This window comes from Idiotropiscis lumnitzeri, unplaced genomic scaffold (assembly GCF_059441095.1).
Source record: "Idiotropiscis lumnitzeri isolate Australia: NSW breed Sydney's pygmy pipehorse unplaced genomic scaffold, RoL_Ilum_1.0 HiC_scaffold_163, whole genome shotgun sequence".
Taxonomy (NCBI): domain Eukaryota; kingdom Metazoa; phylum Chordata; class Actinopteri; order Syngnathiformes; family Syngnathidae; genus Idiotropiscis; species Idiotropiscis lumnitzeri.
The window spans coordinates 332,714-404,802 of NW_028283701.1; the positions used below are offsets into that span (position 1 = coordinate 332,714).

At 42.8% G+C, this 72,089-nt stretch overlaps 2 long non-coding RNA genes across 2 annotated transcripts; both read right to left on the reverse strand.

Moving 5' to 3' along the window:
- Positions 1-23,935: 23,935 nt before the first annotated feature.
- On the reverse strand, positions 23,936-24,437 carry LOC148314973 (uncharacterized). Its single transcript, XR_015841369.1, has 3 exons — positions 24,339-24,437; positions 24,097-24,150; positions 23,936-24,007 (listed from the first exon to the last, which is right to left on the reverse strand). It is a non-coding gene; the product is annotated as an uncharacterized LOC148314973 (long non-coding RNA).
- A 1,146-nt stretch (positions 24,438-25,583) lies between these two features.
- LOC148314974 (uncharacterized) lies at positions 25,584-32,767 on the reverse strand. The gene is made up of 7 exons (XR_015841370.1): positions 32,620-32,767; positions 31,842-31,961; positions 31,078-31,241; positions 29,639-29,827; positions 27,249-27,344; positions 26,135-26,287; positions 25,584-26,030 (listed from the first exon to the last, which is right to left on the reverse strand). It is a non-coding gene; the product is annotated as an uncharacterized LOC148314974 (long non-coding RNA).
- Between the last annotated feature and the right edge of the window lie 39,322 nt (positions 32,768-72,089).

The window sequence follows — 72,089 nt, forward strand, 5'->3', positions numbered from 1 at the left end:
AATGCTTTACATGCAGGCTCAAGAGAGGTAATTCATAAGTGGGTAAATAAACATTTCCTTTGCCTGCCAACAGGTACCCTGGAGGAGTATGTAAATCACGCCCTCCATGCTGAGAAGATAGAAAATAAAAAGAAGCAGAGGTCTATAGACAGGACAGGTCAGGTAGGACAGGTAGGACAGGAGGTCTTTTATCGAGGTGGAAAGGGCCTAGGTAGCTTTAGAGGACAAAGGGGCAGACGACAGAGAGGAGGAAGAATAGGAAGAGGAGCAAACAGGCAAAATACATCAGGCTGCTGGCGTTGTGGTAAAGAAGGCCATATAGCAAGAGATTGCCCTGAGAAAAAGCAACCTTCAGCATGACTAGGATAGGAAGCATCTAAACAGGATTTAGAGGCTGATCAAGGAACAGATGAGTTTCTAGATGAAGAGGTCCTCCTAAATTTACAAGAGATATTGGCCTTTGATGAAATAACTGAGCTGAAATAACCTTATTGGTAAATGGGTCACCAATTACCTTTTTATGTGACACTGGTGCATGTAGGATTGCTTGTAATAAATTAATTCCAAATGATAGAGCAAGAGAAATGTGTCATAGTCAGATTTGCAAGTGGAAAACTGTCTAGAGTAAAAGAATTAGAACCTGTGTGGTTGAGGGACCCAGAAGGACACTGAGTTGGTTGCATGAATTGAAATTAGGTTTACTTTTACAGAACAATGAGAGCCCAAGTTGTGGGGATGTGATTAATTTACAGAAAAAGATTATTGATGGCACAATTTATACTTACATGATCCGACAGACAAGGTATATCATTCTGATGATGGGTTTTACTTAATTGTATACTTGTGTCTTTTTCAGAAAGAGAGGAGTAGGTGTTGTGAAATCTTAATTGAATGAAGAAGTGAGCATGAGAAACCCTTGTAGGAGCATAGGTGTTTCCTGATTTTGTAGTTTTTGATTTGATACCTTGATAGTTTTGAGTGGCTTTGGTAAGGCTACAGTGAATTTGGAAAATTAAAAAAAAAAAAGGAGTGAGGAAAGTTTGACAGAGGGCAATGGGTATTGGTGTAATCGTAACTCATGAGTGTGCTGTAACAAAGAGTTAACAGCTCTTTGAAGTTAGATGCTCGTTCCCAAGTAGGGGGAGGAAGTCAGAGAGAGAGTTTGGTGATTGAAGAAGGTGTGACTTGAACAAATGAATAAGGATAAGAATTAGGTTCTGCTGTAAGGATGATTTGAAGAAATAAATATGTTATGTTTCATACTTCAGTTGATGATCTTTCTATTAAGGTAACTGTAGTTAGTAACTGGAATGAAATGCACAGATGGAAATGACACGGAAAAAAAAGATGGTAATTTGATAAGAAGGGCTAGTATTTACATTAGAAATAGAAATAGAAATAGAAATAGAAATCCCTTTATTGTCATTGTACTCAAGTGTGCAACGAGATTAGAGGGCTCCCCTCTCCAGTGCAATACAACAATAATACAGACAAATATATAAATTAGATAAATAAATAAGACTGAATAGGGCATATAGAAACACATCACAATGCTGTTTTGCAAGGTTAGGGTGGTCTCGTGTGTGTGTGAGAGTTCAGTATGGAGATGGCTCTCGGAAAGAAACTGTTTCTCAGTCTATTGGTCCTTGATTTGATGCATCTGTAGCGCCTGCCAGAGGGCAACAGGTCGAACAGGTGTGAGTTTGGGTGGGTATTGTCTTTGACGATGTTGAGAGCCCTTCTGAGGCACCGGGCGGTGTAGATGTCCGACAGCGAGGGGAGAGGGCAGCCAATAATCCTTTGCGCTGTTTTGACTGTCCTCTGGAGCCTCACTCTGTCCGCCTCAGTGCAGCCGCTGTACCAGGTGGAGACAGAGTACGTCAGCAGGCTCTCGATGGACGAGTGGTAGAAGGCCAGCAGCAGCTTCCTGTCCAGGTTGAATTTCCTGAGGACTCTCAGGAAGTGCAGACGTTGGCGGACCTTCTTTACCACTGCTGTGGTGTTGTGACTCCAAGAAAGGTCATCGGAGATCTGTACTCCCAGGAACTTGAACGTGTGGACCCTCTCCACACACACGCCTTCGATGCAGAGGGGGGGCGGCAGCGTCTTGTTCCTCCTGAAGTCGACGACAATCTCCTTTGTTTTAGCAGAGTTAAGGTGCAGTCTGTTGTCCTTGCACCAAGTTGTCAGTCTCTTTACCTCCTCTCTGTAGGCTGTCTCGTAACCTTCCGAGATCAGACCGACCACTGTCGTGTCGTCAGCAAACTTGACGATGGTGTTGTTGCCGTGGGCCGGGCTGCAGTCGTAGGTGTAGAGGGCGTACAGGAGAGGGCTCAGCACGCATCCTTGGGGGGAACCGGTGCTCAGCATGAGGGTGGAGGACGTGTAGGGGCCGAGCAACACAGTCTGGGGTCTGTTGGTCAGAAAGTCCTTAATCCAGATGCGTGTGAGGGCAGGGAGGCCGAGAGTGTCCAGTTTGTGACCGCCATCAGGGTGCGCCCGCTGATGTTTATTGATGACGCACGCGAGTAGCGAGAGCGCCGTGCTAGTGCTAGCGTCGGGAGGGATGTAAACAGCTGTGAGAATCACTACCGTTAGCTCCCTCGGGAGAAAATAAGGCCGGCATTTAACGGACATGAACTCGATGTCGGGGGAAGAGTGCTTCTCGACGATCGTGCTATCGCCGCACCAGTTCTCATGCACGTAAACACAGAGCCCCCCGCCCCTCCTCTTACCGGTGTCCCTCGTCCGATCCGCGCGATGTAGCGAGCGCCCGGCCAGCTGGATGCTAGCGTCGGGGACGTCTGCGTGCAGCCAGGTTTCCGTGACGACGATCACACTGCTATCGCGCACATAGCGGTTTCCCAGGATTTGTAATCCCAGGTCGTCGATTTTGTGGACCACGGATCTGGCGTTGGTGAGGTGCAGACTCGGTAGTGGTTGCCTATGGGGCTGCCGTCGCAGCCGTTGCAAGACACCGGACCTGCAGCCTCGCTTCTGCTTCCTCTCTCTGCGTCGCCTGCGCCGCCTCCCGGTCCCGATGACCAGCCACGGTGAGCCGGGCAGCCTCGCCAGTTCGTTCGGAATTTTGCGATCATAGCAAAATTCCTCTGTGATGGTTATTTCGCATCGATATCCAATGTTCACGATGTCCTGGCGGGTATATCGATGTTGTGCCTCAGTTGATGCCAATAAGAGCAAGCAAACACTAATAAAAAGTAATAAGGAGCACTGTGAGGGGGAGCTGTTAGCCGCTGCGTCCATGCGCGCCGCCATCTTAACATCCAAGGAATTAAAGCAGAGAAGAAATTAGAGACTACAAATAACATTGATGTGTACTTGTTCACTTTGAGGTAGAACTGGTTGAAGTAAAATGAGTCATAAAGTTAGAAAAATAGGAAATAAAAATAAAATTAACATGCTTAAGATTAACAAATTATTGTAAAGTCTGAGTTCCAAATTATGCAGAAATTACTGTGCCACTGAGTAAAATGATGAATGAGGAAAACCTCTAAATGACATTGTCCTTACACTGGACTGATAAAGCATATTCAGCTTTTGTGAAAGGAAACAAGTGTTCGTATTAAGTATGGCACTGACCCTTTGTCCAGATGCAAAAGGCCTTAGTTTTAGTGTAGAAACATGGAGATAAGATGAAACCAATCGCATACTTCTATTCCAAACTAGACAACGTAGAATGTGCATTGAAGCACTGCATGAGAACAGTTAATGCAGTATCTATTGCTGTAGATATAAGATTAAGATAAAGATGGTCTTTTATTAGTCCCACAATCTGGAAATTGCAGAAACAAGTGCAACCATAGTTTTGTTCCATCCTCTGGTTTTGAGAGTACCACGTGCGGTTTCTGCATTGCTTTTGCTGATGAACATGACGTTTTTGTCACCGGCGGGACATTTATAGTGTATGAATACATTGTTATCAAAACCACATCTGATTATAGAGAGATGTACAACATTAAACCCGGCTGTCATTATTATGTCAGGAGGATGGTACAAAACTAGATTGTTATGAGTTAGTAGAAAAAAGTAACCAAAAGTAAAGGCATCAAAAAGATTCGCCTTCAGAAAACGGAGAAGTGCTATTTGTAGATGGAAATAAATAAATAAATAAATAAATAAAATACTGTAGTTGTATCAAATGACACTGGGAAAAAGAACTTAGCAGTTACTCCTCAAATTACTCAGCTCATGCAACAGAATTAGTATCTTAAACAAAAGCGTGTAAACTAAAGAGAGTAAATTGTGTTACTATTTACACATATAGTCGTCTTAAAATGTGTAGCGCATACATTGCATAAGTGTTTTCCTTGAATACACATTGCAGACAATACAGCTAAAGAAGCTGTTGCGGACATACACGTTTTAGTGATAGAAGTCCCAAAGTTAAACAAAGGCTTTGGAGGAAAATGGTGTAACATCGCTACGTGATCTCTGTATGACCAAACAATAATCTTTACAAATGGGCTGCTATATTGAGTCATGGGATAACACATGTCTCAACAGGGGAAATGGTGCATCAGATATTACGTTATTATACGGCTTACGGCTTTAATGCTTATTCGAAACATTTTTGTAGGGCATGTTTAACGTGTGCGAAACACAATTCACAAGGTAATTTGAGTCCACGCAGAGGACGCTTTCCTACACCACAATATCCATTTCAAATTATTCATATGGACTTATTTGATAAAAACCAAAGTGAAGAAAAAAAATAAAATAAATGTTTGGTCATCATAGATGTGAATTCGAAATGGTTAGAACTCTTTCTAACCAACAAATCCAGATGCATTGACAGTGGCAAAAGTACTTTGTAAGGATATCATTCCGAGATATGGTATTCCTGAAAATAATAAACAGTGATAATAGTACCCATTTTGTTAACTAACTTGTGAAAGAGATAGGAATGTTTCACGTTGATTTGAAAGATAATTGTGCTTACCACCCTCAAAGCTCTGGATTGGTGAAAAGAATGAACAAAAAAAAAAAAAGTGAAAAGGCTATGCATTGAGGAAACGGGGAGGCAGTGGACACAGTGTATGGAAATTAGTAAAACTGTTTGTAAAAACGACAAGCACTGTGACTTTCCATTGAATGTTATGCGAGTCGCCTCTCTGTCCACTTTTAAACCTCGCTTGAAGATGAATATTCGGGCCTTTGACTCAGCATGAGACTGTTGCTGTTCTGTTGTTTTTCTGGTATCTACTGTAAATGTGTTTATGTGAGTTAATTTGAGTTATATACAGAGAGTTGCACTGTATTGTATTTCATTGTATTTAGGACCGAGACGTTGTAAAACATTGTTTGGAAGGCCTTATAGAATACCTCAAATTTAAGAACAAATGGGAAATAGATGCTGAAGCAACTTTAGCTGACTACATGTGAAAAGTGTTAGAAAAACAAAGACAGGCACAAATTTAGAGTGGTGAGGATCTTTCTGTCTCCTAGCAGGGCACTAAACTAGTGGAGCCAGGAGACTGGATGCTTGAAAGAAGTTTGAAGATAAGACATATGTAATTACCCGAGGGGGAATGCCATGTTTAGTTTTATTGACAGCTCTCACAGCTGTAAATATAGTAGAAGAGTCAACATTGGTTCATTTGACACATGTAAAAAGGTCATTTTGGTTGAAATCTCCTACAAAGGAGATGAGCGGAAGTCTGATGATAGGGTGGTCTTATTTCATAAGACACCAGACTAAGTAGAGGGGATATTTCAGACAAAATGACCCTGAAGTGGTTAAAAGCAGCTGTTCTATGTTGGATGTATACAATTTTATTCTGATATTTTTGTTGTTGTGTTATATGTGGGAACAACCCAGAGTTACATAAACAAACTATGATGTGACTATAGTACAATACCAACAGTAAGAATCCCAATTACTAATCAAAATGGATTTGCAAACACCAAGCAGATAATTGAAAAAAAAAAAGTGATGGGACATATTTGTGGAGCTTGGACGACATGTTGATAGATTTGAGTTGGAACCATGAGTAATACTCAAGTGGGCAACTATTGGTCCACAGAACAAAGTTACAGGAGAAAGTCTGTACTTTCGTGAAAAGATAGCAATTGGACAACGAGATATCCAAAATAAGCAAATGAAATTGTATTATTGATATTATATTAATGCTTATCTTGATAATACATGTATGGATTGGGTCAGCGTGTATCCTGTGACTAGAGTTGATGTAGATGAACATGTTTTCTATGATAGTTGCTCTTGAAAATTTAAATAGCATTAATGTTGCTGACAGAGCTAAGCGGTTAGGAATCTTTTCACCACCACTGTGTCTGGTTTTGATAGTGGTTGAAATAAACTTCAATCACTATCAAGAGGGGAAATCTGGTGGTGGTGTGGATATGATAGATCATTTGATAAATCACCCAAAAATGTAAAAGGTTTTGAGACTTAGTGCATATCTGTATGTGTTTTTCATAACTAGGCCCTGCTTATAGATTATTGGTAGTTTCTGGAGAGTGCCATTTCACAAAATGTAATTGATTGATCGTAAATGGTATGTTTTATATTGTTTGTTAATAAACTGTGTGAACTGTCCAATGTCATGACAGGACATCGGTGACGTTAAAAAAGAGAAAGCAGAGTATCACGGCAAAAAAAAAAAAAAAAATGATTCAACATACATGGAAGCCATCGGTGTTCTCCTTAGTGTAAGTAAGTAAGTAAGTGTAAATTAACAGATCAAGTAACAGGATTTGAGTCCTCGAACGAAGAACAAAGAACGCAGACAGGTCAACTGCATCATCACAACGTGCAAAAATTAGGTAATTGGACGCAAAGTGGGTTTGAAACTGTGCATGAACGGCTATCAACCAATCTCTAATGGCATTCCGAAACAGGATGACTGTTGATGTATTGTTGGATGAGAGAGGTGGTGTTTGTGCTATGTTCGGTGAACAATGTTGCACATTTATTCCCAACAACACAGCGGTGGGTGGTCGTCTAACCAGGGCCATAGAGGTCTCAGGACTCTTCATGGTAAAATGAAAGGACAACTGGTCTGTGTATATATATATATATACACATATATATACACATATATATATATATATATATATATATATATATATATATATATTTGTTACTTTGGAATAAAGACATTAAATTGATGTAATTTTGTTTTAGAAAAATGCTGTAGTTTTTTTCTCTGAATACAACCTACAAACGGTTAAAAAGGACATTCTGAAATGTTTTTTTTTTGGGCTATCAAATATTTAGTTTGACATTCAAACCGCACACTATTCGTGTCAATTTGTTTGGTTCTATCTCCATGAGTATTTTTTTGTGGTGCATCAAAAGCGTGTTTTAACTTACTTAGGTAAGACAGGTTTAGTGGAGAGATGAGGCCAAACAGCATCACACATCTATGTGCAAGAGATGGCAACTGACAAAGAACCTTCACACCTACAATAACTGCCCCGATGTAATGTGGTGGCTGAAGATCCTCTTCCTCCCGGACAACAAACACCACCATGGTGCACTTGGCAGGCTCTTGATCCAATTCATCCTACAGACCACCATGATAAAAGACAAATTCATTAGAGTTATTTAGATTAAATTTTTTTCCACCATGAAAAAAAAACAAACAACATATATATGTGTGTGTGTGTGTGTGTGTGTGTGTGTGTGTGTGTGTTTATATATATATATATATATATATATTTTTTTTTTTTTTGGAAGCATCTTTCAGGACACTCAAGGCCGCTGTACAGAGTAAAATACGAAAGTAAAAACACAAATACGGGTAGAAACACCAACACGTAAATCAAGCAGGATAAAATACAATAAAGTGGATGAGGGACATATCTGGAATTGGAGAGAGTAATTAAGGCGGAACAGATTGGTTTTGAGTTTAGTTTTAAACACAGGGAGGGTGGTGCAATTACAGAGGTCAGGTGGAGAGAGTTCCAGAGCTGGAGAACCGAATCGCTGAAGGCTCTGTCCCCCATGGTGGCAGGCAAGGGGTGGAGTGAGGAGGATGAAGACCGGAGAGCGCGGGATGGAGTGGGAATATGGATGATGTCTGAAAGGTAGGGAGGGGCGAGGTTGTGAAGAGATTTGAAAGTCATGTGTCATGTCATTATCCACACCGCTTATCCGGTACAGGGTCACGGGAGGGTGCTGGAGCCTATCCCAGCTGACTACGGGCGAAAGGCGCACTACACCCTGAACTGGTCGCCAGCCATAGATTTGAAAATATATAGAAGAATTTTGAAAATGATTTGTTGATTGACTGGAAGCCAGTGGATCTGCTGAAGGATGGGGGGTTGATGTGATAGGTGGAAGGTGATTGGAATCCATTGCACATCCTTGAGGCACCCTAAAGCTCCCGTATGTCTGTCACTGAGTCTTGAATTTTTACTTAGTAAACTGAATTTGAGCATATGCAGTATTGAATTTTTGGTGAGGAGACCTTTTTTTTGAGGAATTAAAAACGCATTTTAAAGTCCTACATTCAAGTTTATTGGGATATAGTTCTTAACAAAAACATTATGATCGAAAAATTCAGAATCAAATTAAAAATATACAATTTATGTAATTCGAATTCAGTTTTTCAATTCAATAATTCAGTGTTCAATTCAAAACATTCAGGTTTCAATTCAAATATCAAAGTTAAGATATTCACATTCAAATAACCAATATTCAGATTTAGTTTCAAGTGGGACAAATATCAGACCATAGTCCAGCAATTAATCCAAACTCTGTGTCAAATTAAGTGATGATTGTACTGCCTTTATTATTTTAGAGGAGGAGTAATACCTGCTGCTGTATCTTCTAGTGCTGGACGATTAATCAAAATTTAAATCGTGATTTAGATTTCTTAATTTTGAAAATGTTCTAATTGAGGGAAAAATGTTTCAGATTAAGAAAGAGTTCAAACAAATTACATATGTTCAATTTGAGAGAACCTGGCTAACCAAGATGGAACTTTACACCCTGGAATTGAAGGAGATACTTGGAAAAAAAGGCCGAGTTACTGGCACTGAAATAAGACCTATGCTCAGTTCACTCAGTCATGTAAGAGGGTTGTGTTTTATTACTGCAAATAGAATTTGCATCAAACTATTTTGGATAAGTCCATCATAAGCATTAACAGAATAAAACAATAAAAGATCTGTTAGAGCTTATGGATATCTTGCTATTTTTTTTATTTAAAGTTGAGATGCACTTTTTGGGATGTAAGCAATGCATATGTGAGCTTTTATTTATTTAAGACACTTAATCATCTTGTGTCTTTTTAAATAGCAAAACGTTGAAGCTGGAAGGGAGGGCATAATCCATTCCTTGATGAAATTCCTCGGACAGTCTGCAGAGGAACTTATCACGGACTACCAGGTAAATTACAACAGTATTACGTTTTTAAAGCTGCAATTAACTCATAGACTGTGCAGCAAACATTTTTATTTGTCACAATATTCAAATAAATTAATTGCTGCCAGTATGTGACCTGCTCTGGCTAAAGGGTTGGCATTTGGCAAAGGTTACTTTCGGGTAATTGACAAAATAAATCAGAAGGTCCAAAGTTTCGATTTTGAGATTTCTACAAAAATCCTATCCTTGAGGTTGAGGTTTCTATTTTAATTTCCGTTTTCATTGCCCTTTTTATTTATTTTTTGATTCTCATATATGCTGTTATAAACATGTAATGCAGATTGCAAATACTGTCACATATCACTGGTGTCCGGCTGAAACATGTTGTCATAATTTGAGTAATTTCATGTTTTTCTAGATCTAATCTATTGGTCAATCCACACGAGTGGGTGTTACTTGTAAATATTACTGACCAATCTCAAATGTTGAAAATGGTTTGCTCTCTTTGGATGATGCAGTGTTAATGATTGCAAAAACGTGCCATTGGAAGTCTCCTGCAAGGTGAAGATTCTGGAGCTTCTTGGATACTGCCTGAAGACAGCGATATTCAGAACTATAAAAAGCAAACACAAATTTGGGACATTATGCACCTAACCATGGATGTATATGCTCTTTCAGGAAGTCAGCAGAGAACAAGCAAAAGAGGACCAGGCCAAGCAAGTACTGAAGGTCTATGTCAGGGGTGTCAAACTCATTTTTATGGACGGGCCACATCGTAGTTGTGGTTTCCCTCAGAGGGACTGTGAACCCATATAAATTGATTGGAAAGCCAGTTTTGAAATCAGAAGCTAGTCAGTAATTGTTCAACAATTTTTCAATTTATTTTAAAAGGGGAGGATTGGTAACAAATAATTGGCAATATCTCATATCTCAGTGTTGTTGTGAAGAAAATATGCTAGAAACAGGAAGTTGATGCAGATGATTTGCCCTTTGCGGGCAACATAAAATTAGGTTGTGGGCCAGATCTGGCCCCGGGCCTTGAGTTTGACACACGTACTCTATGTCTTCCAAGCAAGTGAGGGACAAGAAGACACATCCCATGCCTCTGTTTCCATTGTTGCTTAAGAAAATGAGGTTGTGGAAATGTTGCCAGTCTCCTGCTCATGGGAATTAACTATGCGCTGAACTTACTAAATTTGCAGTACCCGTTTGAGGTGCATCAGAAGCTCTTTCTTGAGATAGATGGCCTGAAACTTGCACTCGGAGTCCATTCCCTGACTCTCCATTGAATGTTAGGCAAGCCCCCTCTCTGTCCACTTTTAAAACGTTTTGAAGACACATTTTTATTCTTTAGCTTTCGACTCAACATGTGACTGTCGTTGTTCTTCTTGTATCTACTGTACGTGTTTTAATTTGTGTTCTAATTTCCTGCTAATTTATACAACACCGTATGAAAAACACTTTGTTACAGCTCCAACTATTATAATTGCAAGTTATTTGTACATGGGTATTTCTTGTTTCGTGGACTAATACTGTGCGCAAATGCAAATGCTCGGCCTTTTATCACAAAAAATGTCCGAAGGGCAAGATCTTAATTCCTCCTCTAATATAAAACCTTCCCGAAGAACAAATCGTATAATTCTAACTTGCTAGATTTAGTCCAATGCACGATACATTTAGGCTAACTCGACGTCGCTCCAGTCAGTAAAGCACGCTTTATGGTTCACCAAAATGCATACCGTGAAATTCTTACCTTGTTTATGCGACGAGGATATTATCCCGTAAGGAGTTACACTGACGCTGTACTGCTTCTTTTTGTATTTCTCTGTTCAGGTCGTCCCTCCCGCATTTCGCCCAAAGTCAGACGGGATAGGCGGCAGCACCTCCCCGCAAGCCAGTACAAGATAGGCGGTGTGGAAGATAAAGATAACACGTCCCTCCGTTTGGATCGGGTATTGTGTTTTCTTTAGAGCTTTTGGTTCGTGTGCACTGTGCAACACAGTCTGAGCGCAAATACAAATGCTCGGCCTTTTATAAATAAAAAAAAAATCCGAAGAACAAGACCATCCTCGTCTAATATAAAACCTTCCCGATGAACGAACCTTATAAAACTTGCCCTCCGTCACAGCAAAACAATTTCTGCAACAATTTCATAATCCATTTGTAAAAAGACAACGGTAAGATTTCGTCCAGTGTACGATCAGTTTAAGCAAACTGGGTTTAGCTAGTCAGTAAAACACTCTTTATAGTGTAGCAACGTTAGTAACGCTAAATTCTTACCTAGTTTATGAGACGAGTGCTGTACTTGACTATTTTTTGTAATTTATTATTATTTTTTTTTTTTAATGCTTTATAGAGCAAATTGCACCTATGACAGTTGTTATTACCACAGAAGCCATCTCAAATGGTTGCAAACTCTGAGGGTGACTTTGAACCGGAAGTCCCGCCTCAATCGTCATCTGATTGACAGCGGAATCCTGGAGCCAGAGAAGAGAAAAGAATCAGACACGAAGTTGAAGAAGCGGAAAAAAAATAAACATCGAATCTCCAAGTTCTCGCAACGAGGGTGACTGTTGGGGTCTGGAGAAGTGACCGGGAGATGGAGAGCCCCGTATTTTGGTCTTGGTAAGAGGGTAACTCACTTGATGTTGACGAGGGAACCTATGCCGCTATGCTATATACCGGCGTGAGAAAACTACGGCCCGGGGGCCACATGCGGCCCGTTAAACGTTTTAATCCGGCCCGCCGAATTTGAAAAAAAAAAAAAAAAACCTTGTTAATGTTTTATTTTCAAAATAGTGTGGTTTTTCAAAGACAAGCTTTTGTTCACTTTCATTTAAAATTAAATGTATTTTTTTTCTCAGATGAGATGAGGTTACCAAAACACTCCATCCATCTGCTCCTGGTCCAGCCCCTCTGTCAAATTTTAGAACCCATTGTGGCCCGCCAATAAAAAAGTTTTCCCACCCCTGCTATATACTATAAGCTATGTTAATGTCGTCAGGCCATTATAGAGTATTTCTTCTGACATTTTGAAGGAGAAATAATACTCAACGTTTTATTTTTTTATGATGTTTGAGGCATTCTGACTGAAATACAGTTCAATTGAGGTTACCAGTAGTCATTTCCATTACCTGTCAATGTAAATTAGAATGTAACTTACTACAGTGAACCCTCGGTTATCGCGGTTAATGGGGACCGAGACCACCCGCGAAAACTGAAAATCCGCGAAGTAGCGGCGCACCTTCAAAAATGCTTAAAAAAAAAAAAGTGCGAAGTAGCGGCGCACCTTCAAAAATGCTTTAAAAAAAAAGTGCGAAGTAGCGGCGCACCTTCAAAAATGCTTAAAAAAATAAATAAATAAAATAATAATATATATATATATATATATATATATATACGGGTAGAGAGAGAGAGGGTGAAATGCATGTTATAACAAAAAAAAAAAATTATTAAAACATTTTTTTATTCCCCAGCCATTATTTTTGTATTTATTCAATTACTTCTTTTTGTATTTATTTAATTACTTCGACTTTTACCTGCTGGTACGCCGTCCGGTGTGCCCTGGCATTCTTCATTTATTTATTCATTTATTCATTCATAACTGACAGCCTCGCGCTCCGCTCATGCCCGGGCGGAAGGTGTTCCTCTTCGGCTTAACAACCACGCACGCCGGCCGGTCTCCTCCGGAGCTCTCGCACGGTCCCGAACGGAGCGAAATGTCGCCCCGCTAGTGCCCGGGCGGAAGTTGTTCCTCTTCGGCTTAACTGCCACGCACGCTGGCCGGAGCTCTGGTACGGTCCGAACCGCGCGAAACGTCGCCCCAAATCGTGCCCGGGGGAACGTGCTCTTCTTTGTCCACTCTCCTCTTCGCCCACGTTCTTCTTCGGCGGACGCCGGCCGTCTAACCACTCCAGCGCCCCGTCGTGCCGCTCGGCGAAACTACAATGCCCCCGAATATTTTTTAGACCCGCGAAGCACTGAACCCGCGAAAGGTGAACCGCGAAGTAGCGAGGGTTCACTGTATTGCAACCAGATACCTATAAAATGTCATTTAATTTGCACTGTTTTGATCGCCACTGTTTTGCTCATTGAACAACAAATGAAAAGATGAATCATACACAGTGTTTGTAAAGATAATTGTCAATGTTTTATTAAATGAAATTCCAATGTAAAATTGTGTAATATTGTGTTATATAATGGGTCTACAACATACATTTCTCACAGACAAGTAGAGCTTTTTCTCATGAAATGTGTTGAAAAAAAACTAACATTTGAACATTGTTTTGCGTTACAACATCCGTGTTTACTGGTCATAAATTATTAACTTAAGTTTAATATACACTACACGAGCTGGGTAGCCACCACGCCTCAACCACCATAACAAGTTCGCTAACCCTTTAAGTCGAACGAGGTAGCTAACATATCGGGTTCAATTTGTACCAAAAATATGCTGTTGTGCCTTGTGTCTCTGTATATGTCGTCATGACGTGTCATTTGACAAAGCCTTGTGTCGATGTTAGTTGTCGATGTAACAGTCTTATGTTAGATGTCAATGTATGTCTATGTTAGATCTCAATGTGTCGATGTTAGATGTCAATCTATGTGTCTATATTAGATGTGTTTATGTTAGATGTCTATGTAAATGTTTGTTAGATGTCGATGTGTGTAAGATGTCTATGTAGAGGTTGGTTAGATGTCGATGTCTATGTAAATGTTTATGATGGATGTCGATGTGTCTGTTAGATGTCCGTGTTTGTTAGATGTGATTGTAATGGTTTATGTTATAGACGTCAATGTAAGTGTCAATGTTAGATGCCCATGCATGTTTGTTAGATGTCGATATATGTGTCATTGTTACATTTCAACGTAAATGTTGTTCGTGCAAGTTTCCAGTCCTCCAGCCACGTGACATCATGTGCGTCAAAGTGATAACTCGTACATTTCACGGAGGGAAAAAAAACAGACACCATTGGTAGTTTTGACCGGGAAAAAAAAAATCATTTATTTTTTTCGAACACCTCATGTCTCTTTCAGCGTAAGAATAAACATGACACGACCAAAATAAAATATACCAACACAGGCAAATATTTAAGGAGCACTCAAGAGATACACTTCAGCTCATTTAATCCCACCTATTTTTACTAACGCAAACCCTTCAATTCTAGCGCCCACAGAATAGTGTGCTATAATGCTATAAAAATATGGAGCCTTTACCTGACAGCGTTTGAATATAACTGAATTCCCATTGCTCACGAAAAACTGAGAAACTAAGAACAAACATTTCAAGCACAAGCTTGACTTGACTTCAACAGTTCTATTTTTTCTTTCGTGACAGCTCAGACATCAAAATAATGCTTTCCTTCTATAAAATAAAAACAGCATGACAAAAGGTGCTGAAATAAACTATATACGGAAGTGCGTGAGTGACAGTGTGTGCATGTGTTTTTGCAACGCATGTGTACACCCCGCCATACAAATTACACAATTCGTTGGGTATGTGGTATACACTTAAAAACAATTGCCTTGGAGCAAGTGAACACAACACGTCTCACACTGTATACATGCTGTAGAAGGGCTGGGCGATATGACCTCAAATCAATATCGCGAGAAATCGAGCAATTTTACCTCGATAACGATAAATGCACAATAAATTCCCACGTGGACTAAAATCAAAATAAATGCAGGAATTGCATATTGACTGTTTTTTTTATTGACCAACTGGTACACTTTACTTTCAATGAAAAATAAAAGTACAAAAATCATTTGTATGAACATTCCAAATAGCTTGCAGGGTTCGCGGTTAACTTTAAAAACTGCTTGCCCATAGGGCAAGTGCCACTAAAATTTGCCTTGCCCGAGTGGCCAAATTACTTGCCCGACTTGGGCAAGTGACAATTTTTTTTCTCTAAGAATAAAATGTTTATGGTTGTAAAATGTGCGCCACAAATGTAAATAAACATATAATCTGATAAGCATAAATTAATCTTGTTTTCATCATCAACCATGAAACCCTACTCACAAGAGCAAATGTATCATCCTGTGCAGTTATTGAAAATGTTAATTGTAGTTTTAATAATTAACAAATCTGCATGTTAAATTGGGAAAATGATATTACAGCAATCCAGATGATCAATTTTAAGTCCAGGAGAGCGTATTAATTGAGGAATCACATGAGTAAATTATGAGTGTGGCAAATTTGTGTATTCCTTTAAGACCAGTGCCTGTGGTGCTGCCTCCATAAGTTTCATAGCATAAACAGAACACAGTCACTGACACTATGTCAGGTCACATCATGGAGCTAATGAATTAACAGCCAATAATCAAATATTACTCCCTTCCTTACTCACAACTGAATTGTCAACTTAAAAATATTCGAGCTATTTTAGTCATGTCAGAGGAATCCGAAATGTTCGGATTTGAACGAACTCGTCGCCACTCGTAAACATGCGCAGAAGGTAAGAAAACTTCCGGCTGTCAATTTTCGGCCAAAATATCGTAGGTTTTTGTTGTGTTTTTCAAACTTCAAATGAGGATGCTACGACAGCGAGTTCCAATACTGCGGGATTTATTGACGTCCACTTTAACTCGACATTCACTGAACTAACTGATCCCCGTAGCGCCCGCCCATTACCCCCGATAAGGCCAATGGACCATACCAAAACATAAGGGGTTGTCTGGGTTAAACCATCACCATACAGTGCACACAAACAGATCACACCACCGTTTTCGTCAAAATTAAAGATATTTGGCTGCTTTAAAAAATGCTTGCCCGGTCGGGCAAGTTGCCCATAATTTTACCTTGCCCGTGGCCAAATTTCACTTGCCCCGGGCAATCGGGAAGCGGTTAACCGCGAACCCTGAGCTTGCTTTGCATGACTTGAACAATGTCACAAAGAAAAAGGGTACCTCTTGCGAAATCTTTTTCTGCAAATAGATTGCGCCAAGATGCTCTCATGATGTAAATAATGGCAAATAAAAAAACGCGAAATAAAATGAAAGAAAATGTCAATGCAAGCCAAATAAACAAGTGGGTATTATCGGGGAAAATGTGCCGTCTCGAGTACTCTGCTGCGCAGTCGCCACTTGTCATCTATGGAATGCACAGTTAGGCTCAATCAGGGATCCATGTTGCGACCCGACCACAAGTCGGATGTAGATGCAAAATGCTTGACATGTCTAAGCTCCCGGCCCGATGTAGTCCATATCGGGAAATACGGCTTTCATGAAGCGTTTAAATCCTGTGCGCGCCACGTAACTAGACGAGCTTTATCTTTAGCTAGTGCTAGGCTATCGCGTCCACCTCTGAGACGTTCTCTCGTATGGTGTCGCCTCCGTTCATGGGCTGTTGTCACTTGTCGAACCTTGCTTCTCACTTTGAACTTTCAGCACAGCATGGTTGTGTTGTGGGTGGTGAGAAAGCTTCTGGATTTGAATCGCCAGCAACGAGAGCGACAGACGGGTGGAGTCACATGACTAGAGGCGCTGTAGCGGTCTTAAAGGGGCATGAACATTGCCGCAGACAAAAGGCTTTTCTTTTTTTATTCATCGAATTTACCGACATGGGCAAAATGATTTCGGTCATTGTAATAAATTTCGGTAACGGTAAATTTTCGGTTTATCGCCCAGCCCTATGCTGTAGCATGGCTTTCTTTGCCGTGGGTGTCAAATATTTTACTTTGTTTTCAGAGTGCTTACAGACCTCTTGGTTTTGCCTCAAAATAATTGTCTGCAAAGCAGTCTGTGCCATCCGCATCATTGATGTGCAGGAGTAGCTTGTTGGTAATAAATAGCTGCAAGAAGTCCGCTGTTTGCCGCAGCATCCAGTGGTCCAGCGCTCGCAGTGAAAGTCTTGTCTGGCAGCCCGAACCATCCCCAAACATTTCGAGATGCACGCCCACTAAATTCCAGAAATATAAACATGGACAAACTTGACATTCTTCCAGATTCTGTCTCTTTGCATTGTTTTGAAGTTACTCCTGCAACTTTTCCACTTCTTCGATCCTCCCCATTGTCTGAAAAAGAAGTGTATATTTTGATTTGAAATAATGACCTCAACATACCAATACATTTGTTTATCATCTGAACTGGATTATTTTGAAACAACATTTGGGATGGACATCTGGGATTTGTTGTTGTGTATATTCAGAGTAATCCTTTTCTTGTATATAGCTAAAGCAATAGTCGCTGGCCTTGAAAATGGGTACAAGACTTGACCAAATTAAGATGCCATAAGGTCTAATTTGCCCCTTCTCTACCACAACCGATTTAGAGGCCATTCGTAACAGATTTGAGAAGACCACTTTTAAAGATATGAAGCCAGAGCTCGGCACCGGACCCATTTTTATTATTTATTATAATTTTAATGTATTATTGAGCAAATGACACAATATGTCAGTAGTGATTACCACAGAAGTCATGTCAAAATAGTGCAAATTCTGAGGTCGACTTCAAATCAGACAGGCGGAGACGAGCGCCAGAGAAGAGATGAGAATCAGAAGAGATGTTGAAGAAGCTAATAACAAAAAAAAACAAAAAAACACATCAAATCTCCATGTAGTAGCAACGGGGATGGCTCATGGGGTCAGGAGAAGTGAGCGGGAGATGGGGAGTATGAGGTGCCGTTGGGGACAAAAGTCAGGAATCGCTTCACACTTCTGAAATGCACTCTTACACACCAGTGAAATTGTTGTTGCTCATGCATACTTATGAAACGCTATCATACATACGAGTGAAACGCTCTCATACACACTAGTGAAATAGTTGTTGCTCATACACTCGTCAAATGCGCTCATACACATAGGTGAAACATTCTCATACACACCAGTGAAAGGCGCTCAGGCACAATTGTGAAATTATTGTTATTCATAAATACAACTGAAACATGCTCATGCCCATACACGAGTGAAATGCTTTCATACAAACACCCACACTGTTGAAAATGCTGTCATGAACACAAGATCGCTTACAAATACTAAAATGTAAAAATTAATCATTTATTTAGCAGGGATGCATGGTGGGCGACTTGTTAGCACGATGGTCTCACAATGCAGAGGTCGCGGGATTGATTCCGGCTTTCCTGTTTGGAGTTTGCATGTTTCCCACACGCCTGCGTGGGTTCTCCGGTTTCCTCCCACATTCCAAACACATGCATGGCAGGTTGTTTGGACACCCTAAATTGGTGTGAGTGTGAGCGCGGATGGTTGTTTGTCTTTGTGTGACCTGCGATTGGCTGGCAACCAGTTTAGGGTGTACCCCACCTACTGCCCCAAGATAGCTGGGATAGGCTCCAGCACCCCCCGCAACCCTTGTGAGGAGAAGCCGTACAGATAATGGATGGTGGGATGGCATTCATAATGGACGGCCGCCACGGTGGGCGACTTGTGAGCACGATGGTCTCACAATGCAGAGGTTGTGGGATCGATTCCGGCTCCGGCCTTCCTGTGTAGAGTTTGCATGTTCTCCCAAGCCTGCGTAGTTTTCTCTGAGTTCGCCAGTTTCCTCGCACATTGCAAAAACATGCATCCATTTACTCTGATGCCAATGTTTTCTGTACCTTATGGCAGATTTTTCTCTTTGCCGAAGACTATTAGCACTTGTAGAGCGAGGACCTGTGCCACAGTCGTCAACTGCACCCTAAAATCAGATCATTTTGTATTTTAGACATTACACACTACACAGTTAAAGATGGTCCAAAAAAGAAAAATGGATTAATGTATTTCAACTTACATAATACTCTTTAAAGAGCTGACCAGCTCATTCCCAGAGGTACGTATTGGGGCGTATTGGTCGTCTTTACAGAAGACTCCAGGAGGTAACTCAGGTTTGACCTTCAGCCACAACAGAGTGTTGGGTGTGAGTGCTTCCAAGTCGTTGAGGTCGGAAGATGTCCTTGTGATAGGCCTGCTGTTTATAACTGCTTCAGCCTCACCAAGCAAGGTATATTGACTTTCTTCACCCGAAATTTGTTCTTTTACAGTGACATTCAGGATTTTTCTCACAGACCAAATAAGTCGCTCACAGCTTCCTCCGTGGTGGGAACCTGCTGGGGGATTGCTATGCCACTGAATACCTTTTTGCAGCAAGTGTTTCTCGATTTACTTAGTGTTCCATTCTTTGATTGATTTCTTCATTTCACTGTCAGCTGATCTAAAGTTGGTTCCGTTATCAGAATACATCTCTCTCACTTGTCCTCTTCTGACAAGAAATCTTCGGATTGCGTTGAGACAAGCATCTGTGTCACGTGAAGATGCAATTTCCAGATGTACGGCTCGTACAGCGAGACATGTAAAAATCACGCCGTATCTCTTTACTTGTCCTCTAACCCTACTTACTTAGAATGGACCAAAATAATCAACGCCAATTCTCTTGAAAGGCGGATCGTCAGGTAGCACTCTTCTGATGACTCTAGCAGCTCGAGGTATCCAAAACTGTTGATGCAGATTAGCCATCATGTGGTTCCTTCCAGCGTGAGCTGTAATCTCATGAATGTATCTCAGGACTAGCTTTGTGTTATGTGAATCCTTGGCAAGATGGCTTGCTGTTTTGCTGTTTCAGGCATGGCTGCGTGGCTCAACTGTCCACCAACCCTCATGACACCATCTTGAAGTACTATATTGAACTTGTAAAGTGGGCTACTTTTCTTCACCCTTTTTTGTTTTTCAAATATGGCTAAATCTTTTTTGAAACTTCGCCTTTGACAGTATTTCACAAGTTCTCTTTCTGCTTTATCCAAGTCGTTGCAGGTCAAATACTTTCCTTTGACAGTTCTCTTGAATAAATTCATCTTGCCTTCTTCACCTAATGTGATTAACTCCTTTCTATTTTCCTTTACTCTGTCAGTAAGTCTTTCAGCTTTAGAAACCAGGCTACGGCCTGCTTCAATGCTGTCCAAGACGAATAATGGTTCATCCACTGGCCCAGAGAATCTTTGGGCTACAGTGACTGAATTACATGCACTTGAGTCACTCATTTGACCTCCAGGTCATTAATTGGTAATTTGAAGTGTTTTTTGTGTTTAACTAAATTCCTGGACACTGCCTGATTTTTTTCAGAGCTGTACAACCACTAGAAAGGGTGGTTCCCACAATGTGAGTTTTGCTCAGGTGGCCCAACAATGTCACAAAAACAAGTAGGGGTGTGTGTGTGTGTTTGTATAAGCTACATGTTGGGGACCAACATCGGACAGCACACCCACTGTAGGGGACCAAAATTTTTGTGGGGACCAAAAATCTGGGCCCCACAAAAAAGAGCATTGAATTCAGTGATAAGAAGCTCAGGGGGAGGTCCTGTCAAAGTTTCAGGGCTTCCCAGGAAGGTCACAAAAACAAGACGAGTGTGCTAGAAATGTGTGTGCGGAAAAATTACTCAGGATCGCTGTCTAGTGGTCGGTCCCGGTACTGCACTTACGCACACTTCACACACTCGGCTGGTCTGCGCATGTGCAGGACAGTCTGCTTTATGTCAGGCAGCCACCCTCCCCTCCCCCACAGCCCAACCCGAAAAATTGAGATGTTAGTTAAGTATTTATTCCTATTATTGAGTGAGATTACATATTTTTACTTGGCAGCTGGCACAACAGCTAAGCTTGGAGCACAGTTATTGCAAAATAAAATAAATAAACAGTAACAACAATAACGATTGTTAATATTGTTATACTTTATAGCGTAACCTATTTATACTAATTTTCTGTATGCAATTTCAAGTGCAACTAATATAGTTGTGCATATAGATAGCCACCAAACTCCATACATTAGATAAAAATAAGAGCCACGATGTTAACCAATTAACAGTTCAAGAAAAAAGCAGACATCCAAGAACTTGCTTTGTTACTTTTGCGTGGCCAGAACTACAAACCCCAAAGCAGAGCAAACCCAAAACATCAGAGAAAGTACAATACTTTTGTCAAGGAGTGGTGCTGCTGCTTTGCGATCGCTGCCACCATAGTGAACGCGCTACCACATTCGTGCACACGCACACATGCCACACACCTGTTTTCCACGTCCTGTCAGTCCACTCCGTCGGTCCACATTTATTTCGTTGGTCAGCCATCACGGTTGGGTGCGCACTAGATCGCTGTTAAACCATCTTCTACGCCACAGTCCTCGTGTTCAACAAACATTTCTCCCGAACTCGCCTACCATGCACAACTCTCCACTTTCAAACCGAGCGCCGCTGTTACTTCCGGGTTTTTAGCGCCAAGCACTTGACGCTAGCGTGTGACGTCATGGCGAAATACTAGGTTTTAAAATAAAAATTTTCTTTTTTTTGTACAGTCTAAGTGCATGGGGTTATGATAGATCGAATGAGTATACCTTTATGTACTCACTAACATTTATGTTGATCATAAAATGTTGTTTTGATGAAGAAAACTGTTATTTTTTAGAATCAATTGGCTTAGGGCACTTGGGCAAACTACGGCCCGGGGGCCACTTGTGGCCCGTTAAACGTTTCAATCCAGCCCCCCAAACTTGAAAAAAATTAAATGAATAAGCCTTGTTAATGGTTTATTTTCTAAATACTGTGGTTTTTCAAAGACATATATATTGTTGTAATGCTTTTGTTCACTTTCGTTTAAAATTAAATGTATTTTAGGACTCATTGTGCCCCCCCCCCCCTCCCAATCAAAAAGTTTGCCCATCCCTGGCATAGTGGATGGGCCGAGGAGTTTAAAAGGCACACATCATGCATTTTTCAGTCAGTTTTAGCCAGGGCTTGGTATGGGGAAGACCAGCTGGTTTACATGTAATCATTACATTTTCCCAAGTTTTATTTAAGTTAATTGGACAAAACAAAAAAACGCAATATTCTTCTGCCAGAGAGTATGTAATATTCTTCTGCCATTTTATTGTAGAGGGCCATTTTGAGCCCCTAACAATATTATTCAACCAAGAGATCATGAGTCGTCGCCCACTTACTTTCTGAAGTCAGCTGGGATGTCACGGCTGTGACCCTCGTGAGGATAAAGTGGTTCAGATGGAAAAGTAGGACTAAGGGCTTTTTCTCAGGTTTCCATGCGCAAATCCATGTATATTAGGTTAATTGGAGACTCTAAATTCTCTACTCATCAAATGACATTCGTGACCCTGATGGATAGATAAAATAGATTATTAATCTGCCATGGGAAGTCCAAGGTGTCTGGTAGAAAGAAATGCATTCATACACTCATTACACAGTCAACCAAGCAAAGACACAAAGCCTAGGGCAGGGGCGGGCAAACTTTTTGATTGGAGGACCACAATGGGTTCTAAAATATGACAGAGGGGCCGGACCAGGAGCAGATGGATGGAGTGTTTTGGAAACCTCACCTCATCTGAGAAAAAAAATACATTTAATTTTATATGAAAGTGAATAAAAGCATTCCAACAATAATATTTGTCTTTGAAAACCACAGTGTTTAGAAAATAAAACATTAACAAGGTTTATTCATTAAATTTTTTTCAAGTTCGGCGGCCCGGATTAAAACTTTTAACGGGCCGCATGTGGCCCCCGGGCCGTAGTTTGCCCTCGCCTGGCCTAGGGCATAAACACATACATGTAATATCCAATCCGCTTATTCTCACAAGGATAGCGTGCTGGAGCCTACCCAGCTGTCAACGGGCAGTAGGCGGGGCACACCCTGAAGTGGTTGCCAGCCAATCGCAGGGCACGCAAAGACGAACAACCATCTGCGCTCAAACTCACTCACAAATGCAACCTCCACACAGGAAAGCTGGGTCCCGGGATCGAACCCTGCACCTTGGGACTGCGAGCCGGATGTCCTAACCAGTCTTAACTCATTAAATACCAGCCATTTTCACTGGAGCAACCCACTCAATCCCAGAGTTTTCCTGGGTTTTGACTAATATTGCAAGGCCCACAGAATATTGTATTCTAATGCTATATAGACATGGAGCACACCCGAAGAAAGATGAGACTCTCTTCTTTCAACAGAAAAAAAATGTTTGTTCCTATCTTTTTCCATTCTTGAACAATCGGCATTTGAAAATAGCTAAATTTCATGAAAACTCCAATCCCTGGGGAAAAAACTGAGAAAATGAGCTTTTTGTAAACTGATGCATTTTGACCATAATTTGAACTTTGACACTATTATTTATGGCTTTTATGACACCTCTAACATCTAAATAATGCATGCCTTCTATAAAATAACAAAAAAAAGCACAAAAAATATGTTTTTGATAAAATAAATTTATTTGCACATAACACTAAACGACTGAACTGTTGAACTATGTACAAAAATGAAATACATCAGTGTCATACATACTTTTTTTTTGTGTGATATAAAATAAAACAGTTGCCTTGATGCAAGGGCACACAACATAGTTCACACCACATTCTTGTTTCACTCCGTTTGCCTTTGCGCAAACAGACCCGACACTTTCGTTGTGGTCTGGCTTTGCTGGTCCGTGGAAAATAGGCGAGCTTGTGTTTGTCCACTGGGGTTTGTGTGAAAATAATTGTCTGGGAAGTGATTGCTGGCATCCGCGATGTGCTGCAGAAGCTCATCCGTGAGAAACAGCTGCAGGAAATCAGCTGGCTCCTCAGACTCCAAATGGGCAGCGGCATTCAGTGGTCCAGGGGTTGCTGTAAAGTCGATTTTCCTCGGTTGCCATCCAGTGTGACGCCATCCGGAACCACTGCTTCCTGATGCACAACCTGTAAATTACAGAAATATAAACAATTGGAAATATATATTTATTGCTGCATTTTATTGCTGGCGTGTGAAGTTTCATATTATAATTTACCTTTCTTTACACCAACAAGACGAGGAGGAACTTTCTTGCCGCGGGATGCACAATCTGTGAATTTTAGAAAGTATGCATGATTACCACACCATTCAGTATTGTTGTTTCCTCGTCGGGGAGGAGATACGCTCGCGTCTAACTGCACATTTATGCGACATTTTCTGCCCGCAAGATGCATGATATGTACAATAAAAGCATGAGGGGTAAAACCACATGTTCAATGGTAACTTGCGAGCGCTTACCTTCTCGTTCGGGGGGATCTGGTGAGGACTCTCAGCTGCTTTGGCTATTGTCCGAAGGCAGGCGATGCAGGCCGCAAGGCACGCGCACCCTCTTTAGACGCCTGTTTGTTGTGACGATGACGAAGCGTCATCCTCTCAACCAAAGCGTCTCCATCGCCTTGATGCTTTTAGGAAGCTTTTTTTTACAAAAACGCATTCCTCGATCGTCATTTGCTTGGAGGATTTCATTGCTAACGCTACTAATGCGACTGCTGCTAGTGCTGCCGATGCTGCTGCTACCCACGCTGCTCTCCACACTTATAAGTCTACCCCAGGATCCCGCCCCCCATTTGTACCTCTGGCGCAGATTCAAGGCGGATCTTTTGCACCTCTGCCCCCTGCTGGGTGATTTTTACATGATTCACAATGCGGACAAGGCTGATTCTCAGTCAGAGGTTGCATCAGACCCTTATGTACACTATGACGTAAAAAAGACAGGAAACGTACTTATACGTCTTTGGTAGAGGGCGCCATTGCATTAAAAGACGTCTTTGTACGTCTAAGGGAGTAAATGAGTTGAACAAAGTACAGGGTCCTTCACCTGACTACAGATGATCTTCTGGGGACTTTATTTGGTTTTAATCACTTTTGGGGTCTGTATCTATGCACACTCCCTGGTTTTGCTACCTTCCCGGGTACCACATACACACTGCTTAGTTTCTCTGCCTTCGTGGGTACCACATACATATTGCTTGGTTTCTCTGCCTTCCTGGGTACGACATACACACCGCCTGGTTTTGCTACCTTCCTGGGTACCAGTCACACAAACGTCAGACGACTCAGCACATACCGACTGTCTCAGCACTACACACTTTCACTCCAAGGCAGTGCTGTGAACCAACTTACTGACAAGAGGTAGTATTTAGAATTTTAAAAAGTGCTTGAAAGGTTTTGTTCATGTAAAACCAACAGATTATGACATTATTATTATTATTTAAATCAGTATTAAACAGCATCAGCATAGGTTAAAGATATTATACAGACTATATACGATAAAAAAATACTAAACCACCCTTGCTTTTCCGTCATTTCTTGTATAAGTTAACACACAGATGTATAACATTTGTTTATACAAATATAACGATTAAAAAGTAGCTGATTAGAGTTTTAATTTTGTATTCATTAATCTGTAATAAAAATGGACATATTTTGGTTAATAAAATTAACAAGAAATAAAAGTAAAGGGTGTTCTAATACTGTTTTCAAGATTGTCCTAACATACATTTAATGTTTACAGTATATGTCTTCGGAAGAAGCGCAGCATTAGATTTTTTTTTTTGTTCTCTCTCTTTGACTTCTGAATTTGAATTTCTGTCACAGATGTGCTTGAATTCTATTTTGGATGATTTGTGTTAAACTGCACAAATATTTGAAGAGCCATAGAATTCAAGAATCACACCAGTGCTGCTACTCCTCCGAACGGGTGAACGCCCTTGATTAACAACCTGCGTTGAGGTGGCTTTTGAGATTCGTGGTGTGGGAGAAAAATCTCTGAAGGCATTCTTAGACTTCAAGAGAGGGTCCACAATTTTCAAAGATTCACTTCCGTCTGAATCAGAGGCCTCACTTGTATCCGGAATATATTCATCTCCACTGTCATCTGAGTTGGAGGAATAATGCTTATCCATTCCAAAGTCAGCCTGTTTTTTTAATCTAAAAAACAACAACAACGAAATATAAAGGATAGAAGGCAGGAGACCAATAAAATATATGCAATTTGCTTGTAAGATTCCCTGAAATCTATATGGGTTGTTTACCTGTATACTTTTGGTCCTCCTGAGCCTTGGGATAGTAATATGGTCTGGGTCTGAGGCGCAAAGTTCAGGGGCAGGATTTGACAATGATTCGTCAGAATCTGTGTCGTTATTCCAAGGAAGATTCAGCCCATATTTTTTGTCCAAGGGAGGAGACTGGGTTGCATCAGAGTCCAAGAGAAAATTGAGAACCCATTAAATACTTAATCCCCAGAGGAATCTGCACAGAAAAAGGTCTTAATTCTATTTGAAAAAAAAAAAAAAACTAAAATATTGATGAATGATATGACAAAATAATGTAATAACAAAATTAATTGACCGTAACAAAAAGCTCCCGGGAGGAAAACTACATTAAATGTTTTTTTAACAGGGCAGTGAAAATATTGGAAAATAAAAACGATAATAAATAAAATAATATAAAAAAAGAATTCAATGTGTATCGATGGACCCATATGAAATACTTATATCGCTATGTACTTATCAGCCATATCGCCCAGCCCAATATGTAACTGCAACTTCAAAACCTCGGGCCATAACAGGATTGTAACATGGGATGCATATCTTCATTCCTAAATTTGTAGATCCCGAGGAGGCTGCTCAATGGTCCTGGTAATCTAAACCTCAACCAATTCGGTCACAGCCAATGTTCTCCATCCTTGTTAAGAAGTTTTGAAATGATTTAATAGATATACTATTGCAAACTATACCAGAATTTTAGACATTTTAAACTTTTGATCACAATTTTACCTATTTTCTAAAAATCTGAAGAATCCACATGCCAAATCACCTGCTGTAGACACATAGGTTCTGTTCTGACAGATAATTCAGTTACAGGTTGTGTACTTAAAGCCAATAAGAGGGCAATGCAGCAGTCGACAACCTGACGAAAGCTTAAGTCTCCCAATGAGAGAACTGTAGTGGCTGGTAGGTTCTTAGATTGTAACATAGTAAAGACATATACTAGGCATAACTGTATATCATATGATGATGAGGGAAAATATTATTAGCTACGATTTATGTCCAGATATATTAGAAAACTTGTCCAACCAGCACAGGTCTATCTAACTGTAATTTTAACATCTCAAGACACGACAGGATGACCACATGATACGCATACCTCCTTTTCAGAGTCTGTCAAAACTTGAGAAGGCTGCTTCGATGTTCTGGTGGCATCAACCTCAGCCGATTCAGTCATTGTCGGTTGTCCTCCATCCTAATGAACAAGTTGAATATTAATTTAATGAATTAAAAAAAGAAAATGGATCAGAATTTTACACATTTTAGGCTTTGGCCACCCAAAACAAAAACTAACAAGTTCACGAATGAAACAAAACCAATTACTTTAGCGCATGACAATTAATCTTCAGTAGAGATATGTTGTGACTGATATTTCAGTCACAGGTTGTCTTTTGAACGCCACCAGGGGCGCAATGGAGCACAGGACAGCCAAAAGTCTTCTTGTCGGACACCTGTAGTGGCTGGTAGGTTCTAAGATTATAACATAGTAAAGTCACATACAACTCCTAACTGTATTTCATATGATAATGAAGGAAAAGATGATTAGCTATGATTTATGTCAACAATAAAAATGGCTCTACGGGGTCCCCACAAACACAAACCTGAGAGTTGGGTGTCAGATGGCCAACATACCTGACACGCAATTCAACTCAACTGGACCCCACAACACAAGAAAAAGCTGAGTGAGCCTCAAACCAGACATACACATTCACTGACAAATATCCTGTGACACCAGATATATTAGAAGTCTTGTCTAATCAGCACACGTCTATCTAACTGCAATTTTAACATCTCGAGACACGACAGGATGAGTACACGATACGCATACCTCCATTTCTGAGTCTGTAAAGCCTGGAGGAGGCTGCTTCGATGTTTTAGTAGCATCATAAATTTATTGAATTAATTATATTTGAGGTTGGATTAGATTTTTACACATTTTAAGCCTTAGCCACCCAAAACAAAACATAAGCTCATGAATGAAATAAAACTAATTAATTTCGCCCATGCCAATTAATCTTCTGTAGACGCGTGTTGTGACCAGTGTTGTTTTTGGCAGGCATTTTAGATTTTGTCCAAGTCATTTGGACAAAGTGCTGATTTGTTTACATCACATTTAGTCATCCCAATTCGTTATAGTTTTAGTCCAGTTTTAGTCAACGAAAACTAAAAAAAGGGTTTTAGTCCAGTTTTAATCGACGGAAACGCAAAAAAAGTTTTACCCTAGTTTTCGTCAATTTATTCACAAAGGTTTTAGTCCAAGCGGCACGGTGGCCCAACTGGTTAGCAGGATGGCCTCACAATATTGAGGTCGTAGGTACGATTCTGGCTCCGGCCTTCCTGCATGGGTTTCCTCTGGGTAATTCGGTTTCCTCCCATATTCTTAAAACATGCATGGCAAGTTGCTTGGACACTCTAATTGCCCCTAGGCATGAGTGTGAGCGTGGATGGTTGTTCGTCTATGTATGCCCTGCGATTGGCTGGACACCAATTCAAGGGTGTACCTCGCCTACTGCCGAAGACAGCTGGGATCGGCTCCAACACCCCCCGCGACCCTAGTGAGGAGAAGCGGTACAGATAACGGATGGATGGATGGATGGGTTTAAGTCCATTTGAGTTAAAACAAGGCATTCAAGGTTTCCACCCAATAACAAAGACTTTTGGATGGACTACAAAGGATTCTTCATTACAAACAGAAAAAAGTGGCAACAGTGGAATCAATGCTCACTGCTCCAAAATAAGCAGAGAAGCAAAACATTTTGTTGGGCAACTGTTGTGGCTTTATTTCACTAAAAGCAACATAAAATAATTTATGAACCACATGCTAACAATTTTGTCTCGTCAACGAAAAAAATTCATGTACATCACGTCATGTTTTCGTCATAAAAGAACCTCGTTTAGCTTGTCATCGTCATTAAAAAAGGGGCGTTAACGAAGTATTTTCGTCATAGTCATCAGTGACGAAAACAACACTGGTTGTGACTGATATTTCAGTCCCAGGTTGTCTCCTGAACACCACCAATTGGGCAAGGGGGCGCAGGAAAGCCTGGGGTCTTCTATTTTTACAGTATAGAAAGGCTAAATATCAAATTGAAACAGTGTTTTATATCATGAATATACAGGGTTGGTGCTGGTTCTGGTAGGGAAACCACAACATAAAGATGTCCTTAATTAGTCCCACAATGGGGATATTTGCAATATGGCATATGATGGCCTAACAGGGCCACCGCCCAGAAAAGAGTAACGCAGAACTTTGTAATACTGTCACTCCCTGACCAGTTCGTTGTTCCTGAAGAGCCAAACTTTGACTCAGACCCACAAATTTGAATTACAGATAGTGGACAATGGAGAACTCCCCCAGTCAGTCAGCATGTTCAACTTCCATAGAAACCTCAACATACATTTATTAGATTGCCAAACTAATTGGAAACTACATCACCAGAACACCACAAGTGGGCTCTGTTATTGTACTTAAAGATGCATCTTACAAACCTGTGTTCTCCAAGGCCAGCTGGTCCATAGTCTTAAGTTATTTCTTCGCCAACATCAATGTCTCGGAGCGCAAACAGACAGAGGTGTGGTCTGTCCTCTGTTGTCTTCTTCTTCATTTTACAGTTGGGGTGCATGTGGTCATCATTAACCAGTCTTCCCAGACTGCCATCTTCTTGAGCGGCATCAACACTTAAAATAGATTTAAAAAAAAAAAAAAAAATTATTCAATCAATGTCAGAAATTAATCTTTGAGACAATCTTGTGTACACAAAACATAAAAATAGGAAATCCACAATTTTTAAATCTTCTAAATCAAATCATACAAGAAATTTCTATTGGAATCAGACCCTATTAACAGCTTGTCTTTGAGACTTCATGGTCTATATTTTCATTTGTACAGATTCAACGCATGAATAAAAGTAATTACCGTATTTTCGCAGTCATAAGCAAACAAAGCGCCCTGTCAGTCGATGCGTCCATTAAATGGACAAAGTACCACTCACGTCCATCAGCCCTTGTCATCAACGAGCTGTTGGAAGTGCATGTTAGCACACCCTGCTGGGCAAAGAGTGAGTTGTCCATGCTTACAATCGACCGTGACAAATACACCATCTGACTATAATGTTTGGGTGATGGTGTTGGAAAAAGCTGGACAAAGGGCAGCTGTCCACAATGTTTTAGTCTGTCTTATCATTTATGTTATTGCAAGCAAGAAACGTCCCAGGTTTAGACAACAGACAAAAAGTCCAAAGCATAACAGCACATCTCTTTAAACAGCCATGCAAATCTCTCTAAACAGCTATGGGATTGTGGGTCTCTGCTCCCAGAATGCATTGCTTGAATTAGCTAAGGCTGAGTGGCTTTTGTATTATTTTCATTTTTTTTGGGTATATTGATGGCATGAGAGATACATGTTTGTGTTAATCTTATTTCTATGTTTCATTGTTTGCTTGTATGATGAGTTTTTTATTTTTTTTTGAAACCGTGACTCTAAGGAGTGTGGTGAGCAGCCAAGTCCCTCCCCTGACGTTGCTTTGTAGGCTATTGCCAATGCACCTAATATTGGCCTGAGCCATTGTCAGCTATTGTCAATAGAGACTTGGCGTCTGCTGCAACAATGGGGTGATTGCTCATGTTATTGGGGCATAGTAGGCTGCTATCGGCTGTGTCAGTGTGGGCAGCTCTGCCAAGTTCATGCTATGCTAACAGCAGCTGTGCTATCGTCTTGTCAGGCGGTGCGTCCAGTATATGTTACAAAGACAGAAATAGCGGCCTCAACAGGTGTTGCGCCCTTTGACACGGCGCGTCTTTTGGGTGCGAAAATACGGTATACATTTTTGCTTAGAGAATGATTTTTCCCCAAACACTTATGGGATGAGTATGTGTTTATTTTTTTAAATAAAAACAAAAATAAGATAACATCTCAATCTTTGCCTCACCTCCAAGTTTTTTCTTGCCGGCGGAAGTCAAACAAAAAGACAGTGCCTCTTCCATCCATCTTCCTGCGTTGAGATTTATCAGAATCTATCAATTTTCCTCTGTACTCCATAATAAAGAATAAAGTCGTCTTTCCTGAAAGGGGCCTTGGTAAATACTCCTCGACCTAGTTAACAGGGAAATCAAGATAGCTTCGTCATATTTTTAAGCACACAAATAAGGAGTCATCATATTCATTTGGGCCACTATACTAATGTAGGGTGGTTTGAAACATTGCTTCTTGTGAGGGATAGAGCAGAGCCCTTCTTTATGATTTTAAAGGAACAGACCAGCCAAAATTCATTTTCCAGCATTGCATTAGCCAGTATGTATTAGGACTGAAAGTACAAATGTCAATGGCACCTGGTTACGTAAAAAAAAAACTTTAAGATTATTTAGTTTCATAACAATGACATACACTGTATACACAGTCATATTGGATCGCGTCACGTGATCTCTGTGACGTATAACGTGCTTTACACTAGACTATCAATATCGGACTTGTTCACTGGTCTATTGTGGTATAAAAATGCCGGAGGGCGTCATCAAGTACAGCCTTAATTTAGATAGAACTCCTACCATCAGGTTTCACGCTCACTGAAATAACTTGAAACTGACAAAAGAAAAGGTCAAGACACTCTTAATGTAAAATAACCACTTAAAAAACGATGTCAGCTTGGTTATCAGAAAACAATAATATATCTTAGCAAAAGCGTTAACATCATACCTTTAAATGAGTTTATATACTTCGCTTCTAACTCCGCAGTCTTGTCCAGACCCTTGACTGCATGTTCAATAGTATCCTGCTTTGGGGACTTCCTGCATCTCAGGGAAGGCATTGTTTATTCTATAAAGAAAAAAGACAGTTTTGTGTTGAGAATTATTAATACTATAGGCTAAATGGAGTTTTAACAATATCAGTGTAAGAAAAATAAATTATAAATTAAAAAAATATCAATCCCTCCATCCCAATTAATGATTTCAACCATAATAGTTTATATTGAAGTTTAAACAACAGACAGACAGATTTATGCAGTGTGACTACAAAAATCTTACCAAAATTGCATTCACAGTAACCTTTGCTTTAAGAATCATGTAATTAACCAGTGAACATCGTGTCTTACACAAAAATTAATGACAGAAATTATCATGGTACTTGCATTCTGTTGTTCTATAACAAAAGTGCAAGCTGTTAGCTCCGCAAAGCTAACGCAACAAGCTAGCGTCCCTCGTGCTCACATTCAATGCAAACCTGACCACCGGATGAAAATACGCGTCGGTTTAGTTCTTTAAATGAGTAAAAGCACCATGACGTTTTATAATTATTCAATGCTTAACTGGAGCTCGTCAATTATGTCGATGTAGGAGCACATGTTTGCTAGGCCAGTGTTGTAGGCCCACATCCATGGTGCTACTTTGTATAGTGTTTTCCACACAACTATCTCTAACCATGAACAAATGCACTCGAGGCATGTTTTGAATAAAAACAAACGAAAAACACTTACCTCTCCGTTTCAACAGCAGTTCGAACTTCGAAGTGGTGATATTCTCCAGCGTTAAGCACCTGCTCGAACTGCGAATAGGTCAAATTCAACAGCGTCTTTTTTCTGTCTTAATAAGGACGCGATGAGAGGAGGAGCGCTTGCCTTTTCGTCAGCACGCCCCGCGCGGGTGGTGCTGCTTTATCACTCTCTATCTGTGCCCGCCCGCCGGCATGTCGATAGAAAAATAATATTCCTTCAAACATTACTTTCATCTTCTTAACGTTTTGTAGTGAATTTAACAGGTTCACCACTTTTTTCAAATACACCAATGGAAAACAGGTCTTAATTGAGGAAACATACAAAGAGCGTCTCACAAACACCTTATGATGAGCAATGTAATTTGATCACGTTTTTTGTCACTGCCTGGATGTCGGTTCACTGGCCTGGTGGCAGTGGCTTGTAGACACTGTCACTGAGTGGGAACGGATCTCAAGGTGGGTCAAACTAACCCAAGCAGTGGATCGGTCCGTTTTTTAAATTTATTAATTTTTTTATTTTATGTATTTATTTATTATTTAATACAAGGGCTTCGGCTCACTACCAGTGGGCGGGACCAAAGAATTTGGGTTTCCTTTGAGCTAGGAGGCAGTCAAAGGCAGTCCAATCCCCGGCAACATAAAGCGCCTAGCTCTGGGGACATGGAATGTCATTTCTCTGGTAGGGAATGAACCCGAGCTGGTGTGTGACTAGACCAGTGGTTCTCAATTATTTCCTGTCATGCCCCCCCTACCAAGAAGAAAACAATTCGCACCCCCCCCACCACAATTTTTTTTTACATTTCGTACTAATGTACATGTTCTTTGCATATTAATGTTAGATTGTCAATAAAATATCTTACCTTAACAAAGCTAAATTGATAAAAAAAATATCATTTTGAGAACGACTATTGTGAGGATCTCGAAACTCAGTACTCTGTGGTGCTAATATTGATGAGATGATAAATATGTTGAAGCCACAGAACAAAAAGATTAGATATTGTTTGGAAATTAATGACGTACATAACAAAGGAATATCAGCCTTGATTGGAGTACATTACTGCATTTAAATTTTTAATAAAAATGAAACAATTATTGATGTTATGACCACTATGAAGAATTTAAAAAAACAATATATAGGGATAATTATAGTTTTCATTTTGTTATGTTTAGTCTGTTCATGTTGCATTATTTTTATGACAAAGATGATGGTTAATCGTAGGTTTGTTGCCCAAATGTACCGTTACAACCTGATTAATGTTGAGAATGACGAACTCAAACTGGACACTAAAACGTAAAAACACATGGACTTCTTGCCCCTGTCCACACACGTGCACACACACACACACCATACACGAAGATCCGGGAGGTAAGGACGGCTGTCCTCTCCTACAACGAGGCAAGGGCCTCCACCAAGTCACCCCAGGGACAAGTTTTATTCCCTGATGGTCATCAAATTATGAGGATCTCATTCTACGCCGGAAGGGAGGAGGGGAATTTTTCCCTAATGTGAGGTTTTCGCTCCTCCACTGATGATCACACTGTTGTATGATTTCATTATGATGATCTGTCTTAAAGCCGTAAGGACATGATTTTTAAATCCACAACAGGGGGGAAATGTAAGATGGGCTGAGGATAGGTAATCAGTTTGTGTATTCATAATCATGTTTTTATACACTCATTAATGTTTAACACACACAGAGACACTTACTTGTTATTTTAACACACACACACACAGACACCGTATCCTGAAGATGTGTTTAGTTAAACTGACCTTGGGTTATGATTTTCTGCCTGCTGGAGTCCCTGGTGATTAGTTATTGATGCTTTAGTTAAACTGACCTTTATACCGTGAGTTATTGATGTTTTCTGTCTCTTGGTGATTAGTTGTTGATGCTTTTCTGTCTTCTGGTGATTAGTTATTGATGAGTTAGTTTCAATAAAAAGGCAGAACGGAGGGTGAGAGTCAGAGGGTGTGCGGGATTGAACTGGCAAGACGGCTGTTTCGCCTCCTGGCTCCCTCTCCCATTCTGAATGGCACAAAACGAAAACTTTAGTAAGTTATTTCAGTCTAAAAAAAGGCGTCAGGGCATTTTTAAACCGGACAGTAAGTCGTCACTGTCTTGGTTCCTTTTTGTGCCTTGACCCATCCCGGAATTATTGAAAGGATGCAGTCCTATTTACAGGCCCCAGTGACACCCCAGGTTTCTGTTGTTTGTACGAGGGCGCTTAATAGGTACTGCTATTCACAATCGTCTTAGGCTGTTTCTTTGCAGAAGTTTATGGACAATGTGTAGTGCTGTAGGATGCAGTCTAGAGCATTCTTGACATTGAAGCTTTTGTTTCCAGCAACTGCTAATGCGACCGTGCATCAAACATGCAAAACACAGACCCTTGCTCCTCAAGAAGTCAATCTTATCCTTGTGATGCTTTCTCCTAAATTCCTTACAAATTGTGAGACTGTTGCTCTCCATTACAATTAGCACATGGTTTGGCAATAGCATCCACTGAAACAGGTTCTGCCTTTGGCGTGGTGGTTTTGTTGTTTTCCATCTTGGCGGGCACAATGACTGTTGTGAAGACTTTCTTTGATTTTGGTGTTTCTGTGTGTTGTGATTTTGTTTTCTGTTTTATAGAATCTTTCGTGCTTGTCAACAAAGTCAACAAAATCCTTAAACTTCACTCTTCTATTTGTTCTTTCTTGGAGATTGCAGGCAAATTTTCTCCAAGATTCTATAAGTCTGTATGGAAGTTTGTTTGCCAATGCCTTTATATTAGCCATGTTGTCCAAGTCCTCCATGTAATTAACATCTGCCATTATGTTCAAACAGCCCATAAGGAATAATGTGAAAGACTGAAGTGCAACACCATCTTCAGACTTGATTGTTGGCCAATCCATGGCTTCCTTTAAATATGCTTCTGCTATCATGAAGTCATCACCATAAAACTCCTTCAAGATTTGTTTTGCTTTGGTATATCCTGTCAGAGGTTCCATATGGATGCAGCTCTTCACCAACTCATGTGGTTGTTCACTAGTATACTGCAGCTAAAATTGAAGATGATCACGGTTATCACTTGTACGGCCTTCAATCCCATGTTCAATGGCACCTATACAGGTTTTATAATGCAGAGGGTCGCCTTTAAACGTAGGAATGGAAAGTTCGGTAAGTAGCGATGCTTTTTGACTCTTTGCTAAGTATTCTGCGACACTGGCTTGCTGTGAGATTGCTTGGCAAAGGCCATCAAGCACATGTCCCTGTTGTTCTCTACTTTCTGTCTGATGTGGAAATCTAGCCATTGGAATAGTCGAAGTGGGAGCATTTCAGGTCAACACTGCTTGTTGCTCTGATAGGCTGTGATGGTAATTGAATGTTTTTCCTTGTTTAAATTGTAACACACTCATCAGGAATGTGGATACCATCCTCCTGGGTATTTTCATATCTTCTCAAGACATCCAATTTAGCATCAGACTCAGGGAGTGCCGTTTGCATTGCATGCATTTGCTTCTTTGCCTTAATTGCAGCTTCTTCTTGCTCAAGTGCCAACCTTTGTTGTAAATCAGCAGCCTTTGCCTTTAAACATGCTCGTTCCATTTGAGCCTTTAATTTAATTGAAGACGTTGACAGAAGTGAGCTTCTGTCTGTTAGATTCTTTACTTCTACTTCTATGGGTGTAGTTAGTTGATGCAGATCTACTATCATCAGGTGATATTTGTTTATTGCATCCTTCCTCTGCACGTTTCAAAACGTCCTTCTTCCATTGCTCACATTTCCATTAATTACATTTTTTGGATCAAACCAGTTATTTTGGTCATCGGCAAAATCCTCTTCAGTCTTTAAATTTTGCACACCGGAATTGAGGTCCACAAATTCTTGCTCCATGCCGCTAAAGCAAACACGAAGCTCAGTTTTTTACAGCGTCAACATTTGCATCATCCTCCATCAATTGTTCAATTTGACGTTGCATGGAGGTCAATTGAGCAAATTTGCACCTGCGTGCCTGCATCCGTTTAGGCTTGTGATCTTCTACAGCTTTTCTCCGTCATTTTTAATGTCCGCTTTCCACTGTCTTGTTCCTCCATGTCAATCCACAATCAAGCAAACAAAAACGTCAAACTGACTGTAGCGTCTCAATTTGTAGGTCAGCTGAATGACGATCAAAGTTTTAAGCAGTTTACTCACGCACCTGTTACGTGCACGTCCTTGTTAACTCGCGATGCTTGTCAAGTATGGACGCATGCTAACAGCTAGCAGCTCATTGTCCCGACTGGAAAGTTGCTCCTTAGCTGTGATGTGCCTAGGGTTACACTATCTATCATTAACAAACACAGCCAGCCCTCCTCTTTCCTCTTACCGCTTTCCAGTGTCCTGTCCGCAAGTAGTATTTGGAAGCCGTCAAATTCCACGACGGTGTCCGGCGTTAGGTCTGTTAGCCATGAATCCGTGAACATCAGCAAGCTAGCTCATTGGAAGTTCCTCTCGTGCCGCGTCCATTTTCTTGGGAAGGTATCTAACATTTCCCATAAAAACGGACAGGAGGACGGGGTGGTCACGCCTCCTCTTTGCCTGGCGTTTCGCCCCCGCGCGACATCCCCCGTCTCTTCCTCCTCAACTCGTGGGGGATATCGGGTCTCGCTCCGGGAGTCGGCACGGGGTTAGCACGAAGTGCTAACAGCTGATCTCTTGTGTAAACGATTGATCCGTAGCTCCCAGTGACATCTCCGGACACGATCACGCAAAAAACAGCCCCCAGCAGCAATAAAACCACCGCAATTTGGATGTCCATTGCTGCGATGAGGTAAAATAAATAAAACTGGGTAAAGGAAAAAACACGCGAAAAAGGCTCAAATAGTGAGCCGTGCTGCTTTAGCAGGTAGCCACTCGCGTGGTGACGGAACCGTAAAAACAAATGTGGTCCCATCAAAATCTGATGGGATATTTAAAAATAAAAGCGTGAAAATTTGCTTATTTGTCTGTCGTCACCAATGATTAAAAAAATTAAAATCATTACAAAATCCTCAAGCTATCGTGATACCAGACAAGTTCTGCGGGACACCAGACCACCCCAGTTGTCCACAAAAAGTGGTCACTTCAAAATTTGATGTGGCATTTAAAAATAAAAAAATCACCTGAAATATGCACTGTGATCAACACTGATTTAAAAGAAAAATCTTTAAAAAATATCCTCAAACTATCGTGATACCAAACCAGGATTGGGGATACTAGACCACACCAGCTGTCCACCAAAAGTGGTCACATCAAAATGTGATGTGGCACTTCAAAATAAAAGTAGCCTGAAATTCGCTTATTTCACGGTCATCACCACTGAGTTAAAAAAAAAATAGCTCGAGCTATCGTGATACCAGACCAGTTTTGTGGGACACGAGACTACCCCAGCTGTCCATAAAAAGTGGTCCCATCGAAATCTAATTTGTAATTTCAAACTAAAAGTTGCCTGAAATCTGCACATTTCACTGTCATCATGCCTGACTTTAAAATTTCATTAAAAAATATCCTCTAGCTATGGTAATACCAAACCAGGTTTGGAGGACACAAGACAACACAGCTTTCCACCAAAAGTAGTCCCATCAAAATGTAAGGAGGCATTTTAAAATAAAAGAGCTGGAGCTGTCGTAATACCAGACTAGTTTTGTTGGACACTAGACGACCCCAGCTGTTCATCAAAAATGGTCCCATCAAAATCTGATGTGTAATTTCACAATAAAAAAAAAACCCACCTGAAATATGCACATTTCATTGTCATCAACACTGATTTTAAAATAATCATTTCAAAATACCCTCGAGCTATCGTGATATCAGACCCATTTTGGGGGACACTAGACAACCCCAGTTGTCCATCAAATGCGGTCCCACCAAAATGTGATACGGCATTTCAAAATAAAAGTAGCCTTAAATCAGCATACATCACTGTTATCAGGCCTGACTAAAATATCATGACAAAATATCCTCCAGCTATCATGATACCAGACAAGACATATTTCACTGTCATCACCATTGATTTAAAAAAATTAATTAAAAACTAGAGCTGCGAGCAGCTATAAAGGGCCCTCGCCACCCGGACAACGTTGGGGTACTGGCACGTTGGAAATGTGAAATATTTCCGAGAAATAACGTGAGGAATCTTCAAGAGGAATTTGCTTGTAGTTAAAGTTAGAGCAGCTTTTGTTTTCAAAGCCTCGTCAATGTTTGAAGTAAATTTGTTGGCAGGCACTACAGGTGCATCAAATCAAAGACTAATAGACTGAAAAACATTTTCTTTCCGAGAGCCATCACCATTCTGAACTCTCACACACATGCACACACACACGACCACCCTTACCTTGCTGAACAGCGACGTATTGTGTTGTATTTCTCCAATTTCATACTATTTTCCATCACAATATTTATTCTCTTATTTATCTAATTTATATATTTGATTAAATTATTGTTGTATTGCACTGGAGAGGGGAGCTCCCTAATCTTGTTGCACACTGTACAATGACAATAAAAGGATTTCGGATTCTGATAAATTTAGAATGGCCGACTTCCTGTTCAATTTAGCATACGGCTCCATGAGACTTTTTATTAGGTCTTGGCTTTGTACACACTTCATCAAATTTTCAGTTTGGTGAAACAGAGATATGGGGCTGTTTTTTTTTGTTGTTTTTTTTTTTCTAGGGGGCGATAGCGAGCCATTTTTAAACAACTGTACGACAAAATAATAAAATATTGTGAATATTGAATCAACTCCCGGTTGAGTGGACGCTGGCACGTTTGGCTGCCACTGCTCACCGGTAACTCTCAGAAATTTTTTGGATCCGCTTGTTGTACCTGCTTTAGCAGTTTACAATCCCTCCAGTTACAGTGATTTTATTTATTATTATCTGTATGTTGAGCGATCCCGATTCTCATGAATGCCACCCACCGATTGCATAGTCGCTGACGCGTCTACTGTGGCTAAAGTTTAGCTTACCTATCAAAGTTAGCACCTGTCTGCCATGTGGACCCGCAGGCCAGTCTGCTTCTCGCACTTCTGCCTGTTCCTGTCATGTCATCAACCTGTGTCAGGACAACTTCAATCCACTGCCGCTGAACTCCGCTGGATTTACCGACACATGCCCGAGGGAAACGCACCACCACCACTGCTCCTCCTCCCGAACATCGCTCGTCGACCCTTGAAGGATTGTATGGCAATTACCGGCATTTTAAACATTTATGGGACAGAATGTCAATTATTTAATTTAGCAGGTTTATATTTACTGAATATGCTATGATCGCAAAATTCCGGACGAACTGGCGAGGCTGCCCGGCTCACCGTGGCTTGTCATCGGGACCGGGAGGCGGCGCAGGCGACGCAGAGAGAGGAAGCAGAAGCGGGGCTGCAGGTCCGGTGTCTTGCAACGGCTGCGACGGCAGCCCCATAGGCAACCACTGCCGAGTCTGTACCTCACCAACGCCAGATCCGTGGTCCACAAAATCGACGACCTGGGATTACAAATCCTGGGAAACCGCTATGTGCGAGACAGCAGTGTGATCGTCGTCACGGAATCCTGGCTGCACGCAGACGTCCCCGATGCTAGCATCCAGCTGGCCGGGCGCTCGCTACATCGCGCGGATCGGACAAGGGACACCGGTAAGAGACGGGGCGGGGTGGCTCTGTGTTTACGTGCATGAGAACTGGTGCGGCGATAGCACGATCGTCGAGAAGCACTCTTCCCCCGACATCGAGTTCATGTCCGTTAAATGCCGGCCTTATTTTCTCCCGAGGGAGCTAACGGTCGTGATTGTCACAGCTGTTTACATCCCTCCCGACGCTAGCACTAGCACGGCGCTCTCGCTACTCGCGTGCGTCATCAATAAACATCAGCGGGCCCACCCTGATGGCGTTCACGTAGTAGCGGGAGACTTTAATAAGGCCAATTTAAAGACTGTACTCCCAGAGTTTCACCAGCATGTCAAGTGCCCAACGAGGGGAGACAACACTCTCGACCATGTGTACTCGAACATCAAGCACGCATACAGGGCCCTCCCACTCGCCCCCCTCGGCCAGTCAGACCACCTGTCCTTGCAGCTCGCACCTGCATACATCCCTCTCAGGCGCAGATTCAGGCCCACCACAAAGACTGTGAAAACCTGGCGTGACGGCGCCATGAGTGAATTACAGGACTGCTTTCAAGACACAAACTGGGGCCTCTTTGATCATCAGGACCTTGATGTCTACACACATTGTGTAGTGGACTACATCAAGTTCTGCATGGAAACTGTGTCCCTACACAGGACTATACGGACCTTCCCAAATGCGAAGCCCTGGATGTCCAGCAGGGTTCGCTCTCTCCTCAAGGCCCGTGACGCTGCCTTCAGGTCAGGCGACAAAGCCCAGTACAGGGTGGCTCGTGCTGACCTGAGCAAAGGCATCAAGCTAGCCAAGGCAACCTACAAGGGGAGGCTGGAGGCCCACCTTGCCAGTAACAGACCACGGGAGGTGTGGCAGGGTCTACGGAGCATCACCAACTTCCGTGGCAGCAGCACGACCTCTGCAGACCCGAGTGCATCGCTGGCAGAGGAGCTTAACTGCTTCTTTGCTCGCTTTGACTCGCCCCAACCGTCACACCCCCGCACTTCATGCTCCAACTCCCCCCCACTCACCGTAGAGGAACACGATGTGAGGCGCGCGCTCCTGGCTGTTAACCCCAGGAAAGCTACTGGACCCGACGGAATACCAGGCAAGGTCCTCAAAACATGTGCCCACCAACTGTCACATGTATTCTGCAGGATCTTCAACCGCTCCCTGGCTCAAGCAGTCATCCCCTCCTGCTTGAAAACTTCCATCATTATTCCTGTCCCCAAAAAGTCACCAGCCGTCCACCTGAATGACTACCGTCCTGTTGCTCTCACACCAGTCATCATGAAGTGCTTCGAGAGGCTGGTTCTCCAGCACATCAGGGACTGCCTTCCTCCCACTCTGGACCCCTACCAGTTTGCATACTGGGCTAACAGATCCACTGAGGACGCCATCAACACTGCTCTGCATGTTGTGCTGGGCCACCTGGAACAACAGCAGAGCTATGCAAGGATGCTCTTTGTGGACTACAGCTTGGCATTCAACACAATCATCCCAGACATCCACGTCGCCAAACTTGACATTCTCGGCCTCCCTGCCCTCACACGCATCTGGATTAAGGACTTTCTGACCAACAGATCCCAGACTGTGTTGCTCGGCCCCTACACGTCCTCCACCTGCATGCTGAGCACCGGTTCCCCTCAAGGATGCGTGCTGAGCCCTCTCCTATACGCCCTCTACACCTACGACTGCAGCCCGGCACATGGCAACAACACCATCGTCAAGTTTGCTGACGACGCGACAGTGGTCGGTCTGATCTCGGAAGGTGACGAGACAGCCTACAGAGAGGAGGTAAAGAGACTGACAGCTTGGTGCAAGGACAACAGACTGCACCTTAACACTGCAAAAACAAAGGAGATTGTCGTCGACTTCAGGAGGAACAAGACGGTGCCGCCCCCCCTCTGCATCGAAGGCGTGTGTGTGGAGAGGGTCCACACGTTCAAGTTCCTGGGAGTACAGATCTCCGACGACCTTTCTTGGACTCACAACACCACAGCAGTGGTAAAGAAGGTCCACCAGCGTCTGCACTTCCTGAGAGTCCTCAGGAAATTCAACCTGGACAGGAAGCTGCTGCTAGCCTTCTACCACTCGTCCATTGAGAGCCTGTTGACGTACTGTGTCTCCACCTGGTACAGCGGCTGCACTGAGGCCGACAGAGTGAGGCTCCAGAGGACAGTCAAAACAGCGCAAAGGATTATTGACTGCCCTCTCCCCTCACTGTCGGACATCTACACCGCCCGGTGCCTCAGAAGGGCTCTCAACATCGTCAAAGACAATACCCACCCAAACTCACACCTGTTCGACCTGTTGCCCTCTGGCAGGCGCTACAGATGCATCAAATCGAGGACCAATAGACTGAGAAACAGTTGCTTTCCGAGAGCCATCTCCATTCTGAACTCTCACACACACACGAGAACACCCTTACCTTGCAGAACAGCATCGTGATGTGTTTTTATATACCCTATTCTGTACTAAATTCCATTGCACTCTCTTATTTATTAATCTAATTTATATATTTGTCTGTCTTATTGTTGTATTGCACTGGAGAGGGGAGCCTTCTAATCTCGTTGCACACTTGAGTACAATGACAATAAAGGGATTTCTAATTCTAATTCTAATTCTACTACGCATAGGAATGACTGATTGTAGTCATGGTCTTTACTGATTTATGATATTATTTTCACATGCTAAAGTTATATTACTTAGTTTATAAATGTGTGAACATAGTATTTTCATGACCTACACTCACATTCACATCATACATATTCAGTCTGCACATTACAAACTGATGACAAGCCAGACAGCACTTCATGGACAAATATGACAAAGCACATTCTCCACATAGGACATAGAGATGCAAACATACCAAATTGGGCACTGGATTTAGTTTTAAAATCGCTGCATTGGCTCCCCGTGTGTTTCAGGATTGATTTTAAGGTTCTTCAATTAGTTTTTAAATGCCTTAACGGTCTTGGGCCATCCTCGCGGACCCTGAGGTCCTCTGGCACCGGCCTGTTAATTATTCCTCGGGTGAGGACTGGAACACATGGCGAGGCTGCATTCAGCCATTCTGGTCCTCGTCTATGGAATAGCCTGCCGGAGGACATCAGGTCCGCAGAGACTGTTGATATTTTTAAAAGGAGGCTCAAGACCAGACCTGGGCATTGCACGGCCCGCGGGCCACATCCGGCCCGCCGGGTGGCACTGACTGGCCCGTATGACAGACCTGGGCATTGTATGGCCCGGGCCACATACCTTTGGTTGACTCTGACCGCGAGTGTAAGGTTAATTGGAAATTTCAAAATAAACATACTTTTTAATTTCACCTCATTCATGGGCGAAAGCTGCACTGCTTTTATTCTGAAATTGTTTTTTTTTTTTATTCCCGCACAATGTGCGTCGCACATAATGACGTAATGCGTTTATCAAGACATGCGCGCGATTGAATCACAACAAGACAACGTTCGTCCTCAAAAATGTCCGCTCAGGCTACAAAAAGAAAGGTAGATGCCGAATGTAGAATTTTCAACAAAAATTGGACAGCGAAGTATTTATTTACTGAAGTTAGAGGTAAAGCTGTGTGTTTAGTTTGCGGGGAGCAGATCGCCGTGTTGAAGGACTACAATTTGAGTCGGCATTACCAGACGAAACATGCAGAGAAATATAAAAACGGCACCAGATAACAATGAACTGGGACACTTTTTCTCAAAATCACAGTTCAGTGACAGTCAATATGTTGTATCTTGCTTAATGTTTGGTGCAAAAAGACAATATTGTGATGTCTTTAAAATGCTCAGAACCTTTACACAACTATCCAACAGTATATGGAACTCAAAATGTGTTTTGAAGTGAATGTGACAGAATATGTTTACTAATATGAGTCACAAATAGTAAAAAATGTTAATATTATGTCTACCATTGTGTTGAGAAATTTGAATGAATACATTTTTGTAAGGCAACCTCATTTTTTCAGTTTATTTGGTATTTAGTTTCATTGCTTAACTTTAATGCCAGCTTGTCAAAACAGTGCTATTTACTGCTTTTTAAAAAAGAAATACAATTAATATTATGCAGAATTGAGTTCAGCCTTTTGGCCCGGCCCTCCACAATATTTAATGTTTCTTATGTGGCCCCATGGAAAAAATAATTGCCCACCCCTGCTCAAGACTCACCTTTTTTGTTTGGCTTTTAAATAATTTATCTTAGTCTTTTAATTCAGGATTGTCATTTTATATATTATCATTGTCTTTAATTTTTTTTAGCTTCTTTGTCTTTTAGTATCATCATTTTTCTTATATATTTTAGCTGCGTCGTTTTATATTATTGTCTTTTAATTTTTAGCTTCTTCTCTGTCTTTTAGTATCATAATTTTTCTTATATATTTTAGCTTCGTCTTTTTATATTATTGTCCTTTAATTTTTAGCTTCTTTTTTGTTTAGCATTATCATTTTCTTTTATATATTTTAGCTCCAGTGTTTCCTCAAGGGGGGCCTCCGCGCTGGGAGGTGTGGCTGGCCTTCTCACAGGGGGCTTCATCCCGGAGGCTCCTTAGGCCCGGCGGACCGGGGCCCTCTGCACTATGTGTAGGGTCTACCCCGGTCAGTCTGGGCTAGGGGTCTGTGTGTTGGCGCAGCTCCCTGTGGGCGTGAGCCGTCATCCCTCTCAGCGCGGATGACCTACCCTGGGTACATTTTCTCATATGGTTTCTCTGTGCCTTACCCTGTCTTTCTACTAAGATGGTTTATTAAGTTGTGTGAATGCGAGTGTTCTGTGTGTGTGCGAGTTCAGGCGTGTATGTGGATGTGTCTTGTGTTTATGTTGAGTGGGTGGAATGGGTTTTAGTTTTTCGTTGTAATTTGGATGTTTTTATTGTACAGCACTTTGAGCCGCATTTTATGTATGAAAAGTGCTCTTATAAATAAAATTTGATTGATTGATTGGAGGGTTCAAGGGGACGCCATTGCAAAAACACATTCTGAAAGACATAATTTGATTTTGGAGCACACATACATGCACACTGACAAGATTACAGGGGAATACCAGCAGAAGAGACGGAGAGACTGCCCGCCGGAGAAGGCCAGCCGTGGAATACCAGTCTTGGGGACCAGCTGGGAATCAACCATCCAGACAATGATTAATCTGGAGAGGACCTTCCCTTGGACGTAGACCCGTGCCGGGGGAAGAATGTGAGGCTGGGCTGAGATAACGCACGACTCTTTTCGACTGTGCTTGCCCAAGTACATTTTCTCATGAGATTAAGAAAAAGCCGCTCAGTACTATTTCCTGAACCTCCGCCCTATTTCCTACCTACCATTCATTTCAAAAGTCCTAGATAATGTAGTCGCCACTCAACTCCACTCTCATCTCACCTGCAATAACCCTTTCAGTCCGGTTTCCGTGCACTTCACAGCACTGAATCAACTCTACTCAAGGTCACCTCTGCTCTCCTCATTGCAGCTGACTCAGATTCATTCTCCATTGTCATCCTTCTTAACCTGACTGCGGCCTTTGACACCATCTCACACACCATCCTTCTCAAAAGACTTTCTTCCATCGGCATCACCCACACCGCCCTCAACTGGTTCCATTCATACTTCAAAGACCGCACTCAGTTCATCCAGCTTAAATATTTCTCATCAAAGTCCCTCCCAGTCACCTCAGGTTTGCCCCAAGGCTCGGTCCTGGCCCCCCTATTATTTATCATATACCTCCTTCCCCTTGGCAGCATTTTCCGAAAATTCAATATCGCTTTCCATTGCTTCGCGGATGACACCCAGCTCTAGTTCTCCTGCAAACCCAGCATATCACTCCCTCCCACCTCCGTCACCTCCTGTCTATCTGAAATCAATGACTGGTTTTCTAATAATTTCATGAGGCTTAACAGCGACAAAACAGAAGTTATTCTTTTCAGTACAAAATCAATACAATCCAAAGTTGGCAGTTTTCCCATTCCTGTTGGCCCCTCCATTGTTTTCCCATCCCCTCAGGTCAAGAGTCTGGGTGTCATCCTTGACAGCACTCTATCTTTCCATAAGCATAATAACACAACCCGGTCAGCCTACTTCCATCTGCACAATATCAGTCAACACCGCCCCTCCCTTTTTCCCTCATCCACTTCTATTCTGGTCCAAGTCGAGTCAAGTCAATTTTATGTGTATAGCCCTTAATCACAGACAGTCTCAAAGGGCTTTACATAACCACAATCAACATCCACTGATCTTAACCCCCAGGAGGGCAAGGAAAAACTCAAAACCCCATTGGGGGAAAAGTGAGAAAACTTGAGACGGGACCACAGATGGGGGGGAAACCCCCTTCCAGGATGACCAGGCTGCTTTGGATGCCAAGTGGGCAACATTTGACACATACAATGATGCTATACAATGTTAGATGAGATAATGTGAGAGTCAATTAAATGAAGTGCTGCAGGAAGATGACTTTAGTGGAGTGGGTCCTCATCCAGGACCGTAATCGCCATGGCAGCATATCCGAGGTTGAGCCTTTGATCTTGAAATAGTCAGTTTGGGGTAAATTCAGAACAGCCACTTCCAAGTGAATCACCATCACCTAATTCCCAAGCCGTGGAATTGGGAACAGAAAAAAAAGAACAGAAATAGTAAACAGGCCAACAAGTAGTTCAACGAAGTGCTGAAATATAGGGAAATCAGAAGAGGTGCTGCATGAAGACGACTTCGGCAGAGAAGGTCCCTCCCCGGTTGGTCAGTGCCGTAATCTTCATAGCAGGTCACCATCACCTAATTCCCAAGCAGGGGAAGAGGGGGCAGAAAAGAGGAGAAGCCGCAGTAAACAGGCCAACAAATAATTAAATTAGATGCTAAAGTATATAAATAAATGTCGCGCTGCAGGAAGACGACATCACTGGAACAGGTGCATGCCCAGTTTGTCAATGCCTTAAACTTCCTAGTGGGTGACCGTCACCTAATCCCCCAGCCGGGGAAAAGGGGGCAGAAAAGAGAAGATAAGAGAAAAAGCGGCAGTAAACAGGCCAACAAATAGTTCAACTAAATGCACAAGAGTATAAATGCGTCTTTAATAGTGTTTTGAACATTTCTACTGAGGTGGCGCCTCTAATACCTGAGGGTAATACATTCCAAAGCATTGGTGCCCGAATAGAGAACGCTCTAGAACCTGTGGACTTCTTTTTGGCTCGCGGGATCACTAAAAGACCAGCATTTTGTGAGCGAAGGTTTCGGGACGGAACATATGGTACCACGAGGTCAACGAGATAGGAAGGTGCTAAGCCATGCAATATTTTATAGGCAAGTAGCAGAACTTTAAAATCACATCTCAAGTGGACCGGAAGCCAATTCAAATTGGCAAGTATCGGGGTAATATGATCAAACTTTCTCGTTCTAGTCAAGAGTCTAGCTGCTGCATTTTGAACTAACTTTTAATACTAGACATGGGGAGACCCGAGAGCAAAACGTTACAATAGTCGAGGCGAGACGTAACAAACGCATGGATTAAGATTTTTGCATCACAGGTTGATAGAATTGGGCGAATTTTAGCAATGTTACGCAGATGAACAAATGCAGTTCTAGTAATATTTTTAATGTGCATTTGAAACGACATAGTTGTGTCAAATATAAGACCGAGATTTTTTGTTGAATCCTTTTGGGCAATTTATCGATACTCATAGTGGTGTCTTTGAAAAAGGTACAGATGACGCGCTGGTCCAATGATCAGCATCTCGGTTTTATCTGAGTTAAGACGCAAAAAATTGAAAGACATTCATAGTTTAATTTCGGCAAGGCATGCCTCTAATTTATAGCAATCACACGGATTCGTTATATCCAACGGCATGTATAATTGCGTATCATCAGCATAACAATGAAAACTAATGTGATATTTCCGTATAATATCACCAAGCGGTAGCATCTAGTACCAATCCCTGCGGAACTCCGCGTGTGATCTTACAAAGATCAGAAGACGCATTGCCATGAATTACACGGTGCGTCGTCTCCGACAGATACGAATTAATCCAAGAAAGCGCTGAACCTGAAATGCCAACACAAGTTTCAAGGCGTTTTAATAATATGTTATGATCAAGTGTCAAAAGCGGCGCCAAGATCGAGTAAGAGTAATACAGTGAACCCTCGGTTATCGCGGTTAATGGGGACCTCGTAGCGGTTGCTGCTCGGGCCCTAATAATAATTTCTACAAAAACAATAGGGACCTCGCCGCCGTCGCAGCTCGGGCCCTAATAACAATTTCTAGAAAAACAATAGGGACATCGCAGCGGCCACTGCTCGGGCCCTAATAATAATAATAAAAATAATAATGATTTCCACAAAAACAATGGGGACCTCGTAGCGGTCGCTGCTCGGGCCCTAATAATAATTTCTACAAAAACAATAGGGACCTTGCCGCGGTCGCTGCTCGGGCCCCAATAATAATTTCTACACAAAGTCCATTGTGGTGACCCGCCCCCTTTTAAGTAAATTCAAAGTGGCCGACTTCCTGTAAAACCTAGCTCATTGCTCCAAGAGACTTTTTTGTAGGTCTTGGTCTTATACATACAGTGAACCCTCGCTACTTCGCGGTTCACCTTTCGTGGGTTCAGTGCTTCGCGGGTCTAAAAAATATTCGGGGGCATTGTAGTTTCGCCGAGCGGCACGACAGGGCGCTGGAGCGGTTAGACGGCCGGCGTGCGCCGAAGAAGAGCGTGGGCGAAGAGGAGAGTGGACGAAGAAGAGCACGTTCCCCCGGACACGATCGGTGGCGACGTTTCGCGCGGTTCGGACCGTACCAGAGCTCCGGCCGGCGTGCGTGGCAGTTAAGCCGTAGAGGAGCACCTTCCTGTTAAGGATGTTTCTATCAAAACAAGCCTGAACAAATGAATCAACCAGCCAAGATTGTCTGTCATTTACGCGCGGGGCAGCCCTCGAACTCCGAGGCGAAGCCAGCGTGTTCGACTGCACACATGGTTTTTATTTGCATCAGCATAAGCAATTTGAATATGCAATACATACAGAATGGAAAACTTGACATTTGACTCCATCCCACTTGCCCACCCTCTTCCTGCCTATTCTAACGGTTTCAGCTTACAAGACACCTTTTGTTCATACTTCTGCTTATTCTAACAGCAAAAGTTCACTCTGAACTTCATTTGACCTGTGTAGTGTATTTTCACAAGGCTTAACGTGTTGAACTTATTTTATGGCCATGACGATATTGTTGCTTTAGAAATACCAAGCCTTGTGTTGGACCTCCCTAAATGCAGAAGTTACAGCCTTAAGAGGCCTCGGGCCCCAACATTATCTACGAAGGGTTAAAGAGGTCATCAACACCCCAAGGGAGGTGTTTACAGAAAAGGGTTCTGGCGTTGGGGAGTCACATTCGCGAGGAGGCCGTACCTGGCACCCGTAGCTGTCGAAAGTTTAATTAGAGGCCAGAAAGATACGAATGCATGTGCAACAAAGGGGGCCTGTAAGATTAGTTATAGTTTGAAACTTGCTAAGATGACAAACTAAACAACAAAACTAACAGATGAACATACAAACTTAAATTTCTTTAACATATCCCACCTGTTTATCAAGTTTCAAATCTCATCATCAAAGGCTGTCGCTTGAGGGGGGAGAAAAACTACCCAAAAACTCAAAAATTCTTGGAGAAAAGGGTAGAAACCCATGCCCCGAACGAGAAGCCCAAAAAAATAATAACAATTAAAAGATAATAAAGCAAAGCTAATGCAGTTTTTGGTCCAATACATGTATGTACAAAATAAACCCGGAACATCAAACATTCACAACTGCAACTCTTTTCTGTGATGCAAGTTACATGAATCAGTGACCTTGAGCGTTTTTTCAGAGGCTGCAGGTTTTATTTGATGTGCGTGTAGTCAGCAGTCTGCGCCTGTGCAACTCGTCTGCGTTTGACGTTGTCCTGGTCTCGAGGTTGTGCGCTGACCAGGCACAGCCCTGCAAGGAAGTAGATGATGCATCTGGTCGACAGGGCAGTGCCCAGTTGCTGTTCGGCGGCTTGCTCCATCCTTCCGAGAGGGGTGTGTTTGCCACGGAAAACCCTCTTTCCAACTGTGGTCTTTTGTTGGTACATTGGAGTGTACGTGGTGGAGATCCTCTCCAAGGGACTTGCGTCGCTCAGCCTTCAGCAGGGACCGGAGAAGCTTGCACTGCGACTGATGGTTCCAGCCGCCACGCCCCTCGACCTTTGCTGCCGTCGGGGTCACTGCAATCACCTGATGAGGGCCGTCCCAGCGTTCACTGTCCCAACGAGGTCGTTTCAGCACCTTGAGGAAGAGTTGGTCTCCCACATGGACGTGGTTTATCTGTGGATCAAAACACACTGGCCAGTAATTGTGGTCAAACATGTCTTTCATGTGGACTGGGACAGATGTGCCAGTCGCTGGTGGTTCTGATGAACCTGAGAGTCTATGTGTGAGGCCATATAGGATAAAAAGGGGATAGTGTCCTTCCTTCGGCTGGCACTATCCTCATTGCTGTGATTGAAACACAGTCTGGCCATTGTCTCTTTTTTTTTTCTTTGTCTTGATAAGTCAGTTCCATTCGTGCGTTCCACAAGTCCTGCAGACTGTATGCAAAATGACGCTTTGAGTCAATTTTGCAACAACTGTCCCACTTGTTACAAACATTATTCACAAAATGCATCATTTTCACTTTAAATCACTCTTGAAATTCCAAATGTCAGGATAATTCGATTACACAACACTTTTTCCAACTGTTTTAACATCATCATGTGTTGTTGGAAACAACGTAATCCATTTTGAAAACACATTAATTATAACCAAACAATATTGCAACCCAAACAACTAACACTTTGTCTAAAAAAAAGTTTTTTGTTGAAAAGTCTATATGTGGGAACAATTTCCTCAGCAATGTTTGCACCTTTTTTCTCCCAATGTGTGCATTCAATTAGTGGTGTATTTTTCCCTGGCGTGAGATCAAATTGTCAAGTTGATTTGCTGCGTGTGTGTGTGTGTGTGTGTGTGTGTGTGTGTGTGTGTGTGCATTACCCCTTGCTGCATTGTCAGCGAGGCAGTATTCAATTGTAATCGTTTCATTTTCTGTTCAGAAAATTTTGCATTTACAAATACTTATTTAGACGTGCTTTATGCACAACTTTTCTTTCATCTTTTGTGATTTTTTTAAAACGCCGTTTGCCCAATGTCGACAGAACACATAAACATATATCTTGGCAGTCAGTCCAAATTGTAAAATGTTTTTTAGAAAACATCTTACAATTCTGGATCAGCACAGAAGTTTCTGCTGCTTGTCCTGCACATACAGATTTTAATATCCCTTGAAACAAAATGCTTTGTTAAAAAAAAAATTCCCACCCCTTTGCGGCCGTCAAAAAACTGTCTCTCCAGTCGGGAGAAAGGTGTCCAAGAGGTCAGGTCGCTGTTTGGTGATAATTTGGACTCGGCTTCCACAGTCGTGTGGTGTGCCTTCTACTGGTGCGGGAAAAAGTGACGCTGGGCTGAGCGCACCTTATCAGTGTAATGTGACAATTAGGTCGCCGTGCAATGTGAATGTGGTGGGTGAAGGCTGCTTGATCCAATTGTTGTGACTAATATGCAAGTGATTTCATGAGCCCTGCGCGTCTGCAGCCACACAAGGTCATGAAACCATTTTTTGCAGTCACTGTTTGCTCAAATGGCTCATAGTAATTTGGTAGTGCTAATACATCTTAATCAATGAGTTCACACTTGACAAGTTCAAAAGCTTGTCAACCTCAAGTGTTCAAACATTTTTTTTTTCCTCAAATGTCATTGGCTTGTCATAAATGATGTCCAGCAATAGTCGTGTGATTTCTAAGTACTTTGCAATCCATGCCTGGCAATAATTGCGTACACCTATAAGGGACATCATTTACTTCTTTGTTATTGGTTTTAGGGCTCGGGCAACGCCTTCTTTTTGCTTGTCACCAAAAATGCGCCCCTTTTCAGTCAAAATGCGGCCTAAATATGTGACTTCCTTTTTTAACAGCTGCATCTCATCGGTTCAGTTTGATGACGCATTAAGTAATTCTCGAGGTCAAACATATGTTTAATATCTTCCTCAATGTCCTCACTGTTGTCACTGTCAGAGGGGGAATCCAGAGGTTTGGACATCAACTCGCAGTCCGAAGCCCCACTGGGGTCCCGGCCTAGTCATTCATTTTCCCAATCGTACACTTCCTTAAAACAAGTTCTCAAACCCTTCATTCATTATGTAAATTACTCGTCTTCTCCTTGGCCGCCCTCGTGTGCAAGCCTATCCTAGACGCTCACAGCAGAAAAAGAAGGGAGGGGGGGGGCCTCACTGTTCATACGCCAATCACGCGGTCCCCAGGCAACCAAGCTGCCAGGGGTTACGCCCCCTACCAAAGGCTCCAGTTTACTGGCCACTCCTCCCTGCCAATTTACGAGCAGGCAATCTCAAGCCAATGGCAACAGCTCCTTCCCCCTAAACTTTCCGCTCGTTCCAATTCACTTACGCTTTCCTTCTGGCATCTGCCCAACCTACTTTACCTCTCAGTCATCTCCAACCCCCTCTTAACTTTCCGCTCATCCTATTTCACTTACGCTTTTCCTTCTCAACCTACCTTGCCTCTCAGTTAGAGAACCAAATTCTGCCCCCGCACCTCAGGTTTGACACCACTTAAAATTCAAAATCAGGAAACACCTATGCTTTTGCAAAGATTCCTCATGTTCACTTTCAAAACCTTCATTCCATCTTTCATAACACCTACTTCTCTCTTTCAATTCATGCAACCAACTCAGTGTCTTACATCCCTCAACCACATAGGTTCTCATTCTGTTACTCTATACAGTTTTCCACTTGCAAATCTGCCTATGACACCTTTCTCACTTGCCCTATCATTTGGACTTCATCAATCCTTTCTATGGAACATTAATTGTTCCTTTGCCTTTTCTACACATTCTTTTTCTTTCTTTACACATTCCTTTTCTTTTCTTATTAACTTCCAATCTCTACACTGCAAAGTTTCCCTGGACTTTACTATACTACCCAATACCCCAATTTTAGAAAATTGGACCAGTTTGTCAACACCTAGGGTGTTCTAAAAACTGGTTTCTCATCAGTAGGACAGCAACTCAATTTTCCTGTTGTGGCAATTCTCACTTCAACTTTTTCAGGTGGAGATTTCTTGTCTATTACATCCACAACAGTCTGCTGTTTATAATCCTACTGTATTACATGGGATAAAATACCAAGTGGTATTAGTAATCCCCAATCGCACACACTCCAGCTCACTGACTCAACCCCCACCCTTTCTCTTCTTTGTTCTCACACACACACATAGTCAGACTCAGACACACAAAACAACACACACAGTTCTCAACATTGAACAGCTACAAACGAGAAGCTAATCAATATTTTTCAATTTCAACTAACCTACATTTTTCCTTTATTTCAAATTCGGAAAGTTGACAGTTAACTTCCTTCATCAATTCTGCCGCCATTTCTGACAGTCTTAATTGTTATGGTGTCTAGTTATGGTTCCTCAGTGTTGAGAAAAATTCAAATTGCCTGACTTTGGGTTGAATACCAAGCTTCTACTCCCAATTTGGAGCGGGTATTCCTGGGTGTTTTTACTCACAACCCTCGGTCAGTTTTAGATTTCTCAAACGTTGGACATTCATACAATACACATACACACTCACAGATTGATCAGTTCTGTGTCTGTGAAAATAGATAAACTATTTTCGTCTTCTATAAATAACAAACGTTGTACTATCACTTCCAAATATAGTAATAATTACATCTGTACTCTACCAGAAATAAGGACCCCTAAATCTGTCTTCCAGAAAAAACAACAGTTAATTCTGTACTATCCGAGCAGATATAATCAACTACACTTGTACTCTCTACCAGACAAGGAATGCCTTAATCTGCCTTCCAGAATAAACAACAGTTAATTCTGTACTGTCCGAGTCTTCCAACAAGTCTTCCAAAATAGCAAAGTTAAATCTGTATTTCTTCCAGAAAATAGCTAAGCTAAGATGTACTATCTCTTCGGGTAAAGGAACTCCCTGAAACCCTACTATCCTTCAAAAACCCAAAAAAGTTTTTTACTATCTGTTGTATACAACCACTGACCTGTGACAATCTCTCCGCTGGTCGAGACACTCGCGGTTCATGGATGAAGTCTGTGTTCTCTCCGGTGGAGGATGGCCGAGGACCGGCCTCCTGGAAGAGAGGACTTTTCACGATGGCGCCGTTTTCAGTCGTCGTCAATCGTCCACCGCAGATCACACGTTTTCATCCGGCATTCGAAGGACCAAGTAATGTTAAGGATGTTTCTATCAAAACAAGCCTGAACAAATGAATCAACCAGCCAAGATTGTCTGTCATTTCCGCGCGGGGCAGCCCTCGAACTCCGAGGCGAAGCCAGCGTGTTCGACTGCACACATGGTTTATATTTGCATCAGCATAAGCAATTTGAATATGCAATACATACAGAATGGAAAACTTGACATTTGACTCCATCCCACTTGCCCACCCTCTTCCTGCCTATTCTAACGGTTTCAGCTTACAAGACACCTTTTGTTCATACTTCTGCTTATTCTAACAGCAAAAGGGAGCATGTTCACTCTGAACTTCATTTGACCTGTGTAGTGTATTTTCACAAGGCTTAACATGTTGAACTTATTTTATGGCCATGACGATATTGTTGCTTTAGAAATACCAAGCCTTGTGTTGGACCTCCCTAAATGCATAAGTTACAGCCTTAAGAGGCCTCGGGCCCCAACATTATCTACGAAGGGTTAAAGAGGTCATCAACACCCCAAGGGAGGTGTTTACAGAAAAGGGTTCTGGCGTTGGGGAGTCACATTCGCGATGAGGCCGTACCTGGCACCCGTAGCTGTCGAAGGTTTAATTAGAGGCCAGAAAGATACGAATGCATGTGCAACAAAGGGGGCCTGTAAGATTAGTTATAGTTTGAAACTTGCTAAGATGACAAACTAAACAACAAAACTAACAGATGAACATACAAACTTAAATTTCTTTAACACTTCCCCGGGCACGGGCGGTGCCAAGCGGCCCCTAAGTTTAACCAAATGGAAGCTCCGGAGGAGGAGGGCATGCTCGCGTCACAGTAAGCCGAAGAGGAGCACCTTCCCCGGGCACGGGCGGTTCCAAGCGGCCCCGAAGTTTAACCGAATGGAAGCTCCGGAGGAGGAGGGCATGCTCGCGTCACAGTAAGCCGAAGAGGAGCACCTTCCCCGGGCACGGGCGGTTCCAAGCGGCCCCTACGTTTAACTGAATGGAAGCTCCGGAGGAGGAGGGCATGCTCGCGTCACAGTAAGCCGAAGAGGAGCACCTTCCCCGGGCACGGGCGGTGCCAAGCGGCCCCTAAGTTTAACCGAATGGAAGTTCCGGAGGAGGTCGGGCGTGTGTCACAGTTAAGCCGAATTGGAGCACCTCTTGCGCCCGGGCACGAGCGGAGCGCGAGGCTGTCCGTTATGAAAGAATAAATAAATAAAGAATGCCACCTTTTTTTCACAGGGCACACCGGACGGCGTACCATCAGGTTAAAGTCGGAGTAATTAAATAAATACAAAAAGAATGGCTGGGGAATAAAAAAATAATACGTTTTAATAATAATTTGGTTTTTTTGTTATAACATGAATTTCACTCTCTCTCTCTCTCTCTCTCCCCGTATATATATATATATATATATATAAATATTTATATATTTATTATATATATTGTATATTTTTTTTAAGCATTTTTGAAGGTGCGCCGCTACTTCGCGGATTTTCAGTTTTCGCGGGTGGTCTCGGTCCCCATTAACCGCGATAACCGAGGGTTCACTGTACTCCATAAAATTTACAAAAAGCGAGGTGAAACACTCAACCAGGGCTGCTTTTTTGAACATTTCTCGAGGGCCATGGCGAGCCATTTAAAAAAAGCTGCACAACTAACGTATAAAATATTGATAAATTTGCTCTGCCTGATGTGTGTGTCAAGTTTCACGAGTTGTCGTTCATATTTAGAACCTCATAATCAGCGTTGTTTTATTGCCGAACCGTGCAATGCCACTCCCACAACTTTTCACGAAAAAGGATGAATTTCGTATTGTGACATCCTCATGGCCGAAACAGTCCTCCGAGCATATATGAGGGCGACCTTGTTGAGTTGCACGGAGAAAAACATCCAAGAAAATAACTTGTATTAGCTTTTACCAGTTGGTGGCGCTACTACTACGATGAAAAATAAGTTGGTAGATGTCTTCAGGGCTGAAGTATCCTCAAATGTGTACAACTTCGAGAAGATAGGATCATCTGAGTCATGTTGCCGGAGCTTTTGTTGCCACAAAGTACAATCGGACTTTTCAGCACCGTAATAGCCACGCCTTTTGCCAAAACGTCACAAACTCGGCAGAGAGTAAGATCATTGTCTTGAGTCTTTTCTGACTAATTTTCAGTCGGATTCGTCAAAAGGGCACCGTGCAGTACGTGAAAATTAAAATAAAACAAATTTTTGATTCCACTTGGCGGCGCTGTGTGTATAACAAAATAATAACATTAAGATGTCTTCAGGTCGGGACATTTTATTTACAGGTGAAGGTTTGGATTTTTAGGAGCATGTGCAGGGGAGTTATTAAGCATTCATTTATTTGTATTAGGTTCATTTTGTCTTCTTATTAGTGATATTTGACTGATTCATTAAAAGCAGACAATTATGTTTTAGGTAAATTTTTTACCTGACATGTTTCGGCGAGTCTTTCGCCTTCTTCAGAGTGTCGCATAATGGTGTCTTGAGACCCGTCTTTATCAGCTGATGTTCCATGAGGGTGTGACTTACCTGTCAAAAAAATTAAAAATCAGAGCAGTAAAAGAACAAGCACAACATGAACATTACAAATCAGCAATCACTGACCACTGCAAAAGGGAAAACCACATCATGGACCGGGAGAAGGGCAGGGTCATCCGCACCGAAGAGAACAAACAACAGCGCTGGATCAGAGAGGCCATTGAGATCTGCAAGCGAGGCATAAACACCATGAACAGAGACAAGGGAGCCTTCATCCTCTCTACCACCTGGAGCAGCATCTTGGCGGAGTGAACGGACAGCGGGGGGCGTGACTTGCCTTCATTCTTGTGACAGGTAAGTCACGCCCTCATTGAACATCAGCTGATAAAGACGGGTCACAATACACCATCATGTGACACTCTGAAGAAGGCGAAAGACTTTCGTATTGTGACATCCTCAAGGCCTAAACACTCATCCGAGCAAATATAAGGTAGATTTTGTGAACCTGCCCGGAGAAAAACATCAACGAAAATAATTTGTATTTGTTTTAACCAGTTGGTGGCGCTACCACTGCGATCAAAAATAAGTTGGCAGCCGTCTTCAGGGCCTGAATATCCATGACGCCGCCGTGAGCCTCTCGCTGGGTCCTTCTTTGGTCGGGTCATTCTGTCAGGACTCGCCGGTCGGCGAGGAGGAGGTGGACCCAAAAGGCGAGGAGGCAGAGAGGTCAGTAACGTGAAGGGAATTTATTAACTGAAACAACCAGGGCAAACAATGTGGCAGCCGTCGCAGCTCGGGCCCTAATAACAATTTCTAGAAAAACAATAGGGACCTCGCAGCGGTCACTGCTCGGGCCCTAATAATAATAATAATAATAATTTCCACAAAAACAATGGGGACCTCGTAGCGGTCGCTGCTCGGGCCCTAATAATAATTTCTACATAAACAATAGGGACCTCGCCGCGGTCGCTGCTCGGGCCCCAATAATAATTTCTACACAAAGTCCATTGTGGTGACCCGCCCCTTTTAAGTAAATTCAAAATGGCCGACTTCCTGTAAAACCTAGCTCATTGCTCCAAGAGACTTTTTTGTAGGTCTTGGTCTTATACATACAGTGAACCCTCGCTACTTCGCGGTTCACCTTTCGCGGGTTCAGTGCTTCGCGGGTATAAAAAATATTCGGGGGCATTGTAGTTTCGCCGAGCGGCACGACGGGCGCTGGAGCGGTTAGACGGCCGGCGTGCGCCGAAAAAGAGCGTGGGCGAAGAGGAGAGTGGACGAAGAAGAGCACGTTCCCCCGGACACGATCGGTGGCGACGTTTCGCGCGGTTCGGACCGTACCAGAGCTCCGGCCGGCGTGCGTGGCAGTTAAGCCGTAGAGGAGCACCTTCCCCGGGCACGGGCGGTGCCAAGCGGCCCCTAAGTTTAACCGAATGGAAGCTCCGGAGGAGGAGGGCATGCTCGCGTCACAGTAAGCCGAAGAGGAGCACCTTCGCCGGGCACGGGCGGTTCCAAGCGGCCCCTAAGTTTAACCGAATGGAAGCTCCGGAGGAGGCGGGCATGCTCGCGTCACAGTAAGCCGAAGAGGAGCACCTTCCCCGGGCACGGGCGGTGCCAAGCGGCCCCTAAGTTTAACCGAATGGAAGCTCCGGGGGAGGAGTGCGGGCGTGTGTCACAGTTAAGCCGAATTGGAACACCTCTTCCGCCCGGGCACGAACGGAGCGCGAAGCTGTCAGTTATGAATGAATAAATGAATAAATAAATAAATAAATAAAGAATGCCACCTTTCATTTCACAGGGCACACCGGACGGCGTACCAGCAGGTAATAGTCGGAGTAATTAAATAAATACAAAAAGAATGGCTGGGGAATAAAAAAATAATACGTTTTAATAATAATTTGTTTTTTTTGTTATAACATGAATTTCACTCTCTCTCTCTCTCTGTATATATATATATATATCAATATATATCTATATATATATCTATATATATATATATTTATTATATATATTGTATTTTTTTTTAAGCATTTTTGAAGGTGCGCCGCTACTTCGCGGATTTTCAGTTTCCGCGGGTGGTCTCGGTCCCCATTAACCGCGACAACCGAGGGTTCACTGTACTCCATAAAATTTACAAAAAGCGAGGTGAAACACTCAACCAGGGCTGCTTTTTTGAACATTTCTCGAGGGCCATGGCGAGCCATTTAAAAAAAGCTGCACAACTAACGTATAAAATATTGATAAATTTGCTCTGCCTGATGTGTGTGTCAAGTTTCACGAGTTGTCGTTCATATTTAGAACCTCATAATCAGCGTTGTTTTATTGCCGGACAGTGCAATGCCACTCCCACAACTTTTCACGAAAAAGGATGAATTTCGTATTGTGACATCCTCATGGACGAAACAGTCCTCCGAGCATATATGAGGGCGACCTTGTTGAGTTGCACGGAGAAAAACATCCAAGAAAATAACTTGTATTAGCTTTTACCAGTTGATGGCGCTACTACTACGATGAAAAATAAGTTGGTAGATGTCTTCAGGGTTGAAGTATCCTCAAATGCGTACAACTTCGAGAAGATAGGATCATCTCAGTCATGTTGCCGGAGCTTTTGTTGCCACAAAGTACAATCGGACTTTTCAGCACCGTAATAGCCACGCCTTTTGCCAAAACGTCACAAAACTCGGCAGAGAGTAAGATCATTGTCTTGAGTCTTTTCTGACTAATTTTCAGTCGGATTCGTCAAAAGGGCACCGTGCAGTACGTGAAAATTAAAATAAAAACAAATTTTTTATTCCACTTGGCGGCGCTGTGTGTATAACAAAATAATAACATTAAGATGTCTTCAGGTCGGGACATTTTATTTACAGGTGAAGGTTTGGATTTTTAGGAGCATGTGCAGGGGAGTTATTAAGCATTCATTTATTTGTATTAGGTTCATTTTGTCTTCTTATTATTGATATTTGACAGATTCATTAAAAGCAGACAATTATGTTTTAGGTAAATTTTTTACCTGACATGTTTCGGCGAGTCTTTCGCCTTCTTCAGAGTGTCGCATGATGGTGTCTTGAGACCCGTCTTTATCAGCTGATGTTCCATGAGGGTGTGAATTACCTGTCAAAAAAATGAAAAATCATAGCAGTAAAAGAACAAGCACAACATGAACATTACAAATCAGCAATCACTGACCACTGCAAAAGGGAACATGGACCGGGAGAAGGGCAGGGTCATCCGCACCGAAGAGAACAAACAACAGCGCTGGATCAGAGAGGCCATTGAGATCTGCAAGCGAGGCATAAAAACCATGAACAGAGACAAGGGAGCCTTCATCCTCTCTACCACCTGGAGCAGCATCTTGGCGGAGTGAACGGACAGCGGGGGGCGTGACTTGCCTTCATTCTTGTGACAGGTAAGTCACGCCCTCATGGAACATCAGCTGATAAAGACGGGTCACAAGACACCATCATGTGACACTCTGAAGAAGGCGAAAGACTTTCGTATTGTGACATCCTCAAGGCCTAAACACTCATCCGAGCAAATATAAGGTAGATTTTGTTAACCTGCCCGGAGAAAAACATCAACGAAAATAATTTGTATTTGTTTTAACCAGTTGGTGGCGCTACCACTGCGATCAAAAATAAGTTGGCAGCCGTCTTCAGGGCCTGAATATCCTCAAATGTGAAAAATTTCGAGAAGATGGATCATCTGAATCATTTTGCAGGAACTTTTGTTGCCACGGAGAATAATCAGACTCTGCGGCACCGCAATAGCCACGCCCTTCGAAGGAAAGTCACAAAAATAGGGATAGAGTAAGATCAATGTCTTGAGTCTTTTCTAGCCAATTTTCAATCGGATTCGTTAAAAGGGCACCGTGCAGTACGTCAAAATGTAAAAAATTATATTGATTGGCGCAAGGTGTATAACAGAATATAAACATATAGATGTCTTCAGGTACCGACTCTTTATGTATATGTGAAGTTTTGGATTTTTAGCAGCATGTGCAGGAGAGTTATTAAGCATTTTGTCCATTGCGGCGAAGGAAATCTTAAGTGAAAACTTTGAAGCCCCGCCCCCGTCATATAGTATTTCGGAAACAAAAGATTTTAGCCCCAGTGTTTGTCCCAGGTCTTAAGATGCTACAGACAGAATTTTAAGGCAATCAGATGAAGCCTTTAGGATCAGGGTGCAAAAGAATGACCCCTGTAAACATGCAAAAAAGGGCAAAAGTCGGACTTTCAAAAATTCATAACTCACTTCCTGTTCATATTAGACGTTAAAATATCAAATTTCTCGCCATGCCCGATGAGACTGCCAAGTTTGGTGAGTTTTTGTGCATGTTTCGGGGGTCAAAAATGCAATCGTACAATCGGAAAAATAATAATAATAATAATTTCTACAAAAACAACAGGGACTTCGCAGCGGTCGCTGCTCAGGCCCTAATAATAATAATAATAATAATAATAAAAGTAATAATATTTTCTACAAAAACAATAGGGACCTCGCAGCCGTCGTAGCTCGGGCCCTAATAACAATTTCTAGAAAAACAATAGGGACCTCGCAGCGGTCACTGCTCGGGCCCTAATAATAATAATAATAATAAAAATTTCCACAAAAACAATGGGGACCTCGTAGCGGTCGCTGCTCGGGCCCTAATAATAATTTCTACATAAACAATAGGGACCTCGCCGCGGTCGCGGCTCGGGCCCCAATAATAATTTCTACACAAAGTCCATTGTGGTGACCCGCCCCCTTTTAATAAATTCAAAATGGCCGACTTCCTGTAAAACCTAGCTCATTGCTCCAAGAGACTTTTTTGTAGGTCTTGGTCTTATACATACAGTGAACCCTCGCTACTTCGCGGTTCACCTTTCGCGGGTTCAGTGCTTCGCGGGTATAAAAAATATTCGGGGGCATTGTAGTTTCGCCGAGCGGCACGACGGGGCGCTGGAGCGGTTAGACGGCCGGCGTGCGCCGAAGAAGAGCGTGGGCGAAGAGAAGAGTGGACGAAGAAGAGCACGTTCCCCCGGACACGATCGGTGGCGACGTTTCGCGCGGTTCGGACCGTACCAGAGCTCCGGCCGGCGTGCGTGGCAGTTAAGCCGTAGAGGAGCACCTTCCCCGGGCACGGGCGGTGCCAAGCGGCCCCTAAGTTTAACCGAATGGAAGCTCCGGAGGAGGAGGGCATGCTCGCGTCACAGTAAGCCGAAGAGGAGCACCTTCCCCGGGCACGGGCGGTTCCAAGCGGCCCCTAAGTTTAACCGAATGGAAGCTCCGGAGGAGGAGGGCATGCTCGCGACACAGTAAGCCGAAGAGGAGCACCTTCCCCGGGCACGGGCGGTGCCAAGCGGCCCCTAAGTTTAACCGAATGGAAGCTCCGGGGGAGGAGGGTGGGCGTGTGTCACAGTTAAGCCGAATTGGAGCACCTCTTCCGCCCGGGCACGAGCGGAGCGCGAAGCTGTCAGTTATGAATGAATAAATGAATAAATAAATAAATAAATAAAGAATGGCACCTTTCATTTCACAGGGCACACCAGACGGCGTACCAGCAGGTAAAAGTCTGAGTAATTAAATAAATACAAAAAGAATGGCTGGGGAATAAAAAAATAATACGTTTTAATAATAATTTGTTTTTTTTGTTATAACATGAATTTCACTCTCTCTCTCCCCGTATATATATATATATATATATATATATATATATATATATATATATATATTTATATATTTATTATATATATTGTATTTTTTTTTAAGCATTTTTGAAGGTGCGCCGCTACTTCGCGGATTTTCAGTTTTCGCGGGTGGTCTCGGTCCCCATTAACCGCGATAACCGAGGGTTCACTGTACTCCATAAAATTTACAAAAAGCGAGGTGAAACACTCAACCAGGGCTGCTCTGCATGTTGTGCTGGGCCACCTGGAACAACAGCGGAGCTATGCAAGGATGCTCTTTGTGGACTACAGCTCGGCATTCAACACGATCATCCCAGACATCCTCGTCGCCAAACTGGACACTCTCGGCCTCCCTGCCCTCACACGCATCTGGATTAAGGACTTTCTGACCAACAGACCCCAGACTGTGTTGCTCGGCCCCTACACGTCCTCCACCCTCATGCTGAGCACCGGTTCCCCCCAAGGATGCGTGCTGAGCCCTCTCCTGTACGCCCTCTACACCTACGACTGCAGCCCGGCCCACGGCAACAACACCATCGTCAAGTTTGCTGACGACACGACAGTGGTCGGTCTGATCTCGGAAGGTGACGAGACAGCCTATAGAGAGGAGGTAGGGAGACTGACAACTTGGTGCAAGGACAACAGACTGCACCTTAACTCTGCTAAAACAAAGGAGATTGTCGTCGACTTCAGGAGGAACAAGACGCTGCCGCCCCCCCTCTGCATCGAAGGCGTGTGTGTGGAGAGGGTCCACACGTTCAAGTTCCTGGGAGTACAGATCTCCGATGACCTTTCTTGGAGTCACAACACCACAGCAGTGGTAAAGAAGGTCCGCCAACGTCTGCACTTCCTGAGAGTCCTCAGGAAATTCAACCTGGACAGGAAGCTGCTGCTGGCCTTCTACCACTCGTCCATCGAGAGCCTGCTGACGTACTGTGTCTCCACCTGGTACAGCGGCTGCACTGAGGCGGACAGAGTGAGGCTCCAGAGGACAGTCAAAACAGCGCAAAGGATTATTGGCTGCCCTCTCCCCTCGCTGTCGGACATCTACACCGCCCGGTGCCTCAGAAGGGCTCTCAACATCGTCAAAGACAATACCCACCCAAACTCACACCTGTTCGACCTGTTGCCCTCTGGCAGGCGCTACAGATGCATCAAATCAAGGACCAATAGACTGAGAAACAGTTTCTTTCCGAGAGCCATCTCCATACTGAACTCTCACACACACACACACACGAGACCACCCTAACCTTGCAAAACAGCATTGTGATGTGTTTCTATATGCCCTATTCAGTACTGAATTCCATTGCACTGTCGTATTTATTTATCTAATTTATATATTGTCTGTATTATTGTTGTATTGCACTGGAGAGGGGAGCCCTCTAATCTCGTTGCACACTTGAGTACAATGACAATAAAGGGATTTCTATTTCTATTCTATTCTTTTTTTAACTTTTCTCGAGGGCCATGGCGAGCCATTTCAAAAAAGCTGCACAACTAACGTATAAAATATTGATAAATTTGCTCTGCCTGATGTGTGTGTAAAGTTTCACGAGTTGTCGTTCATATTTAGAACCTCATAATCAGCGTTGTTTTATTGCCGAACAGTGCAATGCCACTCCCACAACTTTTCACGAAAAAGGATGAATTTCGTATTGTGACATCCTCATGGCCGAAACAGTCATCCGAGCATATATGAGGGCGACCTTGTTGAGTTGCACGGAGAAAAACATCCAAGAAAATAACTTGTATTAGCTTTTACCAGTTGGTGGCGCTACTACTACGATGAAAAATAAGTTGGTAGATGTCTTCAGGGCTGAAGTATCCTCAAATGTGTACAACTTCGAGAAGATAGGATCATCTGAGTCATGTTGCCGGAGCTTTTGTTGCCACAAAGTACAATCGGATTTTTCAGCACCGTAATAGCCACGCCTTTTGCCAAAACGTCACAAAATTCGGCACAGAGTAAGATCATTGTCTTGAGTCTTTTCTGACTAATTTTCAGTCGGATTCGTCAAAAGGGCACCGTGCAGTACGTGAAAATTAAAATAAAAACAAATTTTTGATTCCACTTGGCGGCGCTGTGTGTATAACAAAATAATAACATTAAGATGTCTTCAGGTCGGGACGTTTTATTTACAGGTGAAGGTTTGGATTTTTAGGAGCATGTGCAGGGGCGTTATTAAGCATTCATTTATTTGTATTAGGTTCATTTTGTCTTCTTATTATTGATATTTGACTGATTCATTAAAAGCAGACAATTATGTTTTAGGTTAATTTTTTACCTGACATGTTTCGGCGAGTCTTTCGCCTTCTTCAGAGTGTCGCATGATGGTGTCTTGAGACCCGTCTTTATCAGCTGATGTTCCATGAGGGTGTGACTTACCTGTCAAAAAAATGAAAAATCAGAGCAGTAAAAGAACAAGCACAACATGAACATTACAAATCAGCAATCACTGACCACTGCAAAAGGGAAAACCACATCATGGACCGGGAGAAGGGCAGGGTCATCCGCACCGAAGAGAACAAACAACAGCGCTGGATCAGAGAGGCCATTGAGATCTGCAAGCGAGGCATAAAAACCATGAACAGAGACAAGGGAGCCTTCATCCTCTCTACCACCTGGAGCAGCATCTTGGCGGAGTGAACGGACAGCGGGGGGCGTGACTTGCCTTCATTCTTGTGACAGGTAAGTCACGCCCTCATGGAACATCAGCTGATAAAGACGGGCCACAAGACACCATCATGTGACACTCTGAAGAAGGCGAAAGACTTTTGTATTGTGACATCCTCAAGGCCTAAACACTCATCCGATCAAAAATAAGTTGGCAGCCGTCTTCAGGGCCTGAATATCCTCAAATGTGAAAAATTTCGAGAAGATGGATCATCTGAATCATTTTGCAGGAACTTTTGTTGCCACGGAGAATAATCAGACTCTGCGGCACCGTAATAGCCACGCCCTTCGAAGGAAAGTCACAAAAATAGGGATAGAGTAAGATCAATGTCTTGAGTCTTTTCTAGCCAATTTTCAATCGGATTCGTTAAAAGGGCACCGTGCAGGACGTCAAAATGTAAAAAATGATATTGATTGGCGCAAGGTGTATAACAGAATATAAACATATAGATGTCTTCAGGTACCGACTCTTGATGTACATGTGAAGTTTTGGATTTTTAGCAGCATGTGCAAGAGAGTTATTAAGCATTTTGTCCATTGCGGCGAAGGAAATCTTAAGTGAAAACTTCGAAGCCCCGCCCCCGTCATATAGTATTGCGGAAACAAAAAATTTTAGCCCCAGTGTTTGTCCCAGGTCTTAAGATGCTACAGACAGAATTTTAAGGCAATCAGATGAAGCCTTTAGGATCAGGGTGCAAAAGAATGACCCCTGTAAACATGCAAAAAAGGGCAAAAGTCGGACTTTCAAAAATTCATAACTCACTTCCTGTTCATATTAGACGTTAAAATATCAAATTTTTCGCCATGCCCGATGAGACTGCCAAGTTTGGTGAATTTTTGTGCATGTTTCGGGGGTCAAAAATGCAATCGAACAATCGGAAAAATAATAATAATAATAATTTCTACAAAAACAACAGGGACTTCGCAGCGGTCGCTGTTCAGGCCCTAATAATAATAATAATAATAAAAGTATTAATATTTTCTACAAAAACAATAGGGACCTCGCAGCCGTCGCAGCTCGGGCCCTAATAACAATTTCTAGAAAAACAATAGGGACCTCGCAGCGGTCACTGCTCGGGCCCTAATAATAATAATAATAATAATAATTTCCACAAAAACAATGGGGACCTCGTAGCGGTCGCTGCTCGGGCCCTAATAATAATTTCTACATAAACAATAGGGACCTCGCCGCGGTCGCTGCTCGGGCCCCAATAATAATTTCTACACAAAGTCCATTGTGGTGACCCGCCCCTTTTAAGTAAATTCAAAATGGCCGACTTCCTGTAAAACCTAGCTCATTTCTCCAAGAGACTTTTTTTGTAGGTCTTGGTCTTATACATACAGTGAACCCTCGCTACTTCGCGGTTCACCTTTCGCGGGTTCAGTGCTTCGCGGGTATAAAAAATATTTGGGGGCATTGTAGTTTCGCCGAGCGGCACGACGGGCGCTGGAGCGGTTAGACGGCCGGCGTGCGCCGAAGAAGAGCGTGGGCGAAGAGGAGAGTGGACGAAGAAGAGCACGTTCCCCCGGACACGATCGGTGGCGACGTTTCGCGCGGTTCGGACCGTACAAGAGCTCCGGCCGGCGTGCGTGGCAGTTAAGCCGTAGAGGAGCACCTTCCCCGGGCACGGGCGGTGCCAAGCGGCCCCTAAGTTTAACCGAATGGAAGCTCCGGAGGAGGAGGGCATGCTCGCGTCACAGTAAGCCGAAGAGGAGCACCTTCCCCGGGCACGGGCGGTTCCAAGCGGCCCCTAAGTTTAACCAAATGGAAGCTCCGGAGGAGGAGGGCATGCTCGCGTCACAGTAAGCCGAAGAGGAGCACCTTCGCCGGGCACGGGCGGTTCCAAGCGGCCCCTAAGTTTAACCGAATGGAAGCTCCGGAGGAGGCGGGCATGCTCGCGTCACAGTAAGCCGAAGAGGAGCACCTTCCCCGGGCACGGGCGGTGCCAAGCGGCCCCTAAGTTTAACCGAATGGAAGCTCCGGGGGAGGAGGGCGGGCGTGTGTCACAGTTAAGCCGAATTGGAACACCTCTTCCGCCCGGGCACGAACGGAGCGCGAAGCTGTCAGTTATGAATGAATAAATGAATAAATAAATAAATAAATAAAGAATGCCACCTTTCATTTCACAGGGCACACCGGACGGCGTACCAGCAGGTAATAGTCGGAGTAATTAAATAAATACAAAAAGAATGGCTGGGGAATAAAAAAATAATACGTTTTAATAATAATTTGTTTTTTTTGTTATAACATGAATTTCACTCTCTCTCTCTCTCTGTATATATATATATATATATCTATATATATATCTATATATATATATATTCATTATATATATTGTATTTTTTTTTAAGCATTTTTGAAGGTGCGCCGCTACTTCGCGGATTTTCAGTTTCCGCGGGTGGTCTCGGTCCCCATTAACCGCGACAACCGAGGGTTCACTGTACTCCATAAAATTTACAAAAAGCGAGGTGAAACACTCAACCAGGGCTGCTTTTTTGAACATTTCTCGAGGGCCATGGCGAGCCATTTAAAAAAAGCTGCACAACTAACGTATAAAATATTGATAAATTTGCTCTGCCTGATGTGTGTGTCAAGTTTCACGAGTTGTCGTTCATATTTAGAACCTCATAATCAGCGTTGTTTTATTGCCGGACAGTGCAATGCCACTCCCACAACTTTTCACGAAAAAGGATGAATTTCGTATTGTGACATCCTCATGGACGAAACAGTCCTCCGAGCATATATGAGGGCGACCTTGTTGAGTTGCACGGAGAAAAACATCCAAGAAAATAACTTGTATTAGCTTTTACCAGTTGGTGGCGCTACTACTACGATGAAAAATAAGTTGGTAGATGTCTTCAGGGTTGAAGTATCCTCAAATGTGTACAACTTCGAGAAGATAGGATCATCTCAGTCATGTTGCCGGAGCTTTTGTTGCCACAAAGTACAATCGGACTTTTCAGCACCGTAATAGCCACGCCTTTTGCCAAAACGTCACAAAACTCGGCAGAGAGTAAGATCATTGTCTTGAGTCTTTTCTGACTAATTTTCAGTCGGATTCGTCAAAAGGGCACCGTGCAGTACGTGAAAATTAAAATAAAAACAAATTTTTTATTCCACTTGGCGGCGCTGTGTGTATAACAAAATAATAACATTAAGATGTCTTCAGGTCGGGACATTTTATTTACAGGTGAAGGTTTGGATTTTTAGGAGCATGTGCAGGGGAGTTATTAAGCATTCATTTATTTGTATTAGGTTCATTTTGTCTTCTTATTATTGATATTTGACAGATTCATTAAAAGCAGACAATTATGTTTTAGGTAAATTTTTTACCTGACATGTTTCGGCGAGTCTTTCGCCTTCTTCAGAGTGTCGCATGATGGTGTCTTGAGACCCGTCTTTATCAGCTGATGTTCCATGAGGGTGTGAATTACCTGTCAAAAAAATGAAAAATCATAGCAGTAAAAGAACAAGCACAACATGAACATTACAAATCAGCAATCACTGACCACTGCAAAAGGGAAAACCACATCATGGACCGGGAGAAGGGCAGGGTCATCCGCACCGAAGAGAACAAACAACAGCGCTGGATCAGAGAGGCCATTGAGATCTGCAAGCGAGGCATAAAAACCATGAACAGAGACAAGGGAGCCTTCATCCTCTCTACCACCTGGAGCAGCATCTTGGCGGAGTGAACGGACAGCGGGGGGCGTGACTTGCCTTCATTCTTGTGACAGGTAAGTCACGCCCTCATGGAACATCAGCTGATAAAGACGGGTCACAAGACACCATCATGTGACACTCTGAAGAAGGCGAAAGACTTTCGTATTGTGACATCCTCAAGGCCTAAACACTCATCCGAGCAAATATAAGGTAGATTTTGTTAACCTGCCCGGAGAAAAACATCAACGAAAATAATTTGTATTTGTTTTAACCAGTTGGTGGCGCTACCACTGCGATCAAAAATAAGTTGGCAGCCGTCTTCAGGGCCTGAATATCCTCAAATGTGAAAAATTTCGAGAAGATGGATCATCTGAATCATTTTGCAGGAACTTTTGTTGCCACGGAGAATAATCAGACTGTGCGGCACCGCAATAGCCACGCCCTTCGAAGGAAAGTCACAAAAATAGGGATAGAGTAAGATCAATGTCTTGAGTCTTTTCTAGCCAATTTTCAATCGGATTCGTTAAAAGGGCACCGTGCAGTACGTCAAAATGTAAAAAATGATATTGATTGGCGCAAGGTGTATAACAGAATATAAACATATAGATGTCTTCAGGTACCGACTCTTTATGTATATGTGAAGTTTTGGATTTTTAGCAGCATGTGCAGGAGAGTTATTAAGCATTTTGTCCATTGCGGCGAAGGAAATCTTAAGTGAAAACTTTGAAGCCCCGCCCCCGTCATATAGTATTTCGGAAACAAAAGATTTTAGCCCCAGTGTTTGTCCCAGGTCTTAAGATGCTACAGACAGAATTTTAAGGCAATCAGATGAAGCCTTTAGGATCAGGGTGCAAAAGAATGACCCCTGTAAACATGCAAAAAAGGGCAAAAGTCGGACTTTCAAAAATTCATAACTCACTTCCTGTTCATATTAGACGTTAAAATATCAAATTTCTCGCCATGCCCGATGAGACTGCCAAGTTTGGTGAGTTTTTGTGCATGTTTCGGGGGTCAAAAATGCAATCGTACAATCGGAAAAATAATAATAATAATAATTTCTACAAAAACAACAGGGACTTCGCAGCGGTCGCTGCTCAGGCCCTAATAATAATAATAATAATAATAATAAAAGTAATAATATTTTCTACAAAAACAATAGGGACCTCGCAGCCGTCGTAGCTCGGGCCCTAATAACAATTTCTAGAAAAACAATAGGGACCTCGCAGCGGTCACTGCTCGGGCCCTAATAATAATAATAATAATAAAAATTTCCACAAAAACAATGGGGACCTCGTAGCGGTCGCTGCTCGGGCCCTAATAATAATTTCTACATAAACAATAGGGACCTCGCCGCGGTCGCTGCTCGGGCCCCAATAATAATTTCTACACAAAGTCCATTGTGGTGACCCGCCCCCTTTTAATAAATTCAAAATGGCCGACTTCCTGTAAAACCTAGCTCATTGCTCCAAGAGACTTTTTTGTAGGTCTTGGTCTTATACATACAGTGAACCCTCGCTACTTCGCGGTTCACCTTTCGCGGGTTCAGTGCTTCGCGGGTATAAAAAATATTCGGGGGCATTGTAGTTTCGCCGAGCGGCACGACGGGGCGCTGGAGCGGTTAGACGGTCGGCGTGCGCCGAAGAAGAGCGTGGGCGAAGAGAAGAGTGGACGAAGAAGAGCACGTTCCCCCGGACACGATCGGTGGCGACGTTTCGCGCGGTTCGGACCGTACCAGAGCTCCGGCCGGCGTGCGTGGCAGTTAAGCCGTAGAGGAGCACCTTCCCCGGGCGCGGGCGGTGCCAAGCGGCCCCTAAGTTTAACCGAATGGAAGCTCCGGAGGAGGAGGGCATGCTCGCGTCACAGTAAGCCGAAGAGGAGCACCTTCCCCGGGCACGGGCGGTTCCAAGCGGCCCCTAAGTTTAACCGAATGGAAGCTCCGGAGGAGGAGGGCATGCTCGCGACACAGTAAGCCGAAGAGGAGCACCTTCCCCGGGCACGGGCGGTGCCAAGCGGCCCCTAAGTTTAACCGAATGGAAGCTCCGGGGGAGGAGGGTGGGCGTGTGTCACAGTTAAGCCGAATTGGAGCACCTCTTCCGCCCGGGCACGAGCGGAGCGCGAAGCTGTCAGTTATGAATGAATAAATGAATAAATAAATAAATAAATAAAGAATGGCACCTTTCATTTCACAGGGCACACCAGACGGTGTACCAGCAGGTAAAAGTCTGAGTAATTAAATAAATACAAAAAGAATGGCTGGGGAATAAAAAAATAATACGTTTTAATAATAATTTGTTTTTTTTGTTATAACATGAATTTCACTCTCTCTCTCCCCGTATATATATATATATATATATATATATATATATATATATATATTTATATATTTATTATATATATTGTATTTTTTTTTTAAGCATTTTTGAAGGTGCGCCGCTACTTCGCGGATTTTCAGTTTTCGCGGGTGGTCTCGGTCCCCATTAACCGCGATAACCGAGGGTTCACTGTACTCCATAAAATTTACAAAAAGCGAGGTGAAACACTCAACCAGGGCTGCTCTGCATGTTGTGCTGGACCACCTGGAACAACAGCGGAGCTATGCAAGGATGCTCTTTGTGGACTACAGCTCGGCATTCAACACGATCATCCCAGACATCCTCGTCGCCAAACTGGACACTCTCGGCCTCCCTGCCCTCACACGCATCTGGATTAAGGACTTTCTGACCAACAGACCCCAGACTGTGTTGCTCGGCCCCTACACGTCCTCCACCCTCATGCTGAGCACCGGTTCCCCCCAAGGATGCGTGCTGAGCCCTCTCCTGTACGCCCTCTACACCTACGACTGCAGCCCGGCCCACGGCAACAACACCATCGTCAAGTTTGCTGACGACACGACAGTGGTCGGTCTGATCTCGGAAGGTGACGAGACAGCCTACAGAGAGGAGGTAGGGAGACTGACAACTTGGTGCAAGGACAACAGACTGCACCTTAACTCTGCTAAAACAAAGGAGATTGTCGTCGACTTCAGGAGGAACAAGACGCTGCCGCCCCCCCTCTGCATCGAAGGCG